The 65,108-nt window shown below is 37.7% G+C and overlaps 2 protein-coding genes across 2 annotated transcripts; one reads left to right on the top strand and one right to left on the bottom strand.

Annotated features, from left to right (window-relative positions):
• The first annotated feature begins 33,644 nt into the window (after window positions 1-33,644).
• On the top strand, window positions 33,645-34,919 carry LOC110447503. Its single transcript, XM_021493242.1, has 2 exons — window positions 33,645-34,652; window positions 34,860-34,919. Exons 1-2 carry the CDS (start codon window positions 33,645-33,647, stop codon window positions 34,917-34,919), a joined length of 1,068 nt encoding a protein of 355 aa, XP_021348917.1.
• Window positions 34,920-50,273: 15,354 nt separating this feature from the next.
• On the bottom strand, window positions 50,274-58,103 carry LOC110447508 (BTB/POZ domain-containing protein 6-like). The gene is made up of 4 exons (XM_021493256.1): window positions 58,031-58,103; window positions 54,214-54,549; window positions 53,591-53,963; window positions 50,274-51,804 (listed from the first exon to the last, which is right to left on the bottom strand). Exons 2-4 carry the CDS (start codon window positions 54,522-54,524, stop codon window positions 51,526-51,528), a joined length of 963 nt encoding a protein of 320 aa, XP_021348931.1. The 5' UTR covers window positions 54,525-54,549; window positions 58,031-58,103; the 3' UTR covers window positions 50,274-51,525.
• Between the last annotated feature and the right edge of the window lie 7,005 nt (window positions 58,104-65,108).

Here is a 65,108-nt window from a genome sequence, read left to right as displayed (position 1 = left end):
CCATCTGTTTATATGTAAAACACAGCAGAATGGTAAAAGCATTCTCACTATCTGTGTATATGTAAAATACAGCAGAATGGTAAACGTATTCTCACTATCTGTGTATATGTAAAACACAGCGGAATGGTAAAAGCATTCTTACCATCTGTGTATATGTAAAACACAGCAGAAAGGTAAAAGTATTCTTACCCTCTGTTTATATGTAAAACACAGCAGAATAGAAAAACCATTCTCACTATCTGTGTATATGTAAAACACAGCAGAATGGTAAAAGTATTCTCACTATCTGTGTATATGTAAAACACAGCCGAATGGTAAAAGCATTCTTACCATCTGTGTATATGTAAAACACAGCAGAGTGGTAAAAGTATTTTCACTATCTGTGTATATGTAAAACACAGCAGAAAGGTAAAAGTATTCTTACCATCTGTTTATATGTAAAACACAGCAGAATGGTAAAAGCATTCTTACCATCTGTGTATATGTAAAACACAGCAGAATGGTAAAAGTATTCTTACCATCTGTTTATATTTAAAACACAGCAGAATGTTAAAAGCATTCTCACTATCTGTGTATATGTAAAACAAAGCAGAATATTAAAAGTATTCTCACTATCTGTGTATATGTAAAACAAAGCAGAATGTTAAAAGTATTCTCACTATCTGTGTATATGTAAAACACAGCAGAATGTTAAAAGTATTCTCACTATCTGTGTATATGTAAAACACAGCATAATGGTAAAAGTATTCTTACCATCTGTGTATATGTAAAACACAGCAGAATGGTAAAAGTATTCTCAACATCTGTGTATATGAACATTTCAAAAATATCCACTCATGCGTTGTGATTATTTGTTACTTAGCTAATGTTCTATTTATAGTAATCAATAGTAATACGAAGTACGAAAACGAAGATTGAAACATTTCGTTTGAGGATGCCGAACGCTAAACGAAGATTGAAACATTTCATTTGAGGATGACGAACGCTTAACGAAGATTGAAACATTTTGTTTGAGGATGCCAACCGCTAAAGGAAGATTGCACAATATGGCTATTTTATCAGTATCAGTAGTCAAAAGAATAAAACTACAGGTCTAAAGTGATTTGAAACATATGCAGAAATATAGCGAAAGAGGCGACTAAGTATAAAACCCTATATGACGTTTTAACTTCACCGATGTTTGTTATATTACATAATACAGTTTAGAATAGTGTTGAAAAATATAAATCGAGCTAAAATATTTTGTACTGCAATTTTATTGACTGAAGCTTTTAGAATGATTTACAAGACCACATTAATTATGCGGTGTATTGCATAACTTCAATATGTTAAAATTTTCAACAGTCAAACTTGATCAAAACCCAAAGGAAGGTCGAGATAACAAGGTGTTTGAAAGAAACGGATTTCGATATTCTGATCCCTTGTTTGTAATTTTCCATATTAAGCAAATTGTCAATAAGGTGAAATTCAAGTATACGATATATTAGGATGCCTGTTTGTAGATAGTAAAATGTATGGGACAAAAGTCATGACCATAACTGAAGTAATTTAGTTTGGTATCGGTCATAACCCCATATTTCAACTGAATTTAATTGGTCGGTTTGGGATTCATTTTCTTCCATGAATTGACTTTGGTTTGTTTTGAATGCTAGACTGGTTTTTGTTTGGATCTTGTTCGATTGTATTTTTATTTATTTATGATTTTATTATTATTGGTTGATATTCTATTTTATTGCTTTTAGTTGGGGTTTTTTATTATACTTTTTTCTATTTTAATTTTTAATATTAGTTTATTAAAGTTTTGCTATTAGGTTATGCTATAAAGGTTATGCTATAAAGTTAATGCTATAAAGGTTATGCTATAAAGCTTATGCTGTATAGGTTATGTTATAAAGTTTATGCTATAAAGTTTATGCTATAAAGGTTATGCTATAAAGGTTATGCTATAAAGGTTATGCTGTATAGGTTATGTTATAAAGGTAATGCTATAAAGGTTATGCTATAAAATTTACGCTATAAAGGTTATGCTATAAAGGTTATGCTATAAAGGTTATGCTATAAGGTTTATGCTATAAATGTTACGCTATAAAGGTTATGCTATAAAGGTTATGCTGTATGGGTTATGCTATAAAGGTTATGCTATGAAGGTTACGTTATAAAGGCTATGCTATAAAGGTTATGCTATAAAGGTTATGCTATAAAGGTTATGCTGTATAGGTTATGCTATAAAGTTTATGCTATAAAGGTTATGCTATGAAAGTTACGTTATAAAGGTTATGCTATAAAGGTTATGCTGTATAGGTTAGGCTTTAAAGGTTGTGCTATAAAGGTTATGCTATAAATGTTATGCTGTATAGGTTATGCTATAAAGTTTATGCTGTATGGGTTATGCTATAAATTTTATGCTATAAAGGTTATGGTATAAAGGCTATGCTATAAAGGTTATGCTATAAAGGTTATGCTATAAAGGTTATGCTGTATAGGTTATGCTATAAAGTTTATGCTATAAAGGTTATGCTATGAAAGTTACGTTATAAAGGTTATGCTATAAAGGTTATGCTGTATAGGTTAGGCTTTAAAGGTTGTGCTATAAAGGTTATGCTATAAATGTTATGCTGTATAGGTTATGCTATAAAGTTTATGCTGTATGGGTTATGCTATAAATTTTATGCTATAAAGGTTACGGTATAAAGGCTATGCTATAAAGGTTATGCTATAAAGGTTATGCTATAAAGGTTATGCCATAAGGTTATGCTGTATAGGTTATGCTATAAAGTTTATGCTATAAAGGTTATGCTATGAAGGTTACGTTATAAAGGTTATGCTATAAAGGTTATGCTGTATAGGTTATGCTATAAAGGTTATGCTGTATGGGTTATGCTATAAATTTTATGCTATAAAGGTTACGTTATAAAGGCTATGCTTTAAAGGTTATGCTGTAAAGGTTATGCTATAAAAAAGTAAGTTTTAAAAGGTTATGATGTATAGGTTATGCTATAAAGGTTATGCTATAAAGGTTATGCTGTATAGGTTATGCTATAAAGGTTATGCTATAAAGGTAAAGTTATAAAGGTTATGCTATAAAGGTTATGCTGTATAGGTTATGCTATAAAGGTTATGCTATAAAGTTTATGCTGTATAGGTTATGCTATAAAGTTTATTCTATAAAGGTTATGCTATAAAGTTTATGCTATAAAGGTTATGCTATAAAGTTTATGCTGTATAGGTTATGTTATAAAGGTAATGCTATAAAGGTTATGCTATAAAGTTTACGCTATAAAGGTTATGCTATAAAGGTTATGCTATGAAGTTAATGCTATAAAGGTTATGCTATAAAGTTTATGCTGTATAGGTTATGCTATAAAGTTTATGCTATAAAGTTTACGCTATAAAGGTTATGCTATAAAGGTTATGCTATAAAGGTTATGCTGTATAGGTTATGCTATAAAGGTTATGTTATAAAGGTTATGCTATAAAGGTTATGCTATAAAAAGATAAGTTTTAAAAGGTTATGCTATAAAGGTTATGCTATAAAGGTTATGCTATAAAGTTTATGCTATAAAGGTTATGCTATAATTGTTAAGCTATAAAGGTTATGCTAGTTCAAAGTTAATGACTTCAACTATACCTTAGATTTTATATGTTATTGAAAGGTTTAAGTAGAAAATACAATACACAGCGTGCATTTTTGTTAAACGGGAATGTTTTCGTTTAAAGCACATAAATTCATTAACAAAAATACCGCAAAAGAAATACGATACATATACTAACAAATTAAGTTAATAGATATAAGTTTTCATAAATATCAATATCCTCAAATGTTTGCGCTATTGAAGTCCTATTATCGTCAGTATAAACGGTATTACTGGAAAAGTCAAAGGTCACCCAAACTCGACTTCTCCCGATAAAGTTTAAATGGATATATTGTTTTTCATGTACTTGCAGCAACATTATATTTATATCGATTTCCCAACCTGCATGTATATATAAATTCATACCTCCATGGAGTGTATGAACTCAATTTATTAGAAAGTTTCCGCATGTCAAAATCTACCAAAAAAACTGTTTCATAAAAAAATACTTGTTTGAACAAATTGGCACTTATATACATACATGTAATGATTTCATGAAGTTCCCCTTTTGACAGCTTTGTTTGTACATATAAAAAGACAAACATGTGGTTATCTATATATGATATGGACGTCATGGAAGAAAAAGGTTCTTAAAGTTGGGATGGTTATCATGTTTATCTAACTCTCATTATACAGTTTTCAAATAGTAATGTAGGCGTATGCTTACACAAATTCAAAATTAACTTACTTGGGTTTAATATAAGTGATAACTAACCATAATTCGTTGAGGTAGCTCTGTATTTTATATATCTATAATCTATATCATACATATTTGCGTTAGATAATATCACCCTAGTAAACTCAATACGAAAAACGCAGTCCTTTTCACACCACGCAAAATTCCACTCATATGGTATCTATCCAGGGCCTGTCACATGGAAAGTATTTTAATCGACGATATGTAAAAACAGGTAACCTATTGACCTGACTTGTAAGCCCTATTTAGGTTATTGGTGACAACATTAAGTTTACGGATGTGAGGGATGTTTTCCCCATGCCATACCATCGGCTTCCAGCTCCCGTCTTTGGACAGTTACATTGCAGCATGTCATTCCGTCTGTTTTCGCGGTTGAATCATTTCTGTTGTGGCTTTAGTTCACGATCCTTCATGCAGATGTTGCCTTGGTCTATTGCCCTATTGAAGCTGAGATGACACCTTATTAATATTTGTCTATGGTTTATAAAAAAGTGTTGTTGACTAAATGGTGAATATTTGTGTTATTCTGCATATTCAACCCAGTTTTGCAATGCATCTAGTTTAGATGCTTACGTGGGGAGATTAAGTCAACTGCCTACTATTTTATCAATTACTTTATCATATTACAAATTGTACAAAAATCTGGCAATAAGTGATTTTATACTGTAAAACAAATCATCGAGCTTAAAAGATACAGAAGCACCCTACACATTCCCAAAACAAAGGTATTATGGCAGGTTCAGAAATACACAAAAATACCAAAGCGTCACCAACACCATAATTTGAGCTCCAAATCGATAAAAGTATGACAAATTATGAGCATTTGAAAGATTGGCATAGAGACCCTTGAAAAGAACAAGGAAATTAAGCCCAAGTTTGCATCACGTCCTCTCATCGAGATCTCTGGTAGTGACAACAAAACCTCAACGCTCACTAACGAGTATAATAACAAATAGACCTTTTAACATGTGAAAAAACGACTTTATTCAATGTAATTACAAATAGATACAGATGTCCCACATGCAGGGTATTGTATGTGATCTGTGCTCAGAGACACAAATATACAACTGTGTACTATACCTTTACTGTATATAGAAAATATCGTCATTACATATTGATGAATATTTGATTGTTATTGTGGTATAATGTACGGTGGCATATTTCTGCCATCGAGTTGTCGACTTAATTATGTCGAAATCACAAAATGACGTCGACATAAACTGAAGAATATGTCGACTGGCTAATTTAATTGACGAAATTATAATTAATAGATTATGTCGACTTTATTAAATAGTAAGTTGACAACTCAATTGCACAAATATGCCACCATAATAATTATAATCATATAGCTTATCATAATTTTGAATCATAACTATGTTTTACACAATTCGTCCCATCTTTTCTCTCCTTGTAGCATATTTAGCATTAGTGTATGTCTTGTAAATTCCCCTAGGAAAGTGCTTTAAGCTTTTTCCTAAATTACAGTTTTTTAATATGGAGGGGATCTTTACGAAATTATACTTTATGGTTTATTCATTTCTAATATTAACCTGTGATGCTAGTATACTACATTGTTGTAATAACATATTGTTGTGTTTTTAAATATGTATATTAGTTATATCATAGGTCCTTTAATCTTGTTATCTCCCCTTGTTAATGATATTGTTCTTATAATGACTGCTTATGACGTATATTTAATACATATTTTTAACTATCATTCAATAAAATTAATTAGAAATGAAAAAAAACCATGACGCAGCCACTATATATTCTTGAATGGTATAACATTAAAATATATTGCGTAGCCTGTTTATATGCTTGAACGATATAACAGTTTTGATTACAAACATTCTAGATGTTTTACAAGTTCAATAAAATGAATTGTATTTTCGGGCACAATAATACTTGAATTGAAAACAAATATAGCACTTTTATTCCTATTCACTGATTGAAGACTTCGATTACGTATTAACCAACAGAGTTTAAAATCATAGAACATCTCCAATCTTAGGCATCCCTATGACAAAACTCTCAAAATTTACCAAAACAGGTGTAATCAAATATACCTCTTTCCTACAACAAAGAACACTACAAACCACGTATATTTATTATATCCGAGTGTAAGTACAGATCAAGTTATTCCTTAATAAAAAAAACTAATATACAACTTGTCTTTGTTATTGTTGTTTACATAACTTACAGCTGTGTTCGTTGTTTCTCTCCTGTCATATTACATCTGATGGTAGCTAGTTAGTAAATGTTTAAAACCTAAACCTGTATTGCTTTTCATATAAAACTTTTTAAGTTCACGAAAAATATGCGTGTGAAAAATATATATATATAAATTACAGGAAGGAAGTTATTATTAATTCATATTGATCATTGATAATGACAAACCTCTTTACAAACGTATACTCCTAAAGATATTTTCAACATTTTCCTAATATGCACCCGAAAATATGTATATAAAATAATTTATTTTTGATATTCTACCATTCCGTCTTTGCGTATTGCACAGTTATCTTCTCTTGGGAGCAGGTATTGATTGTTACGTCATTGGTTTGTGTGAGAAAATTACGTTGTTTTCATGAAAATTGATGACGTTACTCTCACAAACAAGTGACGTATCAATCAATACCTGCTCCCAAGAGAAGATAACTCAAAGACGGAATTTATCTTCCTTTAGTCAGACGAAGATTTCGCTAAAATTAACTCAAAGTACAAGGTTGAAATCTAGGGTGAATTCATATGTTGATCATAATACAAAACGTACTGTGCATAAGTGAAATGTCACTGTAATGCCAGATTCACTATTTAGCAGTGGACATAACATGATATTAAAGTTCAACAATAAATTATCAAGTCAATTATACTGTATAATGTACTCTGATATCAGAATCTCAACATTGATTAACTTGATTTTCACATCCAATGTCTAATTACCACTACGGTAAAATAGTAGCTCTATGGAGTTATCAGTGTATCAGGTACAATATTTTTAGTATCTAGCGATGTTTGAATCACTGTTATTGCGTTGACATGTAAGACTCCTGGCTGGGATTGTACAAAAGCTTGGTATAGCGGTGATTCCATGAATTGAAAAGCATAGCCTTAGTTTTGTACCACATAATGATGGCAAACGCCAAAACAAGAAAAAGTAACACTAATTCCGGAAACAGTACATACGCTAGTCATACGATCGTGTGCAGACCGGAAGAGGTACGCTTCGCCCTCGGAAGTTGTTTTATTTGCATTCCATTCGGTGATTGTATTTGCAATGCCTTAGAAAAAATGTTATTCAGGTTCGGCTCAATTCGTTTATTGATACTTTCCTTTGCAGATGATTTTATGTCGAATGATTTCATCATGTCTTGTCCGAACAATGGCATGTACGAGGACACCTCTGACAGAGCGCTTCCTGCTAGTTGCCCACCTCTATAATTATTTAGAGATATTTTGGCTGTTGTTGGCATTTCCATTGTCATGGAGAGTGCTGCTGGTGAAGGTGTGCTAGCCGGGCCTCCTTGAGAAGCTGTACCCATATATATACCTCCCTGTCGCGGGGTTGTTTTGCTTGTTGTCACCATAGGTCTAAACCTTACAGTTGTCTCCACTTTGTTTCCTCTCTGACCTGGTGGGAGATGATTCACTGTGTTATGCCCTCTGACGTGATGCTGGTTTCTGTTCCTAACGACTTGTGTACCATACACGGCCACATTGCTATGTCTGTTTCCATTCTTCAAACTGAAGACTGCAGAGTATGGATCTGGTACAATAACATTTCTTTCTGTTGTTGTGAATTGATTGCTTTTTCGACTGGTTTTCAAAAATTCGTTTCTTGATCTCTGATTGTTATGTCGTGTTCTAACTTTTCCGTTGTAAACATGTACAGGTTGTCGCAATTTATTCAGACGATGAGCAGATTCGTCCCCGAAACTGATGTCCCCGTTAATTGACGTCATTGTCATTCTAGCAGGTAGACCGATAGCTGATGTCGCTCTTGGTACCGGATAAGCTGTAGTAACAACCGTTGTCGTGGGTTCTGTTACACCACTTGTTTGAGTCACGCGCCTTTTAGTTGTTTTAGTTATCGAAGAGGACAAAATATTTGATATTCTAAGTCCACTTTCGGTTTTTGGACTTGGTGTTTGTGTTACGTTCGAAATAGCAGAGGCAGGGTATGTTTTGTTATTAGCAAATATATCTGCTAGTCTCTTTAGTATATCATTACTGTTAGGAAATGAATGTAAAAATTTGTGAATATCCTCAATAGACAAGGGTTTCCTACTTGTACTGTGATTTACAGTAGCTGGTGTACCAGTATTCCATGTAAAAGGATAACCGCTCTGAACAGTAGAAGCTGTGGTGACCACCGGAGTCGAAGTCGTTGTTACTCTCTGTGTAATTCCTGCCCAACGCGTTGTACTCGAAGTTGATCTTTTATTAAAGATATTGTGAACGGTGGTCACTTCCTTAGCTTTCGTGTTTTCGAGCTTTACTAATTCATTCAGTACGCTGTTCATCAATAAATCTGAACTTTGGTTATCTTTGGTTGTCTTGTCGATCGCTTGTTTGTTCTTCTTGTACTCAATGACTGCCAGTTTGTTGATGAGTTCCTGTATTATGTTGGTGTTCCGCACCAGCTCCTGCCGCATCCCTCCATAAAAATGATCTATAATATTAACTGTGTTAAAGATATCAGAGCTATTATCTTCTTCATCATCCTGAGATTTCTTTTGAGTTGTTAACATGTGTTCAGAAAGGTTTATATCAGTTACCGGTAGGTTGGTTACAGGCGTCTTTTGTGTTGTCGCTAATATTTCTGCAGAACTCATGAACGTTGCTGCCTGAGTTACACGTGATAAGGCAGCGGATGTGGGCTTTGTTGTCGGTATTGCGCCTGCGTCAAGACCGGCGTTCGGAGGTGTCCCGTCAGGACTTGTTCCATTAATCTCAAGTTCTTCGGGGATGTCAGTTACTCCGGTAAATGTTATTTCTTTTTCAGTTACTTCTGGTTCCCCAAAAAAAGGCCTCTTTGTTGTCAGCTTTTTATTTAACCCTTCCGCTGTTTTGTTTGAATTTAATGTATTGAGAAGAATAGATTGGCTGATAATGGCCGACCCGAGGGGAACAGACATAGGTGATACTGGACTCTGTGTGGCAGCTGTGTCAAGTAAGGCCATTAGTCCTGTCTCGTTTCCATTACCAAATGGACTTATGGTCACAGCCTCTCGCAGACTTATCACTCTTACACCGCCCATTCCGTCTGGGACGATCTTCACGCCTTTAGAGTTCGAATCAATGTGGATCAGCATTCGTTTTGGGTTTGCCGTGGTTATGCTACCAAATAACCCATTGGGCGGTGGCGTCACTTGGTTCAGGAGAGGATTTTGTACAGGGGCAGCAGCTGGTGCGATCCCCTGGAAGGTCTGACCACCGATTGTTCCCACAGAACCGTCGGAGGAAGGATTCGTGGCAACAACTTTCGCCTGTTGGCTATTAAGTATATCGTTAATCTGGTTGATGGTCTGAGCATGTTGTATGTTGTTTAGTACTTGTCCTCCTATTGCACTGATATGCTGTGGATTATTATTAGTGTTAACCGGGTGATGATTCACTGTTTGTAATAACGGTTGGTTGATGGCGATGGAACCGCCAGCGGCTATTGGTTGATTAACGTGATCGACTGCATGAACTGGGTTCGTGGGAAGATTTTGTACAGGGACAGCAGCTGATGCGATCCCCTGGAAGGTCTGACCACCGATTGTTCCCACAGAACCGGCGGAGGAAGGATTCGTGGCAACAACGTTCGTCTGTTGGCTATTAAGTATATCGTTAATCTGGTTGATGGTCTGAGCATGTTGTATGTTGTTTAGTACTTGTCCTCCTATTGCACTGAAATGCTGTGGATTATTATTAGTGTTAACTGGCTGATGATTCACTGTTTGTAATAACGGTTGGTTGATGGCGATGGAACCGCCAGCGGCTATTGGTTGATTAACGTGATCGACTGCATGATGTAACGGCTGTGTTGAGCCACTTTGATGCGTCTGTACATTAATTTGTCCTCCATGCGCATTGCCATCTTGGTGTGCCGTTTGAGATATTGGTTGTTGTATTTGTATTCCTCCATTGTGACTAAACATGGATCCTTGACCCTGATGTCCAGTCAGTTGTGAACTGATCACTGGATGGACATTCTGATTTTGGTGGATAACGCCAGACGTTTGTATTATGTTATGTTGGAATCTGTTTGCATTAAGATGTGATTGATCCAATGGTTGCGGAGTAACAAATTGACCAATTGTACCAGAACTTGCGAAGGCCGTTTGATCCTGGACCATTTGGCCTTGACCTTGAACTTGACTTTGAACTTGACTATGATCTTGTATTGGCGCATTAGGGATGGGAAAATTTTGTTGCATACCATTAATGCTAGTGGAAAACTGATTATGATTGACGGTTTGGACAGGGTCCAAGAACTGGGTTTGGGATACTCCGACAGCTTGCTGATGTTGATCATGTGCACCAATGTGCTGTTGTGCTTGTCCATTGTGTTGTATCGGAGAATTAATCGCTGTGTTCTGTATCGCAATACCTCCTCTCGTGGTTGCTGATTGGCCAACACCTCCCTGGTTGTTTGACGTCATTATGATGTTGGATTGGGGTGTCGGTTGTCGGACCATTGTCGTGTCATGTAAGGCAATATCCGGAATCAAAGCTAGGGGGCTAACACGCTGTTGTGGAATTTGCATTGTGTTTGAACCTATTAAAGGTTGAATAACTTTCTGTGTGTTACTATTGATAAATGTCGGCTGATCAATTGGAATCTGACTTTGTGTACCAGCAACAACTTGATTATTTACTCCAACGATTTGTGCCTGGACTTGACTAGATACTTGTTGCACTGGTAATTGGTTCAGTTGATGCTGATGCTGTAAAGTGTGAATTGGTATCTGTTCAGTCGGCTGTTGTACCTGCTGAATCGGGGAGTGACCTTGGCTCTGTACACTTACTCGCCCGAATACATTTCCCACTGTATTCCCTTGAATGAATTGATGGTTTCTAATGATAGGATCAACGGCGACTGATTGACCTTGGATCTGTCCTGATTGACCTTGTCCTGTGTTTACCACGTTCTGGTTAATACCAATAATTGGCTCGACTGCTCGTGTTTGAGTTTGTATCCCATGCATGTCCATAACAATTCTCTGATCATTTGGTTGTATATTGTCGTTCCCGACAACACCTCTTGTCCTGCCGGTACTCCCTTGGTCCTGAACACCAATAATCTGACCGTGTGAAAGCTGACTTGTTCCTCGAATAATCGGATCGTGCTGCGCCTGGCCTTGGGTAAAACCACTGTTTTGTATTTGGGTATGTGGGACAATGCTGTCTTGGCCAAATTGGTTCTGCTGATGCGGAACAAATTGGTCAAGATTTTGAATAATTCCTTGATTCATATTAGACACAGATACAGGAATATCCAACGAATTTTGTGACAAACCGTCATTGATTGCTATTGGGGTTCCACGTTGATTGTCAACAAAACTTGTTTGGTCATTACCAGACAATGACGAACCCTGCGGGTCAATGAAAAAATCATTAGCAATAAAAGGATCTGCATGTAAATTGTCCCGAATTACAAATGGTTGATTATCGATTCCTATCCCACTGTCCTGGAATGTTGGCCGAATTATTGGTTGTACCCTGTCCACAGAAACCGTGCGCTGCGACCCTAGACTTCCTAGCCTCTGGTCAGATGGCATCCTCCTTGAACTACTTCCGGTCTGGCGTTGATTGACTGCATTGTCCCTACGAGCAGCAGGACGTGCACTAGATGAAGTTGGCCTGCTTCTTGATGGCTGTCTGGTATTTGTTGCACGTTTCGGTCCGTTTGCCATACTCATTCCGACACCCATGCCGACCGATCCAGGCATAGACGATTTTAGTTCGTTTAAAAATCTATTTACAGAAGGAGGCATTGCATTATTGACTACTGAACCAGTTCCACGGTTGGCACTTCCGCCGCGGTTATTTGAACGACTTCGGAGTTCACTGTTTGGTACTGCTTTGACTCTTTTTGTAATCGATGGTATTGGTGTCTGTTGTACTCTGCTAGATCTTGTTCTCTGACCAGTGGTACCGCGTGTGGATGTTTTCCCCGAATTAGATCGAGATGTCGCCCGGCTGACTCCTCCAGAACTACCTCTGGAGGCAATTCTTGACGTCCCTCTTGCTGACGTTCTTGTTGGTATGCCAACCCCTGAAGACGAACCTCGAGTTGACCCCCGTGATGTTCCACGCGTTATAGCACGATTAGAACCACGCGATGACGTTCCAGATGAAGATGACGAATTGCGCAAAGCAACTCCTAATGGTGATGGGCTACGTACATTACTCCGTGTCGAACTTGTCGAACGTGAAGATCCACCTGCACGTGACGACACACGTGACGGCACTCTTGTACGAGAAGACACACCTACACGAGAAGACCCACTAGAACGTAACGCCACACTGTCACGTGAAGACACAGTAGGAACACTTGCACGAGATAACCCACTAGCGCGTGACGCAACACGATCCCGTACGGCTACAGATGTGCGCGGTATGGCTCTGTTACGTGGTGGTACACTGGTCCGCGATGTTTCACTGGCACGTGCAACCGGTCTAGAGCGTGATGACACGCTTGGACGAGATGGCACGCTGGATCGAGATGGCGTCCTGGCACGCGACGACAATAATGATGATGACCTTGAGGATCCCCTTCTTTGTGAATCTTGGGAGGTGGGGACAGCACGACCTTGAGTCCTGACAGATGACCTTGAGTTGCTCAGAGACTGGTCACATGTACGGCCTGGTACGCATCTTTCGGACAGTCGGTTCCTTTGATCCGTAGCAATCACTCGGCTAGGACTCTATGAAGATACAAAAGGGTTCATAATAATGCTTGGAAATCCACTCAGAAATAAGAAAAAAACACATATATAAAACTACATATTTACTACATATACCTTTTTCTACAAAAAATTGAATAGATATTATTCAGATAGAAGGTTGATAAGCAAGAGTATCAAGTGTAAGCTGCAAAATGTTTTACAGAACGCCGGTTCTAACAAGGTAAGCTATTGATACTTGTTTTTTAACCTTATAGATTCTTATACGAATGACAAGAGTTAAAATATTTCTCACAAGCTCGAGATTTTTTAATCAATGCTACATCAGAAAATCAATGAATAATTTAAGCTTGCTTGTAACAAGCATTTGCATTGGCTTAAAAATATATGTTATCATCCCATAACGAAAAAAAAAAAAGTCGCAGTTTGTGACGTCGCTGTTTGTGACGTCGCTGTTTGTAGCGTCGCTTTTGATTGGCTGATGCAGCGGCGTAATTATTTCTAAGAAAAAAGAGTCCATCAATAAAAGTGGATTTCGCAGGGATTGTGTATAGTAAATTAAATTATAAGGATTGACTTAAATATATTCTTTATGTTATGGAGTTATAACAGAAAAAAAACGGAGTGTACACTAATCATAAACCGCTTCGCGGTTTATTTAGAGTACACTTCGGGGTTTTTGTGTTATACCTCCATAACATAAGAAATATATTCAATTTAATCCTTAAATAAACTAAAATATTTAATTATAATAATTACTCTGCCTCATGAGACAACTAATGTTTGGTCATTTCAATTAAACGCTTGTCTGATTGAGATTATGTATATAGGTCATAGCCCAACATACGAAGTTTGATTTTCGCTACATCATGTTCTATTTTATCTGCACCTGCTAACATACATATTAATAACAACCGTCCGTCGTGTCTACTCGGCGCCTAGCTGGTGTCTTATGTCAATCGATGTGAATAATACTATCTGATACTTATTGGCAGAATGTAATAAAACAAACGTCAATGTGACTTTGATTGAGTATTTTATAACTGAAAGGCTACTACCAGAAGCGCATAAGGAATGGTCACAGATTTGTTTGTGCCTTTCCTTTTATTATCTGTCGTACAAAATCATAGACATTTTTATTTTCAAAGCCCGCCAAACCAGCAATAAACGTATAGATATCTCAATCAGTATATATTCCAACACAGTAAATAGAAAAAAATAATCCATAAATGCTTTTTTTTTAAATTGACGTGTATGAACCATAAAGTAAATAAGGGTAGGAACTTAGGAAACGGCGTTGTTTGCAAATATTCTATATATTTGTTATTATTTAAGGACCTCAATACATTTAAGGATTGACCTTCATTTTGACTGCGTATACGGTAGTATGAACACAGTTGGCAACGAACATATTCTAAGGAGCGCGTTAGCGCTCCATAAAGAACTACCGTATACGCAGTCAAACTGAAGATCAATTCTTTTATTTACATATTTTCGTACTATGATGATACACTCAGAATAAAGCTAACTCCAATACATTTGCTTTTATAATGGTACAAAGCTTCCGTAACTTGTGTAAATCCAAACAAATGAACAGCCTACAGCCTGCGAGCAGCGATGGATCCAACGTTACCATTATGACGTCACAATGTAAATTACGTCATCAATAGGAAACGATGGTCTCCAAGAAATCTCACTGCGTATACGGTAATGTATACGCAGTCACGGTTTACACAGCTTCAATGGGAGCGAATGAAAATTTTACATAGTATACTTTATACAATAAACAGACATTGCTGTTTGCCTGGTCCTATTCCGTCTTTGCGTATTGCAGAGTTATCTTCTCTTGTGAGCAGGTATTGATTGTTACGTCATTGGTTTGTGTGAGAAAATTATGTCGTTTTCTCAAAAATTGATGACGTTACTCTTACAAACCAATGACGTAACAATCAATACCTGCTCACAAGAGAAGATAACTCTGCAACACGCAAAGACGGAATTGAGATTTCTTCAACTATAATTACCCCCATTTATTTAACGCCGTTTTGACTTCAAGTTTGTAGATATTGCATGTAGTATAATGGGACCTGTTAAGTATAGTCTTGTTACATTTATATACACTTTTGAGTGCAGACAATATTCTATGAATAATAGGAGATATAACAATACTATTGGATGATAGAGGTTGTATTGTCTTTTAGGAAACCAGGGCTATAGTGTGTTACCATTTTTCAGTATATTTTAACATTTCCCTTCAGAAATGATTTCAAATGTAGCCTTTAAAATGTGTCCATTCACCTATAGTATTACATGAAACAATTTGTAAGAGCTACACTCTAGTTAAATATCTGCAGATTTTCTTTTAGCGGCGCATTCGGTTAATATAAATATGTATACATATATTTTCACCTTGATCATTTAATTGTATTTTGTATTGTAGTATTTGAATGTCCTGGATCTTAAGGACTTAAGGCCTAACATGTAAAGATATTAAATAGTAGTTAGTATTGCCCCGGCATCCACAAGCAGTCTGTAATAACTGATTGTACGATCCTCCAGCAGACTGTAATAACTGATTGTACGATCCTCCAGCAGCCTGTAATAACTGAGTGTACGATCCCCCAGCAGCCTGTAATAACTGATTGTACGATCCTCCAACAGACTGTAATAACTGAGTGTACGATCCTCCAGCAGACTGTAATAACTGATTGTACGATCCTCCAGCAGGCTGTAATAACTGACAGTACGATCCTCCAGCAGTCTGTAATAACTGACAGTACGATCCTCCAGCAGCCTGTAATAACTGAATGTACGATCCTCCAACAGACTGTAATAACTGATTGTACAATCCTCCCGCAGACTGTAATAACTGATTGTACGATCCTCCAGCAGCCTGTAATAACTGAATGTACGATCCTCCCGCAGCCTGTAATAACTGATTGTACAATCCTCCCGCAGACTGTAATAACTGATTGTACGATCCTCCAACAGCCTGTAATAACTGATTGTACGATCCTCCAGCAGCCTGTAATAACTGATAGTACGATCCTCCAACAGGCTGTAATAACTGATTGTACGATCCTCCAGCAGACTGTAATAACTGATTGTACGATCCTCCAGCAGACTGTAATACCTGATTGTACGATCCTCCAGCAGACTGTAATTCTTGATTTAACGATCCTCCAGCAGCCTGTAATAACTGATAGTACGATCCTCCAGCAGGCTGTAATAACTGATTGTACGATCCTCCAGCAGACCGTAATAACTGATTGTACGATCCTCCAGCAGACTGTAATACTTGAATGTACGATCCTCCAGCAGCCTGTAATAACTGACTGTACGATCCTCCAGCAGACTGTAATAACTGACTGTACGATCCTCCAGCAGACTGTAATAACTGACAGTACGATCCTCCAACAGCCTGTAATAACTGATTGTACGATCCTCCAGCAGACTGTAATAACTGACTGTCCGATCCTCCAGCAGACTGTAATAACTGACAGTACGATCCTCCAACAGCCTGTAATAACTGATTGTACGACCCTCCAGCAGACTGTAATAACTGATTGTACGGTCGTCCAGCAGACTGTAATAACTGATTGTACGATCCCCCAGCAGACTGTAATAACTGATTGTACGATCATCAAGCAGCCTGTAATAACTGACTGTACGATCCTCCAGCAGCCTGTAATAACTGAATGTACGATCCTCCCGCAGCCTGTAATAACTGATTGTACGATCCTCAAACAGACTGTAATAACTGAGTGTACGATCCTCCAGGAGCCTGTGATTACTGATTGTACGATCCTCCAGAAGACTGTAATAACTGACTGTACGATCCTCCAGAAGACTGTAATAACTGACTGTACGATCCTCCAGAAGACTGTAATAACTGACTGTACGATCCTCCAGAAGACTGTAATAACTGACTGTACGATCCTCCAGCTGACTGTAATAACTGACTGTACGATCCTCCAGCTGACTGTAATAACTGACTGTACGATCCTCCAGCTGACTGTAATAACTGACTGTACGATCCTCCAGCTGACTGTAATAACTGACTGTACGATCCTCCAGCTGACTGTAATAACTGACTGTACGATCCTCCAGCTGACTGTAATAACTGACTGTACGATCCTCCAGCTGACTGTAATAACTGACTGTACGATCCTCCAGGAGCCTGTGATTACTGATTGTACGATCCTCCAGAAGACTGTAATAACTGACTGTACGATCCTCCAGCTGACTGTAATAACTGACTGTACGATCCTCCAGCAGACTTTAATAACTGACAGTACGATCCTCCAACAGCCTGTAATAACTGATTGTACGATCCTCCAGGAGACTGTAATAACTGATTGTACGATCCTCCAGCAGACTGAAATAACTGATTGTACGATCCTCCAGCAGCCTGTATTAACTGATTGTACGATCCTCCAGCAGCCTGTTATAACTGATTGTACGATCCTCCAGCAGCCTGAAATAACTGATTGTACGATCCTTCAGCAGCCTGTAATAACTGATTGTACGATCCCCCAGCAGCCTCTAATAACTGATTGTACGATCCTCCAGCAGACCGTAATAACTGATTGTACGATCCTCCAGGAGCCTGTAATAACTGATTGTACGATCCTCCAGTAGACTGTAATAACTGAGTGTACGGTCCCCCAGCAGACTGTAATAACTGACTGTACGATCGTCCAGCAGACTGTAATAACTGACTGTACGATCCTCCAGGAGCCTGTGATTACTGATTGTACGATCCTCCAGAAGACTGTAATAACTGACTGTACGATCCTCCAGCTGACTGTAATAACTGACAGTACGATCCTCCAACAGCCTGTAATAACTGATTGTACGATCCTCGAGCAGACTGTAATACTTGATTGTACGATCCTCCAGCAGCCTGTAATAACCGATTGTACGATCCTCCAGCAGACTGTAATAACTGATTGGACGATCCTCCAGCAGACTGTAATACCTGATTGTACGATCCTCCAGCAGACTGTAATAATTGATTGTACGATCCTCCAGCAGCCTGTAATAACCGATTGTACGATCCTCCAGCAGACTGTAATAACTGAATGTACGATCCTCCAACAGCCTGTAATAACTGATTGTACGACCCTCCAGCAGACTGTAATAACTGACTGTACGATACTCCAGCAGACTGTAATAACTGACTGTACGATACTCCAGCAGACTGTAATAACTGACTGTACGATCGTCCAGCAGACTGTAATAACTGATTGTAAGATCCTCCAGCAGACTGTAATAACTGACTGTCCGATCCTCCAGCAGACTGTAATAACTGACTGTAAGATCCTCCAGCAGACTGTAATAACTGACTGTCCGATCCTCCAGCAGACTGTAATAACTGACTGTACGATCCTCCAGGAGCCTGTGATTACTGATTGTACGATCCTCCAGCAGACTGTAATAACTGATTGTACGATCCTCCAGCAGCCTGTAATAACTGATTGTACGATCCTCCAGCAGACTGTAATAACTGATTGTACGATCCTCCAGCAGACTGTAATAACTGATTGTACGATCCTCCAGCAGACTGTAATAACTGATTGTACGATCCTCCAGCAGCCTGTAATAACTGATTGTACGATCCTCCAGCAGACTGTAATAACTGATTGTACGATCCTCCAGCAGACTGTAATAACTGATTGTACGATCCTCCAGCAGCCTGTAATAACTGATTGTACGATCCTCCAGCAGACTGTAATAACTGATTGTACGATCCTCCAGCAGACTGTAATAACTGATTGTACGATCCTCCAGCAGACTGTAATAACTGATTGTACGATCCTCCAGCAGCCTGTAATAACTGATTGTACGATCCTCCAGCAGACTGTAATAACTGATTGTACGATCCTCCAGCAGACTGTAATAACTGATTGTACGATCCTCCAGCAGACTGTAATAACTGATTGTACGATCCTCCAGCAGCCTGTAATAACTGATTGTACGATCCTCCAGCAGCCTGTAATAACTGATTGTACGATCCTCCAGCAGACTGTAATAACTGATTGTACGATCCTCCAGCAGACTGTAATAACTGATTGTACGATCCTCCAGCAGACTGTAATAACTGATTGTACGATCCTCCAGCAGCCTGTAATAACTGATTGTACGATCCTCCAGCAGCCTGTAATAACTGATTGTACGATCCTCCAGCAGCCTGTAATAACTGATTGTACGATCCTCCAGCAGCCTGTAATTACTGATTGTACGATCCTCCAGCAGCCTGTAATAACTGATTGTACGATCCTCCAGTAGACTTGATGATAACAGTTAACTAGAAAGGTTTTCAAATTGAAATAATTCCGCTGCATGGCACTTTGTTATGTTACCTAGAAGGAACAGGAATGACTCCAGGAAAGATTCTAAGGAATGTGTTTTATATGGACAAACGAATAGCTGATGTGAAAAGAATGTGTAGCTAGTGCGTGCCATGCAGTAGTTTAAGGTTAAGTAGTTTCAAAATATTCGTACTTTGAATGAACCTTTTGTATCATTCGAAATATACTCTGCTCATCTCTTTGATCTCTTCTGTCTTTCGAAACTCTCTTTTTATTTTTTTATATTTTTTCTTCTATGTTCCTTGTTTTCATACAATTATTTTGATTGGTATATGTCGCTATCACTGTCAATGTAATATTATAGTTGAGGAGAGGGCTTCTATATGTTGTTATTACTTGTGCCCAATTCATTTGATTATATCAATAAAATATGTTTAAATCGACTAGAAATGTCGGGTCTATAGTAAGTTAAAATGCACATCTACATAAAAACATTTCAAAAAGAATGTTTTCCTTGAAGGTATAACATAAACTAAGAAATATCATCCCGCTGAATTCATTACGGGGAACGCTCATTTGGTCAGTACGTGCAACAGGTCTGACAATTCCATCTGTCATAATATCTAGTGATTACGTCACTGATCCTTGTGGTGTACGTAATGATTTCTGCGTGTCAGTCCGTCATTGACGATAACGGCAGGTATGAATGGGTCATGTTGTTGATTACGTCATTGACACAAAGGTAAGCGTGCATTGTTGGTGTTACTCCATGTTTGTATATAATAATTAACGTGTCGTGACATGTGATCGGAACTTATCGGACAATCCCGGCAGATGACGTAACACACCGTCGGAGAGGAGCGTGCCCTCCTAGCCAAGAGTGACCTTAGGTGTTACATTTTGTAACCCTTTGTCAGCTTTGTTCTTTCCACCATGTGTTTGATTTGATTTTATCTTTAAGAACATATGACATTAATTCCAGATGTTTGTCTTAATTCGGCGGTACTTAGTTGCATTTTTGACGTCTTTCATGTTTCATGCCAAATAAAAATTATCATCAGTTTCCATGTCCGTGGCAGAGCCAGAAAGAATGTCTATGGTCCTCGATGAAATACAAACATATCTCTTTGTGTAACTTTATGTGATATCAAATACATTCTATTTACAAGAATTTATCTTTTCCAGGAACTTAGATATTTGAATTATTACGGATTTAATTCAACTTTAATTTGACTTATCTAATTCTTTTCAATGACCTAAATTTTCCTGCACTTTTGTTCTTACAAAGAGTTATATACATTAACTTAATTAAGTTTCCCTAAAATTGTAGGATTCCTTCCGGGAAATTATATTTTTTAAAACTTCTATGATTTTGTCACTCTACCTACATTTTCCGAAACTTCTATGATTTTGTCACTCTACCTACATTTCCCGGAACTTCTATGATGTTTTCCTTTCTATTGCCTGGAACGTACGTTTTATAAGCACTTACCACGACATATGTTTAAGTTCAGGGGGTATCAAGTCTTATTTCTAGGGATTTTAGTATGGTATAATCATATTTAATGACTTCGATTTTTTCCCCAGACCCAGAGTTTTTATTTCAAGTATTTTTCTTTTTTTCTTTTTATATTTCCAGAACCTTTTTTTGTTTGGACAGTTTTACGGCTCTTCAACAATTCAGTCAGTAAGGACAATCACAGGCCCTAGATTTCCCAGGGCTTGTATGCTTTATTTACCAAGAACTATCATTCTTTGGACTTATTTTTCATTTTATATTACAGGTTTATATATTAATTCCCGAAATCTTTTTAATTTGTTTACGTAAATAGCGAATTATATCTGAATTTTACGTTATTGTCTTGACAGAATGACGAGCCCCTATAGTATGAATGTGTGAACGGAATTTATTTGACAATGACAGTTTCAATCCTCCGGACAGGACGGTTTTTCTGGATAGACCAACTGTATGTAACTTCACATGTTCGGACGAAGTACAAAGTAGTATTAGATAATTATTTAACTATAAAACGTCATCGTTAAGAGATCCAGATATTATGTATATGTATTTATGAAAACAGATGTGGAGTGAAAGAGCCCCGGGTCATAGATAAGGTGGTTAGTGAGTGAGGGCGAAACAAAGGCTGCTAACAAAAGATGTGCTATATCTATATTTCATTTGCTTTTCTATTTTTTAATCTTATTTTTAAAAAAAATGTAAGTCAAAAGTTTTTCACATTATATTAATTTTGAAATCCCCTATTTGGGAACAACCACTCGATCCCCCCTCTCTCACCAAACATTTTGAAAACCACAAGGACCTCTTTCTTGATTCCCAACTGTAACGGGTATATAACCACGTTTGTTGTTTTCTTTATTTAAACTTATAACTGATGTAGGTGTCATAATAAGATATAGCGTTTCTTTTGTGATGTATTGTGTGTCTTCATGCTAATTACGATGTCAATGTTAAGATTGAAATATGTTTGCGACGTAAAATAATATGATCTTTGACGTATTGTCCCCCAGTGTGATATCTAGATGTGTTCAGTACACTGCATACAAACAGGTTTATATAATAGGACTGGAGTACAGATTTATTGACAATAAACAGAACGATGTCTATAAATGGACACCAACTTCTCGAAAAAAAATATCTTTCATTATTATTGTTTTTCTTGAAATAAAGCTACGAGAAAATTAAAGATACTTATTTCTCATTTATAGAATTCCTTACATTCAATTAAACTTGTAATTTTCATATTTGAAGTTTGTATGGAGCATACCCGTCTTGTTTAACCTGTATCTCATTCATGCAGTTTAGAATGAAAATATGGAATATATCCCCAAAAGCGATTTTGTTTACCGTTAAAGTAGATCTGAAAGTATGCATTCGTTTTATTGATTTCAATATAAAGCATTAAAATGAAATGAAGACACTAACTTTTTGTCCATATATTTACTGACATGAGTCAACATTGCATTTAAAATTTGGGTCATACTTAGAATATGTCAATAGATCATTATTTTTCTGAATTTATCAATTATTTAAAAAACGATAAAAATGATAACAAAAATGCATACATTAAAGACGGAATACATAGACATAACCCCTGACACCCATCACAGTCGTGAGACTCGCGAGATTTGAGATACAGGCATACAGGATATATATATAGACGTATATACAGGCAAAGGCGATGTGTTATACACCTGTTGTATCTCTGATCAGAGGAGAGTGATTAAACTTAAGGTCTGTCAGAATCCTGCCTACAATGTACTTACGATCCTGCCAGCCAGAATTTATAACTTTTTGAATTTGTGTACAGGTTTAATCTTAATTAATATTTCCTTTATTCAACTTCGATCTCAAATACCTTATACAATCTCACCTATATCTACATTGTATTCCTAAACCGAATAACATTTACATGATTTATGTTTTTAACGTCAAACAAACGAATTAACTTTTTAATATAATCCTGAAATACCTACCGCTGCAGGTTGGGATCCACTTCTATTTCGGGTATTTCTACTCGACATCCGGGTATTTGCGCCGCTGTCACGTGCACTGATCCCGTTCCGTTCATCAATGGAGGGTCTATGGTTAGCAAATACTCCACCCGGTAAAAATAGAGCGACCACCAACATTAATATCCACAATGCCATCCGACATTTAAACTTTGTCAGTGAGGTTCTGATTCCATCCACTTCCATTGAATTATGTTTAAATACGTAACAAAATAAAAACAGTCTATAGTTCTAAGTTTTAACAGGTTGTCATGGTTCCGATCGTATTACAGCATTAAAGTGTCCATGTTCCAAACCGATGATTAATCAGCCGCTCGTTTGAAATAAGTACAATATTTCATCAAGTGCCGGATTTTCTCTTCAGTTTTGATGCATATTTTTGCGGAATATGTTAAACTTTTCTTCAGAGACAAGCGGCACCGACGTTTCTCGTGACCGAAAGTAGCGTTCTATGGCCTCAGAGGATTCCGGTGAATTCACATAAGTCTTTGTGATTTTTATGACTGACCAAAGTCATAGCAAAAACAGCCCGACGATGCTCACTATTAATGTCGCTATGAAGACAAGGCCGGCTGTCAAATGAACCTTGATTGAGATAAATGGCCTTGACTCGTCCAGTCGTGTATTTCCGTTAGCCGTCGGGTGTTTCCGATTATTACGGAAACACACGAACTCTTTTCGGTTAGATATTGAACAATGGTTTAGTGTTCGCATACCGGTCCGTTGTTTTCCTTCGATGATGTGTCATCGATCATCAATCACGCGATTGGTCAAGCATTGTATTGGTACGTATTCTTTGTAAAGATGTGTCAATGTTAGGACGCTGATTCACGGTCACCAGCTGGCCTGTGCATTCAACCGTGGTGATCAGCGGACTGTTTTATACTGATAAACCGACACTGTGAGGTACTGAGTGCAATGTCATACAACAAAGTCGACTTTCTTACTGTTCAATGACTGTATGACCGTCACGATCCGTGATCCAGTCAGAAACTCGTCTTGGTATGCCAGAGTTATTAAAAAAACTTCTGTATGCAAGCTTTATTGAAATTAAATCCTTCTTGTAAGACGTTATCATTTTTTATAAAGAGAGAGAGAGAGAGAGAAATCCCATTCATACCAAACTTATCTTGATGTAAGTTTAACGAGAGTTGATGGTTGGTTACCATTTTAATTTCACATATTAACAAAAAAGGGGAAAAAAGAAAAATAGAGAAAAAAAGTTGGAGAGGAAAACGTTGAAGGAAGCAACATATAAAAACACGCGAAAGAAAAAAAAACTTTATTACTGAGTGTCTTAGTTAATGAACAGCAAGACAAACGTGACCATAACTAATCTCGAAAAAGGCAAAATGTGTGTCTCTCACGACAACTGTTAGTGTGACGGAAACCCGCCCTTCGTTTTTAAAGTAATTGTTTGTACATTAGATGTGGAATTTGCAGTGAAAAGCGCAAGATACATTAGCGTTGCATTTATGTAATAGTATCATATTCAGATTCTGTATTACACTCTTGACACACTTGTGTGTGTAACAAGAGGTCAAAAATTCAAAACAACATATACGGCAGACAGGGTTATACAGTTTCTAAGTTCATTTACGCATTGAACTGTTACCAGAGGCAGTATACAGTCGATATGAATGCAATTTGTGTGACAGATAAATAGAATGTTGCCGGTTAGGGAGACATGAATATTTATCTGTTACCCAAATTGGATTCATCTCGACTGTATCCTGCATCTGCTAACAGTTCAATGCTTATATTTACATTTACATGTATATAGTTTGTTTTTTATAGTAACTGAAGCAAAAATACGTATGAATTTCCCGCTTATCATATCAGTGACGTCAGTAAGTTCAAATCCCAGAACAGACGACATTTCCAGAAGAAATAATATAGTCCCTCGTGTCATTGAAAACCACACACACATAAAATGGTTTGAACACAAACTTAACTTTATTATTTATTTCATATGAGTGTGTATATGTTGAAAAATTGTTAATAATTGCATAACTTCTGCTTGTTTAAAATTAAAGCTGTTTTTCGTGCATTGATAGATTACATGTAATTTGAAGTGATGCGGCACTGAACAGACTTGATTGTTTCCTCGGAAACACTTATGTTTCCTTCGACTGGAATATTACGTTATTTTCAGAAGCATATGTACTCGGAAATGTTTAATTAAAGTGGTCCTTTCAGTAGGTGATAACGATTCCAATGACAATTCGTTTGAAATAGATTCCATGTCTAATCGGTCAGATTAGCATCGCTAGCAGACGACGTTCACAGGGGCTCGGTTTCGTGATTTTGAGTAACGGATGACATCACTGAAAAACCACAACACTTAAAAAGGTATTTATACACATTCTAAAACCTTGTCGATACCCTCGACTTTTACAAGGTTTTAGAAATGCTGAATTTTAGTGTTGTGGTTATTCACTGATGTTATGCATAACTCAAAATTTCGAAACCGATCCCCTGTGTGATGACGTTAACAAAATTGGTAAATTCGTATCTAGAATGGCGCTTTAAATAATTTTGTGGTACCTACACATCTTATAATAAATTTACATTGTCATAATTTGTCAAGTTGCTTTATTTTTTTGCGATGACCTATATTGCTAAATGCTAACGAACCCAGAATGTTTTCCGACTATAGGCCTATTGATACCGAAAATATCGGGCGGCCATGTTTGATTACCTTGTACCAGCTGTATTCCTACACTGGCCGTATCACTGTAAATTGTAGCATACAGTCTCATATACAGCAATTTGGTTTACTAACGACATATAGGCAAATGCAACACAGAATGTAAATATTGTAACATATGAATAATTATTTTAAATACGCATTAAAGTAACACATTCAAGAATAATAATGATTGCTTGCAAATTATAAGCATGTAAAGGTAATGAATAACAAATTTATGCAATTATAGAATGAACTGCAATTGTATGACAATAATCAGCGTGAAATACTTTTTTTTTTGACATTTTAAGAAAGTAGTTCACTCTGGATAATAAGGGTCGATTACAAATTTCAAACATACCTCTCACTTCAGCTAAACTTGGATTAATATAAAAGTAATGTGCGATGTATTTATGTCTATAGTTAGTTATCGTAGCATTATTACATTGAAATGTATAGTGATATTCATCCCCAATACCATTATTACATAGCAAACAAGTACGATTATTACGTGGTATACCAACCCATCTACCAGTTTCAATGGGTAATTTTAAGTTCTACATTCTAAATTTGCTGATAATTATACGTTCGCTGGAATTAAGCTTAACTAGATATGATTCAAAATTAAACTGGTTTTTAAAGATAGAGCAGAGCTGTCCACGAGACGAAGAGTCAATAATAGAGAACCAATTTTGAATAAATTGATAACATAAACGTTTTTTAAGCAAATTTTTGAAGAGTGATCTATTCATTGTACATGTGTTTTGGTATATACAAATATTAGTAAACCCTGTGTTATTAAGTAATGATTGTATATATCCAAGCCATTTAAATTCTGCAGTTTTATTTTCTTGCATTTTTAGTATTAGGCGATAGAATACACTAGATACCTTATCTCCTCCTGTTATTAACTTATGCCAAAACATTAGCATTTTAACTTTAATTTCTATTTCTATTGGAAATTTGCCCAGTTCGCCATACACCATAAAATTTGGTGTACTTCTTCGAACATGTAAAACTTTCTTACAAAATTGCAGATGAATTTTTTCAATGATACTTACATTTTCAAATCCCCAGATTTCACATGCATAGAATAACATTGGAAAGACTAGCGAATCAAACAATTTAAGTTGTAAGTCAATAGGTAAAGGAATATTTCTTATCTTGGTATACACTGCAAACAACGCTTCCTTTACCTGGTTAGCTATCAGATGACGTCATTTCGCGTTCAGTGTTTTAGCCAATAGATAGCTCATAAACTATATATTAACATTTGCATGGCATTGTCACTATATAGCCTCTTTGAAAGCTGTGTCGTTGATGGGACTTTGTTTACCATGCATCATGAGACAAAATTATTAGCGTATTAACACAACACTGACCGGAACTACAATATCCAATATAAATAAACATGCCGGCTGCTGAAATGTCGCTGGGCATTGTGAGATTTGACAATGTCATTGTAAATTTATATGCAAAATAAAAAAAATATGCCGGCAATGGAAACAATTTTAACGCTCATGCAATTTATCAGAAATATCGTCTGTTACACTGCACTGATCAACAGGGGTTCGTTACGAATGTCTGAAATACACATATTCTATAGACCTACTGACACATATGTTACAGACCTACTGATATGAGTCACAGCACACATAAACAGTTCAGACATTTGTAACGAGCCTGTGCTCCGTCGCAAGATCACTCACTTCAAACGCTATCCATTTCACGCGTCTCGCATCCACGGTTCCTCAGTTTCTGACGACATGTCAAATAACGAGGATGTTATAGAATCTACCGACTGTTGTCAGGTTCCCATAGATACAGTGGAAAATCTGGACTTTGTATTCTCCGACTTACCCATAGCTTAGATATCGGCGGGTCTCACTTTATTGCTCAAGCTTCGATATCGGCCAGCCTGACCTTATTATACAAAGTTTGATATCGGCGAGCCTGACCTTTTTATTCAAGCTTAGATATCAGTAGACCTCAGTTTATTATTTAAACTTAGACATAGGCAAATTGACCTTTTTATTCAAGCTTAGATATCGGTAAGATTCAATGAGTTATTTAACCTTATAATTATAAAAGCAAATTGACCTAATTATTCCAGCTTAGATATCGGTAAGCCTGATCTTATTATTTAACCTTAGATATCGGCAAATTGACCTTTATATTCAAGCTTAGATATCGGCGAGCCTGACCTTATTATTCAAGCTTAGATATCGGCGAGTCCGACCTTATTATTCAAGCTAAGTTATCGGCGAGCCTGACCTTTTAATTCAAGCTTAGATATCAGTAGACCTCAATTTATTATTTAAACTTAGATATAGGCAAATTGACCTTAATAATCAAGCTTAGATATCGGCGAGCCTGACCTAATTATTCAAGCTAAGTTATCGGCGAGCCTGACCTTTTTATTCAAGCTTAGATATCAGTAGACCTCAATTTATTATTTAAACTTAGACATAGGCAAATTGACCTTTTTATTCAAGCTTAGATATCGGTAAGATTCAATGAGTTATTTAACCTTACAATAATGTATGCAAATTGACCTAATAATTCCAGCTGAAATATCGGTAAGCCTGATCTTATTATTTAACCTTAGATATCGGCAAATTGACCTTTATATTCAAGCTTAGTTATCGGTGAGCCCGACCTAATTATTCAAGCATAGTTATCGGCGAGCCCGACCTAATTATTCAAGCTTAGTTATCGGCGAGCCCGACCTAATTATTCAAGCTTAGTTATCGGCAAATTGACCTTTATATTCAAGCTTAGTTATCGGCGAGCCTGACCTAATTATTCATGCTTAGTTATCGGCAAATTGACCTTTATATTCAAGCTTAGTTATCGGCGAGCCTGACCTAATTATTCAAGCTTAGTTATCGGCAAATTGACCTTTATATTCAAGCTTAGTTATCGGCGAGCCCGACCTAATTATTACAGCTTAGGTATCGGTAAGCCTGATCTTATTATTTAACCTTTGATATCGGCAAATTGACCTTTATATTCAAGCTTAGATATCGGCGAGTCCGACCTTATTATTCAAGCTAAGATATCGGCGAGCCCGACCTAATTATTCAAGCTTAGTTATCGGCGAGCCCGACCTAATTATTCAAGCTTAGTTATCGGCGAGCCCGACCTAATTATTCCAGCTTAGATATCGGTAAGCCTGATCTTATTATTTAACCTTTGATATCGGCAAATTGACCTTTATATTCAAGCTTAGATATCGGCGAGTCCGACCTTATTATTCAAGCTTAGATATCGGCGAGCCCGACCTTATTATTCAAGCTTAGTTGTCGGCGAGCCTGACCTAATTATTCATGCTTAGTTATCGGCGAGTCCGACCTTATTATTCAAGCTTAGTTATCGGCGAGCCTGACCTTTTTATTCAAGCTTAGATATCAGTAGACCTCAGTTTATTATTTAAACTTAGACATAGGCAAATTGACCTTTTTATTCAAGCTTAGATATCGGTAAGATTCAATGAGTTATTTAACCTTACAATTATATAGGCAAATTGACCTAATTATTCCAGCTTAGATATCGGTAAGCCTGATCTTATTATTTAACCTTAGATATCGGCAAATTGACCTTTTTATTCAAGCTTAGATATAGACGAGCACGACCTAAATATTCAAGCACAGTTATCGGCGAGTCCGACTTTATTATTAATCCTTAGATATCGGCAAAGTGACCTTATTATTCAAGCTTAGTTATCGGCGAGCCCGACCATTATTTAAACTTCAAAATCGGCGAGCCCGACCTTATTATTTAAACTTAGAAATCGGCGAGCCGAACTTTATTATTTAAACTTAGAAATCGGCGAGCCGAACTTTATTATTCTCTCAATTACTTACGGCTAAGACCAGCGCATTATCTTAATATTATCTCATGTATATCTTCTATACAGCCGCGAGTCTTGTTAATATTTTCCAAGTTGTCTATAGCTTTGATCGCTGAAGGGATCACACTACAAGGAATGACTATAGACTGAGCTCCAAATTGAGTTTACCTTGTTTAAGACTCCAAATATTGCACAGAAATTGCAGACAATACATTTTACAGGATTGGAAAGCTCCATATGTGTGAAAAGTCAGTATTTTTTATTATAACCTTCCTATTAGTAATTGTAACCATCAGAAGAACTATGTATAAGTACAAAAGTTCTTGTTTCTCAATCATCAGAATGAAATGGGGTTTTTTTGTGAATGTACATGTTTTATAATTGGCACGAATACAGAAGGGTTTAAACTAATTGTAACCAGCAAAGGGTAAGCTTCTGTAAAAAATCTATGGTCTTTCCAGACTTCAGTATAAATCTTGAACCTTTGTTTTCCAAGTCCTTATACACGACCTAATAGGATCTCTCAGTTTTACTTTCTACACAAACAATGTACGTACATTGTATTAAACATTACACGTATGCGACATGTTTACTACGTATATTGCGTGTGAAGAAAGTTAAACTTTGACATCACATCTTTCCAAACAGATGAATCTGATTTAAGATACCTAATATGATCGTTTTACTATTTCTGCCTCGCGCAGGTTGCACTGTCAGAGTGCAGACCCACTTCCGCTGTAAGTGTAGCTATCCTTTAGGTTCCCTATCGTTCGTGTATATGGCTCTTCCATCAATCAGGTTAACATCACATAGATCTGTTCGAGGGTGATATTTACAGTTAAATTAACGCTCCGGACACCGGTCAGCACTGGTTACTGTTCGGTACACATGTACAATGCGTGGGTGGACGGGACTTTATCAGAGGTTGACGTGTGAAGTGGTTTAATGGCCTTTTCTAAGTATGGTTCTCGTCCTAACGGTGACCGTCACTGTATATTAGCAGTGGTCTTTGACCTATGTATCTATTGTGTCGTTATGACTGTTTAATGTACGATCCGAATCCCTCTCGTGTGTCACATATCCGGGAGATTTGGTTAACTCGATCACCCATGAAATTACATAATGAAGTATTCCAACCTCTGATTTGGACGAATTAAAATGTGTCCTCAGGGGTAAATGAGCAAATGCTTATTGTGACGCAGCGGTTTTTCTTCAAAACTCAACCATTTTACATCGTATATGGTGTACAAGTGTGTGATGGTGAGTGTCAATGGCCACTCCAACCTAAGATTGCTTTGGTTTGGGTTCGTTTGTGTCCGACGTCCTATTAATAGCTTTGGTCATTTAAGGACGTGCCAGGTTTCAAACTAAGAACGCACAAACATGTATATATATGTCTGGCACAAAAAAAAACACGATTTGATGAATAAGTGATCCCCGTAGCAATGTCAAACCCGTTGATACGCATAGGAAACTGTTGGGCAGGATTTATATGTTGCCATAATAAACTATTTGTGAAAACAGACACCATACCTTGCGGGACTTCAAAGAAAAACGATGAAGGTTATATAAACAAAATGTAACCAACGACAGTAAATGTAAAATCCAGGTGGGAACTTCAACCATTGATTTCAGATTGTTATACACGCGCAATGTCCTGGTCAAACTATCTAAAAGACGAAATTAAGGGGAGTTAACTGTGTATACGAGTAAGAAAAAATGCGCAGTGAAGTGGGATGGGCAAACTTGGATTTTTTTAAAAACTTTTTCTTCAAATATAGTCAAATAAACGAATTAGGAGATAACTAGCTTTGTCTGAATTCAGCTATCAAGGCATGCGGGAAAGGAGAAGTTAACTAAGCATGATGTTTCGATATTACTATGACAAAACACATAGGAGGTTACCAGGAAATCAAATACTTTCACTTTAAAGTATATTTCTATAATGATTAATATTATCAATATGCAAAATGCTGACCTCTCTATTTATAATTATATTGATAACGCACAGTTTGTTTGATATATTAATTTATTTTATTTAAGAACGGCATGTTATAAAATAAAACTATGTGAAGTAAACTTCTTTTCGATTTATTATTCCTAAAAAAAAGGATATGTAACCCATGTAACCCTGTACCCCATGTGTACTAGGTTCACTGCACTAACACATCATCTATCACGTGCATAACATTGTCATTCTTACATAAGTAAATACATGTCAGTATGTACGTGCGTGCGTATGATTGGTTGAATGGGGTGAGGAGTATAAACGGAATGCACGGGCAGACCGGAGTCCTGTCACGTCCCAACCCAACTCTCTCCAGCCATTCCTCTTCAGGACTCGTAGGAGTCAACATCCATCCGTATCAGCCCTGGTAAGTCTGTCTGTAATGTTCACATTGTCATTGTACGTTTGTAATTTACCGTCTTGTATACTCGCGTCTTTGTATTCAATTCGATGTATGTAAGTTCAGGTCAATGTGTTATCAAATGTATCTATTGTATTCGTTTGTTAATATTACAGGTTTTTCCTACGGGAATAAACAAGATAAAACATCCAAGCCTGTCGTCTTATAATTTGAGGGGCAAGGGGCTACAAATGGCGCCCACGTAAATAAAACCAGGGCCAGCCGTCGAACCTGTGTGTATGGTTTTTCCGGAATTCCCTCCTACCCGCAAAGGTGAAGGTCACACCGGCGACTTCCGGTTCGCTAAGGAACCAGAGTAAGAGAACACTACCTACATGGGGAAATGATGGCGTGGAGGTGTTGATGGACCTGACCTGGGAAAAGGTTCGGCAGGTCAATCCTAAGGGTTTTTAAGGAGGAAAAGAGGACAGTTAAGATGGTGGACACGGGCGTGAACGCCAGTCGACTGACCTGGAGAACTCTTTATCATATGTGATTTCGTCTAAGTGTGAAAATTATGCCGAAACCAGTTTGGACACTGCCAAAAATTTGAATTTATTTATAAAAAAAAAAAAAATTGTTTTGAGCAACTTCAACATTTAGTACGTTATACATGTTTATTGTTTAATATTTATTCGTAATTTTTGTCTTACCAGGGATCATTAATCCTCGTTTCTGCATTCATCATCATCATCGTTGTCATAATCATCACCATCACCAGAATTACCATGAGTAGCAAAACCTTCCCATATCCCGTATCCCTTCCTGAGTGTCTCCCAAGCACATGAATGCAAGGTAAGTTCAAAGCATTTGCACTTTCAGAACCTAGTACACATGTGTTTAGTCATGAATATTTCTAAATGAGTGTAAGTAAGTTAACCAAATATATAGAAAAGCCTGTTACCCCACCCCATTTTCTGAATAAATATCCCATTCTTGTGACCAGTAGTAAAGGCTATTTTTTGAAACGAAATGAGGATATCATCAAAAATTTAGGTTATAATCTGGAATTTCAGTGTAGGGCAGGGGGTACTTTTGGTCAGGCACTGCATTGGCTCCAATGTTTTTTACCTGAGCGAGTGCGCAGACATAAAAATATTGTCTTATATGTTTGGTTGGGAACCTGCGATCTTACCACCAAGGTAGGAAGGTACATTAACCTAGCACATACCTCAGACTTAGAGTGTGAGGGGTATGTCAGGAGCAGTATAGACTCCATTGTTGTTTTTTTACAAAATTTTCCAACTGTCAAACTTACATTCCTGGAGATTCCCCCTTATAGTATAGGGATATGGAACAGATGCAAGGGACATAAAAACCCTGAGCAGTTTATTGAACAGGATGAGATATTGGTTGGTCGGATAGACTTCTTAAACTCCTACATCCGTCGGGTTAACGAGAAAGTAGGGGTCACCTCCTTAAGGTTTCACCTCGATGTATTGAGGTACTCAAGCCGTCGGCGCAATCGTACCGTCGCCTACGATCTATTTAAGGACGGGATCCATCCATCCGAGTTATTAGCTCGGTATTGGATGAAACGCCTGACGGAGAAGATTTTCTCCGATTGTATTTGATCTATCTATTTCAAGTAAAAAAAAAAAGAGAAATCCAGTTCGATCAAACATGGCTGAAAAAAATGCTCTAACTTCAGAGGATGGAGAATCCCAGTATAAATTACCCCCTCCTTTGAAGGATACAGAGGCGATAAGCAATTTAGGGATTGATCCTAAGGACCTAAAAAAAGAGGACGGGGAAGTCAAAGGTATGAGTGAGGAAGAGCTGATCAAATCTCTAAAAGCTATGGGGAACTATATTATTATCCCTAAGCAACGGGATGGCTCTCGTACTTCCCCCGCTGTTGCTCCTAAACCTAGGGTGAGTATACTCTCACCAGTGGAGGAGGACGCCTATACTAGGCCGAGAACTAGCTCAATCGCGGCAGGCGATCATAGTTTCTCGGAGGCCAGTTTTTACTCAAGGCCTCAACAAACCCCTAAACCACCTCTGTTTTCAGGTGAGAACCCTCCTTTGAAAGGGGATGTCCTGTACTCTGATTGGAGGTATGAGATTCGTTGTCTCATGTCAGACCAGGAATTATCCCAGAGTACGGTGGTTCAGGCAATACGCCGCTCATTGCGGGGTGTTGCCAGAAGGACATTGGTTCATTTGGGAGAGAAGGCCACTCCACAGGAGATTTTAACCAAGCTAGACGCTCTATTTGGAGATATAGCTACACATGGCATGATTATGCAAGAATTTTTTAACTCCAAACAAAAACCTGATGAGCCAGCTACCAATTTTGGTTGTAGATTAGAGCAAGTATTGCAAATCGCGATTGAGAATGGGTCATTACCAAAATCCGCCAAAAATGATCTTCTTAGGCATAAGTTTTGGACATCACTACACTCTGATAAATTAAAGAGTCAAACTCGTCACAAGTATGATACCCTGACTGATTACGATTCACTCTTACGAGAGATCAGGACAGTGGAGAGCGAGTTGGAATTGGCCAACAACACTACTCAAAAGAAAAAAGGTCAGCACCAAGCAGTTTCAGTCGAGGTTGATCAACTGAGCGTAGGTGACATCTCGAAAGACTTTGACAAAAAGTTGAAACTATTGGAGGAGAAGGTTGTCTCTCAGATTGACTCTAAGTTTGACAAAATACTTGAAAAACTAAACAGTCAAAAGTCATACCACAAAGGTCAAGGTCAAAGTCAGAGTAAGGGTCAAGGTCAGAGTAAAGGTCAAGGTCGTGGGCAAGGAAACTCTAAGTATCAAGGCCATGGATCTAAAAAAAATCAGAAAAGCCCAAAAGAATAACCGTCTCTGCTGTAGGCCAACCAGAGGCTGGTGAACAATCAAATGGCCAAGCGGATGTGTTGGATAGGCTATTAGGTGTTTCGAACGAAGGAATAGTCTACATTCAAGGTCAAAAAGTCAAAGGTCTTATAGACAGTGGGTCACAGGTATCCACTATAGCAGAGTCATTCTATGACAGGTTAGAAGATAAACCAGAGATGAATGATCTGAGTTTATTAGGTCTGGATATCACTGTGGCAAATGGGTCTGCTCTGAATTATTTAGGATTTATAGAGTGTGATGTCCAAATACCTTTTATGCGAGAAACAAACTTTAGTATATTGGCGATAGTTGTGCCGGATACGGATTACAACAAAAAGTGCCCTGTTTTGTTGGGTACAAATGTGATTAGGCTTGTAAAAGACTCATCAGAGGAGTTAGAAATGCCAGCCATGTGGAAAACCGCTGTAGATAGCATAACATGCACGTACGGTGTGCGGTCCATTAACCGTAAACCCTTCAAGGTTGCTCCGTACGAGTCTGCAGTAGTTAACGGTATGGTCAGAGGATTAGATCCCGAAATCGACAACATAGTAACAGAAAACAACTTCGACTATTCCAACCTAAAGTATACAGTTTGCCCACGGGTTCTCAAACTTAAAAATCATGTGTCAAGCGTGAAGATCCCGGTTAAAATCTGTAATATTACGGCTAAGCCTATCATTATATCACCGAGATCATTGCTTTGCTCAGTAAATCAGGTACAGGTCGTTGACAACTTGGCTTCAAACCTGCCAGCTACTGAGGCAACAAAATCAATTCCTGAAGAGCTTGGGATACAGATAAATACTGAGAACCTTAGTGATGAGCAACTACTTAGGGTGCGTCAGGTGCTAGGGAATTGGAAACATGCGTTTTCCACCAGCGCTTTTGATATAGGATGCACGGACCTCGTGAAGCACACAATTGAGCTTTTAGAAGACCGGCCTTTTAAACAGCCGTATCGTAAGGTACCACCCGGTATATACGAAGAGGTCCGTCAGCACGTAAAGGAAATGTTAGAAGCGGGTGTGATAAGGGAATCAAACAGTCCTTTTTCATCGAACGTTGTGCTGGTTCGAAAAAAAGACGGTTCATTACGATTCTGCATAGATTATCGCATGCTTAATAAGCGAACCCGTAAAGATGCGTATATGTTGCCACGTTTCGATGACACAGTAGACACATTGATTGGGTCAAAATACTTTTCTAAGTTGGACCTTCGATCAGGATACTGGCAGATCGAGATGGACGAAGCAGACAAAGAAAAAACAGCCTTTTCTGTTGGTAACCTGGGTTTCTGGGAGACTAACAGAATGGGGTTTGGTCTTTGTAATGCTGGTGCTACTTTTCAGAGAATGATGGAAAAGTGTATGGGTGACATGCATCTGAGAGAATGTCTCATTTTCCTTGATGATATCCTTATCTTCTCTCGTACTTTTGACGAGCACTTGACTAGGTTGGAATCGGTTTTTGCCAGACTAAGCCAACATGGCCTGAAATTAAAACCTTCCAAATGTGAGCTTTTTAAGAAATCTGTGACATATTTGGGGCATGTCGTGTCTGAAGACGGTATAGCTACGGACCCTGAAAAGGTGTCTGCCGTTAAAGATTGGCCACGACCACAGAATGTAAAGGAGCTTCGTCAGTTTCTAGGATTCAGTGGGTACTACAGGCGTTTTATCAAAGATTACGCTGCAATAGCACAACCCCTGAATCAACTCTTGCAAGGTCATGATCTGCATAAGAAATCTAAGGTCAAACCGAAGGTTAAATCTAAGAAAAAACCTAAGGCAAAGGCTGAATGGGTCTGGGAAGAGTCCCAGCAGGTCGCCTTTCAGACCTTGAAGGAGAGACTGATGAATCCCCCAGTTCTGGCATATGCTGATTTCACTAAGCCATTCATCCTCCATACTGATGCCAGCGGCCTAGGACTAGGCGCTGTGCTTTATCAGAAACATGAAGATGGCGAGAAAGTGATTGCATATGCTAGTCGTGGGCTACGACCAAGTGAGCGGAATTATCCGGCACATAAGATGGAATTCCTTGCACTTAAGTGGGCAGTTACGGACAAACTTCATGACTACCTCTATGGTAATTCATTTGAAGTGGTGACCGACAACAATCCTCTTACTTATGTGCTTGGAAAAGCCAAGCTGGATGCCACCGGCCACAGGTGGGTTGCTGCTCTTGCAAATTATGATTTCACCTTGTCGTATCGTGCTGGGAAAAATAACGCTGACGCGGACGGTCTCTCACGCATATCCCAGGTTAGTACTGACGTTGTCAAGGCTATATGCCAATCAGCAGTCATTGTCGCCCCACTAGCGGAAAGTGTGTCTGACGATTCTGTGCCTTATCTGGCCAGTGAGAGTGCAGAGTCAACGGATAAACTTGCGACTATTGACTGGGTGAAACAGCAGCGTCAGGACTCGGATATTGCGCGGGTTTCACACCTGAAGAGAACCGGTTTTAATCCCAGGGGGAAACGGCTCAAGGATGAAACTCGATATGTCCAGAAAATGCTTAGAACTTGGAATACCTTGAGTTTACACGACGGTGTCCTGTTAAGAACCGCTTCTCTTGACGGTCAGAAAATCAAACAGCTTGTCCTTCCAAAGCAGTACCATTCCCTCGCCCTGAGGGGTATCCACGATGATGTTGGTCACCAGGGAAAGGAGAAAACACTTTGGTTGGCTAGGCAGCGTTTCTACTGGCCAGGTATGGAGAAAGATGTAAACGAAAAGGTTGAGACCTGCGGTCGCTGCATAAGAAGGAAATCTCCTATCAAACCTACCGCTGGTTTAGTACCCATACAGACGACTAGACCGATGGAGTTGGTGTGTATCGACTTTCTCGGTCTAGAAAGGTCGTCTGACGGATTTGAAAACATTCTAGTGATAACCGATCACTTTACCAGGTATGCCCAAGCTGTGCCTTGTAAGAGTCAAAAGGCGTACACTACAGCCAAAGCTCTCTATGAGAAATTTATAGTGTATTACAGTTTTCCTGAAAGGCTACATAGTGATCAGGGCCGTAACTTTGAGAGTGGTGTCATTAAACAACTCTGTAAGGTGGCCGGGGTTAGGAAATCTAGAACCACTCCATATCATCCGATGGGAAACGGGTCAGCGGAAAGGTTCAATAAAACACTCATTGGTATGCTAGCCACACTTGATGAGTCCAAGAAAAAGGATTGGAGATCTTATGTCGCACCAATGGTCCAGGCCTATAATGCAACCAGGAGTGATGCCACGGGGTACTCTCCCCATTTCCTCATGTTTGGATGGCACCCCCGGTTGTCAGTGGACGCGTTCTTGGGTACTGACCCTGGACAGCAGGGTACAGTAGATCCCTCCTCCTATGTCAGCAAACTTAAGACTAGGATGGAGGTGGCGTATAAGGCAGCTCGAAATGAAGCTAAGAAGAAATCCGAACAGAACAAAACCCGGTATGACCGGAAGGTTCGGGATTCAAAGCTTGAGGTTGGAGACCGTATCCTTGTAAGAAAGGTAGGGCTCAAGGGTAAAAACAAGTTGGCCGATAGGTGGGAACAGGAACCCTGTGTGGTGATTAACATCCCCAACAGTGATATTCCTGTGTATGAAGTTGCACATGATGGTGCAAGGGGACGAAAACGTACCCTGCATAGAAACATGTTGCTTCCTTTCAACTCCATTCCGGTGGAGGTTCCCCCTACAGCGTCTGACCGCAAGGACAGACGTGAGAAACGGACAGTTTGTGTCGCTCAGACAGACTCTGAAACCTCATCTTCATCTTCAGACTCCAGCATGGAGACTAAGTTATCACCCCCTTATAACCCGAGGCGTTCCACGCGACGCAGGACGAAAAGAATAACCCCTGCACATGAGACACCGTTAACTCGATACGAACCAAATACCATTATCACTGAGAGTGAGCTGGGTCAAAGTTCTGACTTAGTTGAGTTACTGGAGTCTACAGGTGACTCCAGTGTGCATGAGCCTGAGTCAGGGCTTCATAATTCTATGCGAGAGCGGGAGTCTGTGCCAAGCCTTGATTTGAGCTCACCTAGCTCTCATCAGACGGATCCAGGTGGTCCTGAGGTTCAAGAACCTAGACGTACAGGACGTGTACGTAAACCACCTGATCTGTATGGGCATTGGGTTTTTCTCCTGCAAAGTCATTCAAAAGTCTGATGTAAACCTGTCAACAAGAAGTTGTATCAACACCGAACACTAGTTTTTTAAAATCCATGTCATTGTTTTTAACATATGTCGAGGTGATTCCTTGAGGTATTTTAAAGTATTTTTAACGTGATCTGTGATGGTCTATAGCCTTGATGGTATGGATAGGCCAAACCTCAGGGACGACCTAAACAGGTGACTAGCAATTTCATTACAAGTATAGTTATTAATATAATGTTTTATACATATCATCCAGTATTGTTTTACCATCATATCATCAATGTGTTTGGATCAACGTGCTGGATTGGTATGGATTGGCCAAACCATTCAGTTCGTTGATCAGAAAACCCATTGCTTGCAGAAGCATGTATCATCATTATCTACATTGAATGGATCGGGTGTCGAGGATGTCTATTTGGACCAACCCTTATGCAGCGTTATGTGACAATGTGCAAATAGTTGTCAAGATCCTGCAGGTGTCCTATATATAGTTATAGTGAATTTGTATTCACTGGTGTGGATAGATCACCTGTAAAGGTGACCTACATTATACAAGATAATATATGCATATAAGCATATTCTTTACCATAATTGCGGAAGATCTTTGTTAATAAATCTACTCGTTTTTTGGTACATTCTATATCTGTATAGTCCATACATCATAATTCTGGTCGTGTTATTACTGTTTAATGAAACCTTGTGGGTAGCGAGGCAACAGGTTTTATGACAGTGATAATGTGTTATTGTTACTAGTGCAATAAGTTTTCATATAATCAATAACCTATGTAATAAATGTTAATATGATTTTATGTAGCGCCAGGAGGCTTTCATCAAACCGGGGGAGTGTGTAACCCATGTAACCCTGTACCCCATGTGTACTAGGTTCACTGCACTAACACATCATCTATCACGTGCATAACATTGTCATTCTTACATAAGTAAATACATGTCAGTATGTACGTGCGTGCGTATGATTGGTTGAATGGGGTGAGGAGTATAAACGGAATGCACGGGCAGACCGGAGTCCTGTCACGTCCCAACCCAACTCTCTCCAGCCATTCCTCTTCAGGACTCGTAGGAGTCAACATCCATCCGTATCAGCCCTGGTAAGTCTGTCTGTAATGTTCACATTGTCATTGTACGTTTGTAATTTACCGTCTTGTATACTCGCGTCTTTGTATTCAATTCGATGTATGTAAGTTCAGGTCAATGTGTTATCAAATGTATCTATTGTATTCGTTTGTTAATATTACAGGTTTTTCCTACGGGAATAAACAAGATAAAACATCCAAGCCTGTCGTCTTATAATTTGAGGGGCAAGGGGCTACAGATATAAATAACCACTTTGGCATCGTAAAAAGCTTTATCAGAAGTTGATCTAATTCACGCATCATTCATCCTCGACTAACAGGGGTTACGCTCACCTTCGCTCTCAGCACCCCTGGGATATGTCATAGCAAAATTGAAGACACGCAGCTAGCTACTTGATTGGTGTCAGGTGAAATAAACCTGACCAATCACTACTTGTCCTTTGAAGATTACAAAGGAGCGACGGCCGACTTCAAAGCCTGTCAATTTTTACCGTTACGCGACCGCGAGATTCTTTTGATGTACATTAAAGGATTAACTAGTCTTCTCGTCTCACCGACAAGGTGCTGCACATTGAACCTTCGCTTTTCCTTCGACATATTCCAGGGGTGTAGAGAGCGGAAGTGAGCGTGACCCCTGGGTATCGAGGATGACGTGACCCCTGGGTATCGAGGATGACGTGACCCCTGGGTATGGAGGATGACGTGACCCCTGGGTATCGCGGATGAGGTGACCCCTGGGTATCGAGGATGACGTGGCCCCTGGGTATCCAGGATGACGTGACCCCTGGGTATCCAGGATCACGTGACCCCTGGGTATCGAGGATGTCGTGACCCCTGGGTATCGAGGATGACTTGACCCCTGGGGATCCAGGATGACGTGACCCCTGGGTATCCCGGATAACGTGACCCCTGGGTATCGAGGATGGCGTGACCCCTGGGTATCGAGGAGGACGTGACCCCTGGGTATCGAGGATGAGGAGACCCCTGGGTATCGAGGATGACGTGACCCCTGGGTATCCAGGATGGGCATCATTATGATCAGTCCGTAACAACAGGTTTTTTGGTTTTTATTTAAACGAAGGTTACATTATGCTTCTTTGTTTCATTATCTAAGCCAACCTCCCCCCTCCCCCTCCCCTGCCCCATCCCTTGCCTACAGTTGAAATTAATACTGCGTTATTATATCGTGCCATAAACGCTTCCATACGTTCTATTTCTTCAGAACATGTTGAGCGATATTTGCTGTTGGTTGTCTCATGATCCTGAATGGTCGCGTGAACGTCTGAGCTGGTATATGGAGAGCTAAAGCCTCTTGTCCTGGTTCCAAAAGGACAATATCAAATGGCAAATTTCCCCATAACTGTCAGATACATAGCCGGAAATTATCAAAGCTGTCTGGGATGCTTTTTATGCTAGGTCACTCTGATGCTTCACAACAGGTGCATTTCAAACGCTTGACTGACGTTGCGACATAATATACACGCAAAGCACGTATACTATTTATAGAGGCTTGTAGAGGTCAGCTTTACGATACACAACAATCACAATCGCAATACAGACAATACGTCAGTATGTTTTCTATTGGTACAGAAAGCTTACAAGGGCGCCGCCTAGCGGAGCATTGTATGACATCACCATACATTGACAATGTATGTAAGAAAAACTCGACATATGTCAACGACGCCTTCAGGAGAGTGGAGTTCCTTTGGAAATGATTCAGGTTTTTTGAAGCCGCATGGTTTCAACCAAGACACTTTCAAAAACATCTTCAAGTGTATTTATAGTTTGAAATAAGTACAAGGTGTAATACTCATTGAAATGTAATAAAGGCAAAACTATCTTTGAACTTCAATTAAAACAAGTTAAATCACCTCACAAGCGTTTGTTTTCAGCTGCTACATATCTAATTGAATTAACTCCCTTTGCCCATATCCCATCCTCGATATTCAGGGACTAAGGACCTTGCTGATGAGACAAGGAGACTGGTTCGATCATTTGATATACATCAAAGGAATCTAGCGGTCACGTAATGGTAAAAGTTGACAGGAATTGAAGTCGTGCGTCTCTCCTTTGTAATTTTCAAAGGACAGGTATCAGTCTAGCGATTGGTCAGGTTTTTTTAACTGAGACCAATCGAACAGCTATCTTCGCGCTTCAAATTTGCTATGACATATTCCAGGGGTGTAGAGAGCGAAAGTGAACGTAACCACTGGATATCGAGGATGCCCATATCCAAAATCATTCCATAATTTCAAAAATTATCGGACATTAACTGTCGTAAAATTCGAGCATTTTCATATGATTCTAGATACACACATCAAAACTCAAAAGATTTGTATCAAAACTATGGGACTAGTTGCAGTCAGAAGTTGGGTTAAAAGACAGACGGAACGTCGGACGGACATACGAACGATGTGATAACGTAAATACCATCTGCTTGTTTACGCACTTGACTTGACATCTTTACAGTCTAGAGAATATGAAGCCTTATTTTAGTTAACACCTACGCTTGTACTGTACCAGTATGTAAGTTTCAACCTTAAGGAACACACTATGAGAAATCGATAAATAATAAATGGCCAGATTTTCGTAATAAACAGGATTTTATAGTACAGCACCGCAAGGAGTCGTTATCCGACGGGTCGAAAAAAACAAGATGTAAGAGGTGCAATATCATAAAGTGGATATGTAATGTTGACGTTAGCATGTCAGATATGGTAACAAGTACATCACAGAAGATATCACGTACATCATTACAGTTCAATTCGTGTCAGACACAAACACAGGATACACACTGACCGGAATGACATACATATCCGGGATTTTTTTTCCCTTATGAGTAAGATACGGTTTTGGAGGTTGTAGAGATTGATCTATAGCTTGGTAAGTTTTAAAGTTTGAACTACAGCATGGTAGGTTGTAAAGATTGATCTACAGCGTGGTAAGTTTTAAAGATTGATATACAGTGTGGTAGGTTGTAAAGTTTGATCTACAGCGTGGTAGGTTGTACAGTTTGATCATAGCGTTGTAGGTTGTAAAGTTTGATCTACAGCGTAGTAGGTTGTAAAATTTGATCTATAGCGTGGTAGGTTGTTAAGTTTGATTTACAGCGTCATAGGTTGTAAAGTTTGATCTACAGCGTGGTAGGTTGTAAAGTTTCATCTACAGCATGGTAAGTTGTAAAGATTGATCTATAGATTGGTAGGTTGTAAAGTTTAATCTATGCGTGGTAAGTTGTAAAGTTTGATCTACAGTGTGGTAGGTTGTAAAGTTTGATCTACAGCGTGGTAGGTTGTAAAGTTTGATCTATAGCGTGGTAGGTTGTACAGTTTGATCTACAGCATGGTAGGTTGTAAAGATTGAGCTACAGCGTGGTAGGTTGTACAGTTTGATATACAGCGTGGTAGGTTATACAGTTTGATCTACAGCGTGGTAGGTTGTACAGTTTGATATACAGCTTGGTAGGTTGTACAGTTTGATATACAGCGTGGTAAGTTGTACAGTTTGATCTACAGCGTGGTAGGTTGTAAAGATTGATCTACAGCGAAGTTAGGTTGTAGAGATTGATCTATAGCTTGGTAAGTTTTAAAGTTTGAACTACAGCATGGTAGGTCGTAAAGATTGATCTACAGCGTGGTAAGTTTTAAAGTTTGAACTACAGCATGGTAATTTGTAAAGATTGATCTACAGCGTGGTAAGTTTTAAAGATTGATATACAGTGTGGTAGGTTGTACAGTTTGATCTATGCGTGGTCGGTTGTAAAGTTTAATCTATAGCGTGGTAGGTTGTACAGTTTGATCTACAGCGTGGTAGGTTGTTAAGTTTGATCTACAGCGTGGTAGGTTGTAAAGTTGTAAGGTTGTAAAGTTTGATCTACATATGAGTAGGTTGTAAAGATTGATCTACAGCGTGGTAGGTTGTAAAGTTGTAAGGTTGTAAAGTTTGATCTACAGCGTGGTAGGTTGTAAAGTTTGATATACAGCGTGGTGGGTTGTAAAGTTGTAGGTTGTAAAGATTGATCTACAGCGTGGTAGGTTGTAAAGATTGATCTACAGCGTGGTAGGTTGTAAAGTTTGATATACAGCGTGGTGGGTTGTAAAGTTGTAGGTTGTAAAGATTGATCTACAGCGTGGTAGGGTGTAAAGTTTGATCTACAGCGTGGTAGGTTGTAAAGTTGTAAGGTTGTAAAGATTGATCTACAGCGTGGTAGGTTGTAAAGATTGATCTACAGCGTGGTAAGTTGTAAAGTTTGATCTATAGCTTGGTTGGTTGTAAAGATTGATCTACAGTGTGGTAGGTTGTAAAGACTGATCTACAGCGTGGTAGGTTGTCAAGTTTGATCTACATCGTGGTAGCACACAGTTACCATTGTGAATGTCACTTAAACATTTTTTGACTCACTGACTCATTGTGAGTTATCGACCTAACGCCAAAACAACGTACAACGTTATGTGAACTTCTATCATTACAGGTCGAGAAAACCAGTTCATATGGTAGCAATGACAATCAAGTTATTGTTCTCAAATTCTCGTGTGTCACCCGGAAATGACTTTCGACTTTTTATGGTAAATTTATGCACCCCATACATTTAGTGTCCCTGTCATTCAGTCACTACTTTGATATACGAAACAGATTTGTCTTGGCGGATATCTTTGACACAGCTGAAAACGCTAATCCGTCCGGAGGACGTGGTCCTATTTAACTTGTACTTTTCATGGATCCCCGTCATCTTCATGTATTTCTAAAGTTCAATCCTTTACCCTAGTTTCCTCGTTTTTGTGCAATTTCACTATTTATTGTTTTTGTTTATAGCTACCCACTTCCGTAGCTTGGATATGTTTCTGGTTTGAAATGTATAACGCTTTTAGAAATTACTTATCATCAGTATTACATCTTCCATGTGTAAATATTTAATTTTAACATATTATTAGTAAATACTGGGATGCCTCACAAAGCATACATCAAATTTATATTTATCGTTTAATAAAATCACAAACTACCTAAATGAGAATACAATAAAAAGTATTACAACTATAGCAGTATACGCAGTGAGTTTATTTCCTCTAATTTGAAGAGTTACAAGAACGTGTATACAAGTTGATTAATGGTCAATTCATAATATAGATATAAAGATATAAATACAAAAATGAACATGGAACATAGATAAGCAAAGACATCCAGGATATCCTACATCTTTCACGAGATCGCTCCCATCAAACAATAATAGTTAGAATTGCTGGCCTTAACAGTAGAACGGGCTGATATCTCAGACGGATTTTTACGAGGACTGTGTATCGTTAAGCTAACCAGGCTTTGAAAATGTGGGCCATTTGTATAATATCAGGCGATCTGATCGGTAATTGTTCTCATGGTAGTTTGTAATCGGTGTAAAGATTGGTCAAATCAGCAAAAGAGAAATGTTTCACTCGGTGAAAAAATATCACTTTTATCGAAAAATAATTTTCAATATTTCGCCGGTAAAAATGTAACGAATCGTTTGTCTAACATAAACAAACAAAACATCGTTGGTCTCTGATCAAAATTTTAGCTGTGACTAGGGTAAATACATGCGTTTTATGATATGTACTGTATCTTCCCGCTGTTATAATTGTGTCCTTTCATCAACAAAAATGGCACAAAGCAATTCAAAGTTTGCAAAATTTAATTCACATTAACCTGTAATGGAGGATCCTTCGAATGAGTACATTGTTCGTTAATCATATCGTAATATAGTAAAGAGTAAACAATTAACTCAATTGAAAAGTCAGTGCAAATAAGACACGAAACATCGTTTCTCATTTTTTTTTTACAAAGGAAGACAACGTGTGTTGTAATGTCGACGTGCAAACATACCGCCAAACAATGCCACAGCTCAATGGCATTGGTAGATCTGATGTCGACGCACAACCGTGCTACATAATTTATCCTAATCAGGTGCTTAAGTTACTGCAACGGTCATTTCCAAATAAGATGTGGACGCATTGTATTCTAAATTAGCAAACATTTTGTAAACTCCGAGTCGCTATTACATCAGCAGTTCCTCCCATTCATACTCTGAAAAACAGCATCTGAAACATCCTTAAGTACACAATCAAATACATTATATTTACAAAGTATGCATGTATATCCTCACAATATCAGGAATAAAACCATAAAGACAAAAATATACAAACAATGCAAAAGACGTTTCGGAAATAACGTTTGGGTCAAATAGGTTCATTCTACCAAGTCGGCCAAGGAACAGAACTTTTCTTGTAGCAATGTGCGCTGCGCCGGATGTCAATCCAATTCATGTGATAGCCATATCGGTTCTGGTGTTAGCATTTGCACCTTGAATTGATTTCACGAAATGAAAGTTGAGCACGTTTTAGTTAAATTAATTCTGTTTTAGATAGTTGTCATAATTCGCAACCAAGAAAAAAGCGGCAAACGGATACTATTTTATCTCCACTATTTTGGCTAAGGTTAATGGTCGCGTGCATATCAAAAGGTTAATGGTCGCGTGCATATCAAACAGGTTAATTGTCGCGTGCATATCAAACAGGTTAATGGTCGCGTGCATATCAAACAGGTTAAGAAGAATCGGTCTCGTCCACGAATACCTTACTACAGCTGCTACTTCTTAGTAGCATGCTGGTGCTTTATTTGACCTACATTTCACGCTTCAGTGACGTTATTAAGAAAAAATAGTCGCATGCATATTATACAGGTGAAGGCGAATTGGTTTCGTCCATAAACACCTTACTACAGCTGCTACCCGTTCGAAACGTTGATGACCGATGTATCCGGGTCGGCTCTACTTATTGCATATTAAGGATGCTAAATTTGACCTTCATTTTACGCTTCAGTGACTTGGTGAAGAAAAATTGGTCACATGTATATTATATTAAATAGGTAAAGATGAATTGGTTACGTCCATGAATATCTTAGTACCGCTGCTACCCCTTCACTTCGTCCACCAGGTACTTACGAACTCTTCCCTGATACAAAGGCGTTCAGATCGGATTGTGATGCTGAATGTTTGACATTTAAGGATTATGTGGGTAACAGTTTCAGGGTAAAAAACCGTCAAAGATATTTTGTGAATACGAGTTGTTGGATAAAGTTAGTTGGTTGTAGAGGGTTCAACGCTCTACCAACAGCTAAGGACATTTAGGGATATGCCTCCATGTGTGTTGTGTATGAGTGCATTTGTGTAGGTATGCTGATTGCCTCCTTGTGTTAGCACGGATCTGATGCCGACTTAATAGTACTATCTCACTGAAATACCATGCCGAAGACACCAACACAGTATTCTGCCCGGTCACATTATACTGAACCAGTTGTTGGTATTCCCTTAAATGCTGAACATTAAGCAGGATAAAGTTTTAGGGGTTTTGTGGGTAACCGAATAGTGATTGGACATGTAAATACGTTTGGTTTCGGTCTGTGATAGAGTTGGTATGGATAAGGGATTGAATAGTGGGATTTTGTGGATAAAGGTGTGGAGAAGTGGTATAGTATAAAATATGGATATGGGATTATCAGGGCAGTATGCTGTTTCCATCGCTACCTCGCCATTGCTAAGCATATCTAACGGAAATAAACTACCAGGAACAATAAAGGTTGTATGTTTAATGTTATTAACTGTTATAACGAGCATAACAAGAAGACGCCGTCATCGATATTCTCTGTTACTCATTGTTGGTCACCAAGGCACCAAAGCGTGAAATGTAGGTCTAGTGAAGCATGTGCATCATACAATCAGTAGAGCTAACTCAGATGCATTAATCATTAAAGTACGGAAGGGGTAACAGTTGTAGTAAGATGTTTATGGAGATTATAAGAGTGACCATTGTTCTTAACTAATACACTGCAGCGTAAAATGTAGGTCAATTTCAGAATCTGCAACATGCAATTAGTAGAGCTAACCCAGATGCATCCCACACTCGGACGGACCAATTTGTATATTTTCCGCCAACTTCGTTGAGTGGGGTATAATTATTTGATCAAATTACCTAAAAGGAAGCAGACAGAGTTGATAAAATTCAAAAAGATCCGGTAAAGGTAAAAAAAATGTCCATGCTTTATATAACGTAATGGGTTAAATAGTGACATTTAAACTACCGACCACTATCAGTAACGTCTTTCCTCGGCAGAATGGTTTTTTTTTTTTTTTACAATCGGTCTGTATATGAGATCAAAAACCCGGTTGACTCTGCAACCAATTAGCTTCTATATATCTATAGTATATACCATAATGTAACCAGTAATCTAGACTCTACAAAGTAAGAGTTTGTATCGTAGTACACAAATCATGTTCATTGAAAGACTCTACAAAGTAAGAGTGTGTATCTTAGTACACAAATCATGTTCATTGAAAGACTCTACAAAGTTAGAGTGTGTAACTTAGTACACAAATCATGTTCATTGAAAGACTCTACAAAGTAAGAGTGTGTAACGTAGTACACAAATCATGTTTATTAAAAGACTCTACAAAGTACGAGTGTCTATCGTAGTACACAAATTATGTTCATTGAAAGACTACAAAGTAAGAATGTGGATCTAAGTAAACAAATCATGTTTATTAAAAGACTCTACAAAGTTAGAGTGTGCAACTTAGTACACAAATCATGTTCATTGAAAGACTCTACAAAGTAAGAGTTTGTATGGTAGTGCACAAATCATGTTCATTGAAAGACTACAAAGTAAGAATGTGTATCTAAGTACACAAATCATGTTTATTAAAAGACTCTACAAAGTACGAGTGTCTATCGTAGTACACAAATCATATTCATTGAAATATTCTACAAAGTATGAGTGTGTATTTTAGTACACAAATCATGTTCATTGAAAGACTCTACAAAGTAGGAGTGTGTATCGTAGTACACACATCATGTTCATTGAAAGATTCTATAAAGTAAGAGTGTGTATCTTAGTACACAAGTCATGTTCATTGAAAGATTCTACAAAGTAAGAGTGTGTATTTTAGTACACAAATCATGTTCATTGAAAGACTCGACAAAGCACGAGTGTGTATCCTAGTACACAAATCATGTTTATTGAAAGACTCTACAAAGTAGGAGTCTGTATCTTAGTACACAAACCTTGTTTATTGAAAGCCTCTACAAAGCACGACTGTGTATCGTAGTACGCACATCATGTTCATTGAAGGACTCTACAAAGCACAAGTGTGTATCGTAGTACAGAAATCATGTTCATTGAAGGACTCTACAAAGCACGACTGTGTATCGTAGTACAGAAATCATGTTCATTGAAAGACTTACACAAATCATGTTTATTGAAAGACTCTACAAAGTAAGAATGTGTATCATTGAAAGATTCTACAAAGTAAGAGTTTGTATCGTAGTACACAAATCATTTTCAGTGAAAGACTCTACAAAGTAAGAGTGGGTATTTTAGTACACAAATCGTGGTCATTGAAAGACTCTACAAAGTAAGTTTGTTAACGGACTCTACAAAGTAAGAGTGGGTATTTTAGTACACAAATCGTGGTCATTGAAAGACTCTTCAAAGTAGGAGTGTTTATCTTAGTACACAAATCATATTCATTGAAAGACTCTTCAAAGTAGGAGTGTTTATCTTAGTACACAAGTCATGTTCATTGAAAGACTCTTAACAGTAAGAGTGTGTATTTTAGTACACAAATCGTGGTCATTGAAAGACTCTTCAAAGTAGGAGTGTTTATCTTAGTACACAAACCATGTTCATTGAAAGGCTCTACAAAGCACGAGTGTGTATCGAAGCACACAAATCATGTTCATTGAAAGACTCGACAAAGCACGAGTGTGTATCCTAGTACACAAATCATTTTCATTGAAAGACTCGACAAAGCACGAGTGTTTATCGTAGTACACACATCATTTTCATTGAAAGACTCGACAAAGCACGAGTGTGTATCCTAGTACACAAATCATTTTCAGTGAAAGACTCTACAAAGCACGACTGTGTATCGTAGTACCCCCCTTATGTTCATTGAAAGATTCTACACAGTAAGAGTGTGTATCCTAGTACACACATCATTTTCATTGAAAGACTCTTCAAAGTAGGAGTGTTTATCTTAGTACACAAGTCATGTTCAGTGAAAGACTCTACAAAGTAAGAATGTGTATCATTGAAAGATTCTACAAAGTAAGAGTGGGTATTTTAGTACACAAATCGTGGTCATTGAAAGACTCTACAAAGTAGGAGTGTGTATCTTAGTACACAAATCTTGTTTATTGAAAGACTCTACAAAGCACGAGTGTGTATCGTAGTACACACATCATTTTCATTGAAAGATTCTATAAAGTAAGAGTGTGTATCTTAGTACACAAATCATGTTCATTGAAAGACTCTACAAAGCAGGAGTGTGTATCTTAGTACACAAATAATGTTCATTGAAAGACTCTACAAAGTAAGAGTGTGTATCGTAGTTCACAAATCATGTTCATTGAAAGACTCTACAAAGTAAGAGTGTGTAACTTAGTACACAAATCATGTTCATTGAAGGACTCTACAAAGTAAGAGTGTGTATCTTAGTACACAAATCATGTTCATTGAAAGACTCTACAAAGTAAGAGTGTGTATCGTAGTACACAAATCATGTTCATTGAAAGACTCCACACAGTACCAGTGTGTATCGTAGTACACAAATCATGTTCATTGAAAGACTCTACAAAGTAAGAATGTGTATCGTAGTACACAAATCATGTTCATTGAAAGACTCTTAAAAGTAAGAGTGTGTATCGTAGTGCACAAATCATGTTCATTGAAAGACTCTACAAAGTTAGAGTGTGTATCTTAGTACACAAATCATGTTCATTGAAAGACTCTACAAAGTAAGAGTGTGTATCGTAGTACACAAATCATGTTCATTGAAAGACTACAAAGTAAGAGTCTGTATGGTAGTGCACAAATCATGTTCATTGAAAGATTCTACAATGTGAGAGTGTGTAACTTAGTACAAAAATCATGTTCATTGAAAGACTATACAAAGTAAGAGTGTGTATCTTAGTACACAAATCATGTTTATTGAAAGAATCTTCTTATTAGTTAAGTCAAATTCAATTTAATTGTAAATGTGATAATTGTTTGGGAATCCAGGTACAATAAAAAAAAAATGGATTTTGTATACTGTTGTCGGGTCAAGCTTACACGTCATGAACAACCAATATAGTTACATGTTTAGTCTCTATTATATAGAGTAAAGAAGACCCTACAGTGACACAAGTATAACATACAAGAACGAGTACGATACAACAGGTCTGCGATAATCGCTTGATCACTTTCTTCGTTAAGCCAATTTGGTATATACTTGTTAAATACAAACAACTATACCTCTGTTTTATTATTTCAAGTTGGTAGACAAGTAGAACAGATACCAGAAAGACATTGGTGACCAGAATCATATCATAAGGCGTAGTGTTATTCATAGAAACTGGTTTTCCCTCTGAAAGCCCGACTCATATTCGCGCCATAGGTGCCACCATGGTGACCATGCTTTCCTCTCCTACACCCTGTGTTAAAGCTAGTGACAAGAGCTGTAGACTTTTTGCGGATAAACATGAGGATGTCGACAATCTCATCACTCGTTAGTATCTTATCCGTACATACTTTGTCCAGGAAAAAATCTTGAGACATGATCGGGAACCGAATGGTGTAGAGAATATTTCCTAGCACGACTCTCTTGTTGGCGCCCGTTTTCTGCAATAAATCAATTTTGATTTTTTATGATATCCATAAGACGAGAACGATTCAAGATTATTATATCAATCTTTCGTGATGGTATGCAAATATTGGGGAAAAAATCTTCTTATCGCTATTTTGACAACATGTCTGCCGTCCAATTATTTAATTTGACGTCAAATAAATTTGTAGTTATAATTACATCACATCTACAACACATTTGTGATGTTTTCAGTAGGTTATGGCGTCAGTTCGGGGTAACAAATGTATGACGTCATAAAGTTAGTAAAACCTAATTTAGATGGCGTTGCAGAAATTGTGTTATGAGTACCGCGAAGTTGGCGTCATCCTTTTACGGCGTCATCGAATTTTCAGCTTAATGTAGGTAACGTCATTTAGCCTGCGTACTCATTTTCATAGCGACATCGAGCTTTCAGCGTATGTCATCTAGCCGACGGGATAGTTTTCATAACGTCATCGGGTTTTAAGTTTATGTAAGATAATATCATCTAGCCGGCGGGCTAGTTTTCATAGCGTCATTGAGTTTTCAGCATGCAATTGTATATAAGGTGATGTCATCTAGCCAGTTGGCTAGTTTGTATAGCGTCATCGAGCCTTCAGCGTATGAAAGTTAATGTCATCTAGCCGGCGGGCTAGTTTTCATAGAGTCATTGAGTTTTCAGCATATATAAGGTGATGTCATCTAGCCAATTGACTAGTTTGTATAGCGTCATCGAGCTTTCAGCGTATGAAAGGTAATGTCATCTAGCCGGCGGGCTAGCTTTCATAGAGTCATCAATTGTTCAGCTTATATATTCTTTTTTTTTTTTTTTTTTTTTTCAAGTTTTTTTCGAACTTAAGGGCATTGGCCCATCAGTATACAATACATATTATACACAAATCATGGACAATATACAGATAATGAAGACAATCATATTCCATTGTTATACCTTTTTTCTTTTGCCTCATAGATGATTTTTTCTAGTAAACACAGTTCTTTTATATTATGGACACTCAATGAATCGGTGCAACTAGTTCATCATACATAATATCTATATCAATGAAAATGTTGTCCTATTGAGTTGAGTCATCATGTAAGGTAATGTCATCTAACTGGCGGGTTTATTTTCAAAATGTCATTGATATTTCTGCTGATGTAAGGTGATGTCATCTAGCGGGCGGGCAAGTTTTCATAGCGTCATAAAGTTTTCAGCTTATGTTTGGTAATATCATCTAGCCGGCGGACTAGTTTTCATAGCGTCATCGAGTTTTCAGCTGATGTATGGTAATGTCATCTAGTCGGCGGGCTAGCTTTCATAACGTCATCAAGTTTTAAGCTTATGTATGGTAATGTCATCTAGTCGGCGGGCTAGTCTTCATTGCGTCATCGAGTTTTGAGCTTTTGTATGGTAATGTCATCTAGTCGGCGGGCTAGTTTTCATAATGACAGAGGCTCGCTAAAAGGAAAAGTTGTTGGACTCGTTTAATAAATCTCATATGACATGGAAACTCATGTAAGATCCTATATTTATGATATGTTACGTTTTCTAGCCAGCGAGCTATTTTACAAAACGTCATCGAGTTTTTGGCTTATCACCCTAAGGTGACTTTTTCTGACCGATTGGCTAGTTTGCATAGTGTTATCGAGTAAGGTAAGGTCTATTCGGCGTGATAGTTTTCATAGCGTCTTCAAGTTTAAAGCTGTTGTGTACAAATGTTCTTTCGGGTACGGAATGTTACAGTGTGTTTGTGAAATTTCGAAAAGGTATGGCGAAAAATGGATATATATTTGATAAATAATTACCTTAATTTTTTTCCGAATACATTCCTTTTCCGCCCAATTCATAACAGCCTTGTATACGTGACTCTCATCCATACCAAGCTCATCCGATCTAGTAATACAAGTCAGGCAGCTCGGACACAGGTCAACAAAGGATTCTGATTTTATTATTTTTTCAGGCGACTCTCCAATAACTTTTAGACACGCTGCCATTAGTTGATCCTCAGTGTAGGCGTGAGATTGCTCGAGAAGGAAACAGGCATTGGCTGGCGAAAGATTTGTTTGTAGGAAGTTGTAGCACACCGTAACAAGGACGTCTACACAGTACTTCCGGGCGACATTGAATACTGGAACAACCGTCTGGACAGTCAGGGCTATTTGGTCTGTATACATGTAACTGTAAGAAAATAATGACACACTTTTGTAACAATAAAGTTTACGCAATTAGAATACATGTATGTTAATATGACTGTTAGGGGATAGTAACTCTAGCACCCGTTGCAATTATTAACATAATAAGATTCTGAGCGGTGACGTAATGTACGCGCATTCAAAGACATTGTACCGTTAAGATCACTTCAAGGCAAATCAGTTTACTGAAGTAGCGTGCGTTTTGATTGTTGTCCTACAGAAGTTGATGCACTTACGTCAGAAATGGAGTGAACGCCTGTTCTGTGATATCCGGAAGCTTTACATCTCCAGTTTCTGCCATGGGACCATTAAACATGGCAAAGAAGACAGGACTGCGGCTGGTGAGAATCAGTTTGTGTGCGGGAATTTTCTTCCCGTTCGTGCCGACAAGGAACGTGACGTCACTGCCAACTTCATTAGTGAGGATGTGATTCAAACTTTCAGTCAAAGATTTACCAGTTTGCCAGTCACGCGTAGGTAGTGAATTAATCACTCCGTCCACAAGAGGAGAGCCACGGAGAGTCTGTTGTTTCGCCGAATAAGCCATAGGAGGTCGAGTGACAGAGGAATAACTGTCAAAATGAGATACAGTCAAAGATAATATGCTAGACAGATCATGATAATGATATATATCTTAGTTACAAATACGTTAGAAATAAATTGATGTCGCAGTTTCCCTTAAATTTATCAAAAAACTTCAAACAGCAACATCCCAAGGACCATTTGGACTAGAGTCACAATACTTCGGTATATTATGGAGACCAGCTGTGTGAATATTTTCCTTGATTACAGTATTGAGGTCAAAGTTTAAGTGCTAGTTGGAAGTCAAAGGTCAACATAGGTTCAATGTTTTAACAATCTCTTTTCAAGTCCCATTAGGCCCAGGGCCATGACATTTGGCCAGTAGGTACCTTGGAATAGAATGGTCCCTTAGATGAAGTGCTTTCAAGTTTTCTCATTTAATTGACCTTGACCTACTTTCAAAGTCACAGGGGTCAAATATATTAAAAACGTCAAACAACAATAGCCTAAGAACTATTTGGACTAGAGTCATAATACTTGGATATGTTATAAAGACCAGCTGTGCAAATTGTTTTCTCTGTTACAGTTATGAGGTCAAAGGTCCACTTTACGTGCTAGTCGGGGAACTAAGGTCAACATGGGTTAAAAGCTTGAACAATCTTCTTCTCAAGCTACATAAGCCCCAATGTCATGATATATGGCCAGTAGATACCTGGGATATTATGGTCCATATAAAAATTACATTGACCTACTTTCAAGGTCATAAGGATCACATATGTCAAAACTTCAAACAAAAATATGTTAAGAACCATTTGGGTTAGAGTCATGATACTTGGGTATGTTATGTAGACCAGCTGTTTGAACCATTTTCTTTGGTACGGTAATAAGATCAAAAGTGAACTTTAAGAGATGTTAAAATGTTTTGTGTTCTAGTTACCAAATTTGGTCTGAAGTTACCCATTTGTCAGTTTCATGTTACAAAAACAAAAACATGTGAGCGATACTCTGGGCGTTTTGTTTAAGTATTTGATGAATAACTCAATCCTCCCCGAGGCTTTTCTAAGCTAATAGAGCTATTTGTGTAGGGTTCTAAAATAGGCGCACAGAATAACTATCATCAATATTAGTATACTACAAAAACATTCGTTCAAAATACTTGTTTTGCTTTTGTCATCGACAAATAGAGGACCACATAGTTTGGATCTGTAGTCCAAGTTATACCTATTAGTCTCTTGATTGGTCCCCAATAGCTATTCGGATCTTCTGTATAGTAATGAATAGTGTCACCTACATTATACTCTGATACTCTTACATGTTTTTCTCGTGTTATCTACCTTATTTCTCTTATTTTTAATAAAAATGTCCATTGAAAGTTTTTAATTTATTGCTATTTTTCTTATTTCATCACGTTATTTTCCCCCAAAACAGAACTCATCCATGGCTTATCTTAAGGCCTAATGGTAACATCTGTATTTGGCTAAATCAAGGTAAACATTGGTAAATTGTTCACTGGCTGAATCAACTGAATTACAATTGGCAACTAGAATTATGTCAGTATGACATTACAGCCGCTCACCACTTTAAATTTAATTGCTTCAGTAACACATTGAGCATCAATATCTACTATAATACCTCATATATGTGTTCTGTATTCTGCTAATTGAAAATCAGGTCATGTGATGATGTTGCCTTTGGGATATTCAAAATCAATCGCCTCTTAAATGATGCCTTAAAAACATTTCTCCCTCTCCTCTTTTTTCACCCTCTTTAAGTGTGATGCATTGCTGTAATTTTCATTAATTAGCATCCTCCAATGATGTTACATGAGCATTTACGTGCAGAATGGCAATCGGTGAATGGATAATAAAGAATAGGTGCATTTTGTGCTTGTGAAATGAAGGATAATTAACAGTAGTGGGAAAACATGCATGGAGAAAAGAGACATTGTACTCCTTTTATTTTTATTTATTTTTTATTCATATTAATTATAATTATTGATATATGTAGCGACTATATTTACCGTCATTGAATATACAAAATCTTACAAATGTTCTTCGAATATATTTGAATTATATTTCTCAATGTATCTTTAACAACGTAAGAGTTATTTCCCTTACACCGAATTGGATATTATTTTGACACGGCGCCAATTCTTGTCAAACAGCAGCGGCTGTTGTGTCATGTTCTTAAATTGTTACACTTTCATAAATCAATATACCAGAAATAGCATGCTGTGTTACAGAAATGTTTGATAAGCATACACAGTTCACATATCGTCTCGTCTCCGAGCCATTACCGTTGTCAACCTAAGCACGATATGTCATGTTACGTTCCCGTTTCAAACATCAAAATAGAGGGTATACTTCATCACTCATACGGTTTATAAGTATATATATTTACTTCTTCCTTCTACAGACAGCGTCAATGCTTGACAGTCTTCACATGTGCTTTCTCGAATCATATGTGTTTCACACGCGTAACACTCCTCAGACCGCAAACCGAGTTGCTAAAACGCTCAAACTTAGTGCACGAATTTCACCACCATAACACTCGTAGAATGCACCGGAGATAAACTTTTTTTCCAGCAATTATTTAAAGTAAGGATGATTATTTGGAGAGGAGTATCAGAAGACTTTATGTAACCCACAGGTGAGTGTCAGAGATTCTACTTTCTATTTGCGATAACGAAACTATATAGCGGAAGCATGCAAGACTGAAGTATGCCCACGCACCCCGAACGGAAGTGGGTCTGTCATTTCGTTCTCTGGACAGAATTAATAAGCCGCTCGGCTCTCGCCAAGAGCGACTTAAAAAGAGTTTTCCAATCATACTCCCTGATATAATTATCCAATCCTTATATCCTAAGTACTTGGTGTTAATACCTACATCATTAGTGATATAAACTAGTCAGCAAGACACTTACCCCTTACGGGACCTCACATACAGACATTTTACAAACAGGAAGACATTGTAGGAGACCCGCATTCAACTCAACGCGATCAAATAACATGATTATCGATTTAGTTTGCTCTACTTAACAAAGCGTGCATGGACCGTTCGACATTGAAAAATATAATTGTAAAGGAGAAGTGTTTTGTTAATTAGTATATCGTCCGATCTTCGTTGCTGAATTCACAATAACAAGCGATAGTAAATAAATGCAAGTAATATGTAGTTACATCAAAATCAGGAGTATCGTTCGACTATGCTTCTAATTACTATAAACCAATCATATCGGCATGGAGTTAGTAGGCGTATAATATACAATTAAGGGTTGAGCTTGCCTTATTAATTTTACACGACATGTGTTGAACATCATGTAATGATTCGTTGAAATGTGTCAAGAGATACCGCTGTTAGCGTTATGACAGGGATTTTGACTGAAAGACAGGCTTAACGAGTTTGTCGAAGAATTGTAAGCAGACTGAAGCACGAACGAATGGGCAAATGGGGAAAAAATAACTATGAAGAGGGTGTGTGTATGTATGACTGGTGATTGTCGTAAATAAAATAACACAATTTAATACATACCTTGTATTATTGTGATCCCGTTTAAAAGTTTGCGTCCTTCCAAACCGAAAGTAGTTTCTAGGTAATGTTATACAGTGAGGTTCCTAATGGAGTATTTCTATGTAAAGTAAATTCTAAGTAAGGTTTTCTATGTAAGGTATACACAGTGAGGTCCCTAATGGGGTATTTCTACAGTGAGGTTCCTAATTGGGAATTTCTAGGTAAAGTACATACAGTAATGTTCCTAATTGGATATTTCTAGATAAGGTATATACCGTGAGGTTCCTCATGGGGTATTTCTAGGCAAGGTACATACTGTATGGTTCCTATAAAGGGGTATGTCTAGGTATTTTTAGGTAAGGCATATATTGTGAGGTTCCTAATGGTGTATTTTTTGGTAAGGTATATACTGTGAGGTTCCTAATGGTGTATTTTTAGTTGAATTCAGTTTTATGAATACATGAGATAGATGGATAAAGTTATGTCCATATATTATTTCTTTTTGATACAACATCGGAGTGATATCAGCCCGATGTATTGAAAATTCATAAGACTAGTAACCGAGTTATATGGTTTTGGTGAAATCGGCCCGCTATTGGGCCGATATAATTTTGTCATGTTTATGTATTTATTATTTTATTTTGGCAATTAAACATTAAAAGCAGCATAATCTTTCTTTTAAATAACTGAAATAATTGTTAGAAATAATAACATTGAATAACATATATATAAATAGTGATGACGGCCCGACGTCGGCCCAATAACGGCATATTTAGCCGATATTCCGCTCTTTAACCGAAATCGGCCCGATATCAGCGTGCTGGCTGGGAATGAGGTTCCTACTAGGGTATTTCTAGGTAAGGTATACACAGTGGGGTTCCTAATGGGGTATTTATAGGGAAGGTATATACAGTGAGGTTCCAAATGGGGTACTTCTAGGTTAGGTATATACTGTGAGGTTCCTAATGAGTTATTTCTAGGTAAGGTATACACAGTGGGGTTCCTAATGGGGTATTTATAGGGAAGGTATATACCGTGAGGTTCATAATGGGGTATTTCTAGGTAAGATATATACAGTGAGGTTCCTAATTGGGTATGTCTTGGTAAGGTATATACTGTGAGGTTCCTAATGGTGTATTTCTAGGTAAGGTTTATACTGTAAGGTTCCTAATGGGGTATTTCTATGTAAGGTATACACAGTGAGGTTCCTAATGGGGTATGTCTAGGTAAGGTATATACTGTGAGGTTCCTAATAGAGTATTCTAAGGTAAGGTATATACAGTGAGGTTCCTAATGGGGTATGTGTTAGTAAGGTATATACAGTGAGGTTCCTAATAGGGTATTCTTGGTAAGGTATATACTGTGAGGTTCCTAATGGGGTATTTTAAGGTAAGGTATATACAGTGAGGTTCCTAATGGGTTATTTCTAGGTAAGAAATACACAGTGGGGTTCCTAATGGGGTATTTATAGGGAAGGTATATACCGTGAGGTTCATAATGGGGTATTTTAAGGTAAGGTATATACAGTGAGGTTCCTAATATGGTATTTTAAGGTAAGGTATATACAATGAGGTTCCTAATGGGGTATTTCTAAATAAGTTATATATATTGAGGTTCTTTATGGAATATTTCTAAGTAAGATATATACAGTGAGGTTCCTAATAGGGTATTTTAAGGTAAGGTTTATACAGTGAGGTTCCTAATAGGGTATTTTAAGGTAAGGTATATACAATGAGGTTCCTAATGGGGTATTTCTAAATAAGATATATATATTGAGGTTCTTTATGGAATATTTCTAAGTAAGATATATACAGTGAGGTTCCTAATAGGGTATTTTAAGGTAAGGTTTATACAGTGAGGTTCCTAATATGGTATTTTAAGGTAAGGTATATACAATGAGGTTCCTAATGGGGTATTTCTAAATAAGATATATATATTGAGGTTCTTTATGGAATATTTCTAAGTAAGATATATACAGTGAGGTTCCTAATAGGGTATTTTAAGGTAAGGTTTATACAGTGAGGTTCCTAATAGGGTATTTTAAGGTAAGGTTTATACAGTGAGGTTCCTAATAGGGTATTTTAAGGTAAGGTTTATACAGTGAGGTTCCTAATAGGGTATTTTAAGGTAAGGTTTATACAGTGAGGTTCCTAATAGGGTATTTTAAGGTAAGGTTTATACAGTGAGGTTCCTAATAGGGTATTTTAAGGTAAGGTTTATACAGTGAGGTTCCTAATAGGGTATTTTAAGGTAAGGTTTATACAGTGAGGTTCCTAATAGGGTATTTTAAGGTAAGGTTTATACAGTGAGGTTCCTAATAGGGTATTTTAAGGTAAGGTTTATACAGTGAGGTTCCTAATAGGGTATTTTAATGTAATGTATATACAGTGAGGTTCCTAATAGGGTATTTTAATGTAAGGTATATACTGTGAGGTTCCTTATGGGGTTTGTCTTGGTAAGGTTTATACTGTGAGGTTCCTAATGGGGTATTTTAATGTAAGGTACATGTATATACTGTGAGGGACCTAATGGGGTTTGTCTTGGTAGGGCATATACTGTGAGGTTCCTAATGGTGTATTTCTAAAAAAAAAAGGTATTTATAGTATATTTACATCTGTTCTGCATTGCCACTATATAACACTACCATAGCCAGTTCCGTGTTATGAGACCAAAACACAGGCGTAGTGATATCTACACGTATTCTACTAACTGCAAGATCGCTATTCCCCTCCGCACTAGTAAGTGGATAAGCAAAATAACCCAATACATTTGATTCAATAATATTCACCGTTTTATGAAAAACTATTATAAAATGTAAATATTAAATTTATGGATTGATTAATTTATGGAAATAGTATCGATATTTTTTACGAACTATTTTTTTACGGGGAAAGTCACGAGACAACATTCCGTGGGCAATTTCTGTTCCGTGTTATGGTCCTATCACGGTTTAGGATTGCAGAAAAAATAATCCCATGGTGCGTTAGGGCGTTAGTCAACTTGTTTGCAATCCTGTTCCGTGTTATAGGACCATAACACGGAAGAGAAGGTTGCGGAACAGAATACATGTATACCATGATACAATAAAATATACATAAAACATATATCTGACGAAAGGTAGTTATGAGTAATGGGAGGTAACTCCAGTTTTTAATAAACTTGAGTACTTTCCAGTTGCAATATATTGTAATAAGCATATCTTTTTGGTGTAAGTACGTAACGGGAGTAAAATTGTTTGAATATTCAGTTTCCTTTTAATAAAAGTCTTACATTCTCATTTTACAACATGTTTAGGTGTTAAGAGGAATTAACATTAAGAGTGCTTAACATACGTACAGAAATATTATCTTAGTTCGATTCATCAGTTTGAAATATGTGATATTTAGGTTTTACTTTCTACACAAACAATGCACGTATTAAACGTGTTGCAACGTTTCAAGACTGTTCCCTTTGTCAAGCAATGACTGAAACGTTGCGACACGTTTAATACGTACATTGTTTGTGTAGAAAGTAAAACTTTGATAGTACATTTATATTGTTTGCCTATAATTAACAGTTTTAATCAATGATCTGCATAAGGCGTACGGTGTGGCCTCCAACATGGTGATTCTGGAATCATTCTTATTGCAACGAGTTGGATTAATCATGAAAATCTTCATTTATTATTATACCTCATATGGAACTTTACTCGACTAAAATATTTGCTACTTAGATTGTTTTCACTCATAAATTATGATAAAATATGTTGAAATATTGCAATAAATGAAAAGGACATTTTTAATCGATATCGGCAGTGTTGATAGACAAGACCAGATGTACTGTGGCACTTCGTTATAGCGTTGGATGGATTGGTTCCTATGTCACAGGGTTGGACTCTCCCACTTTCCAAGTCCCACTGTCACCCCATGCCAGGTTCCTCTCGGCAACGCTACCACGAGAACTCTCAATGTAAATGTCACAACTTCGACTTTATTAGCAGAAGACCCCTTAAAAGATTCCCTATTACACAAAAGTCAATTGCAGAACCTAACGGGTACGAGTAATAAGCAACTCATTCCTATCTTTGCTCGGGGTCAAAGCTAGAACTTTGTCAAATTCTGTTACAAACGTTATCATTATATTCCTAAATGCCTATTCAATATTGCATTATGTACAAAAAGAAGTGATCTATTTATTGTATTCTTCATTCTCTATTACAGTATTCTATACATTTAGATAATAGCATGAGTTGTATTCTACAAAACACTCAATCTAGATATAATTTTGTTCCATCACACTAATTACAAAACAATCATGATAGACATCATGTACAAGTAACAGGGGAAGCAACTCTGAATCATCCCTGTTACACATACATCGTCTTATAAACTAGTCAGAGTATTTGATTAACAAAGGTATATATACTACAGGTACACATATACAAGGAAACGTACCATGTAATGCTTATAAAAGGTCACAACAAACAACGATTTTTTATGATCAACATGAGTAAACAATGACACCCAAGTATTTAACCTGGGTCTATGATAAACCGCGTTCTGATATCTTCCCGAATTTAAGACAGTTATGACGTGATTATCTATCTATGTTATCTACAATACTTGTATACGTCTAGACCTGATGGTGAAGGACGTACTGTTTATATTTAAGATCCCATTAGGTCACAGAGTAACATGAGGCTTCGAAGTCGCCGTCATCAAGTCAAGGGAGACAATCCATGCTGACTAGGATAAGACAACCGGTTTGACAGTTTATAAATGTAACAATTTCGGGTATAAATCCTGGCGAACCTGCACATGTTTATGCAGGCCTTGCAAGGCTTTATCAAGGCTCGCCTGAAAGCAGCATCATTATTGCTAGGTCCGACCTTATTTAATAAACGAACAACAGTGGTCCGACCGGTTTGGCCGTTTAAACGAAAATGGCCCAGATGATTTAAGGACTTCCCATCCTTCGTAATACACATGCTTTTCTTGTCGTATTTTCGTGTCGTCATTTCCGTATTGCGTATCAGGCATTTCAATTTCGTAGTGTAAATTATAGTAGCACCTAGTCGCGTTCAACCAGACTCTTGTTGCCTGCGCAAGCTACGCCGAATAGATTACCTGAGTGAGATCTTGAAGGTGTTTTGAATGGTGTACAGGTAAAATCTCACTTGCTTTGCATGCTTTTTTCCAGCTTCATTCAGCCCTGTTGGCTTTGTGCTTAATTATGCTTTATTTAATGGAAATATATGGCATTATTCTGGAGATTTGACACATTTTCTTACATTGTTCTCGATAAAAGTGAATACACGGGTACTTCATGAATGCATTTATAGGTAATTTCTTTCATAAATTTCTATATTCATTGAAATGTTTCATGGCGTTGACATAACGTCCGGAAACGAAAGTAAAAACACTGCCCTCTGGTGATGGTAATTTTAAAGTACTGTGTTTGTCCAGACTCTTGAATTACAAGTGATCAAGCGTCTGGTTGAACGAGACTAAGTAGCACCAGGTACACGTGCGTGACGAAGAATTGTCAACATTTGATATCGAGACTTACTTGGAAATGTGTATTCACACGTTCTTCTGAAATAAAGCGCATGACACAAAGACATAAATTAACACACGGGAAGACACTGACATAGTGTCAGACGACTTCAAGGAGGTCGTATATGAGGAGCATGAATTGCAGACTGATGTGTTTTGTTAACCGACCTCACCTGTACATCACTAGTTCACAAGCTCGGGGTAGCTACGCTCTGTCAGGTAAATCTTTTCACAAATGCAGTTTAGTGAAATGTCAAGATCCATATAAAATGCAAGTGCATGTGCGTGCACGTTATAACGGCATACCATAGTCTATGGTTACATGTACCTGACATGTACCTGACATGTAAATATAGCATGCGTTAGCGGGCTATAAAATGATGTCGAAAGTGTAAATGATTGAGAGTAATTTTGTTCCATAAATTAAAGAACAGTAAATTGACAATTTTAATATCATAATTTAATTTATTTCCATCGTTTTTGGTATAGTAAAGAAAACAACTGGCATTGTATAAATTTTACCCATCTGCAAAAAGTTCCGTTTTTTCAAGGTAGACAACTCTCATCAGGATCAAAATGATTGTAAAATGTAAAATAAATGAATTATAAAGACTTTGTGTATATTTGGTTCAATTTGCACACTTTTTGTATGAACCTATGTGTCCTGTTAGCTGTTAGCTTGTATAACTAACTTATTCATACAATATCAATAACAATCATTTTGTGTAACGTGTTACAAATATGTTATGATAAATGAAATATGTGTAGGGTTGATTAGCTTTTTATTACTTTATTGTTGTTATACTTTTGAGCACTCATAAAATGTGAAAATGTTAAATTAAACAAAAAATCATTTTTTACCAAAAAATCCCCAGTTAATCGGAATGCTTAGATTTTCATAAATCATCTCCACATAGTGACACAACCATTGTGTGAAACTTTCATTGAATTCTGCGAGTTAAATGTGAAAGGGTGGACCCTCCTTAAGTCTGAAGTTCCAAGTCTGTTGAAGAAGGTAAGGGCTCGCATGTGGTCACAATGACTGTAAACTTGATATTTCAAGTGTTCCTCATCAGGTCAAGGGAGGCAATCCATCAACGTCAACAATAATTTCTCATAAAGATATTATTTAAAATTGTTTAAGAAGAACGTTCTTTCATCAGGTGATGCGCACATGGACCTGAACATTTGTTACATCTATATTTGGACCTAAACTAAGGTGTTCAGAGTATCTTTTACATGTTTTAGGGGTTCAGATCGATTTTCGGTGAAAATGACACCTACAATGATCATATATAGTGGAGTAAAATTACTCTAAACACCTTAGTTTAGGTCCATAAATGTTCAGGTCCCTGTGGTGATAAGGTTCATAGCTTGAGGTTTATGAGTCATCAAGTCAAGGGAGGTAATTCATCAACGTTACCACAATAATTTCTCATAAAGATTATATTCAAGTATGTTGGTAAAAAAAACGTTCTTTCATCAGGTGATGAAGTACGTAGTTTGAGGTTTCATAATATCTGCCATCAAGTCAAGGGGGGTGGTGAGGGGGCAAGGTGGAGGGG

The sequence above is a fragment of the Mizuhopecten yessoensis genome, unplaced genomic scaffold (genome assembly GCF_002113885.1).
Source record: "Mizuhopecten yessoensis strain PY_sf001 unplaced genomic scaffold, ASM211388v2 scaffold395, whole genome shotgun sequence".
Classification (NCBI taxonomy): Eukaryota; Metazoa; Mollusca; class Bivalvia; order Pectinida; family Pectinidae; genus Mizuhopecten; species Mizuhopecten yessoensis.
This window is presented reverse-complemented; position numbering and strand designations above follow the sequence as displayed.

What these genes read in the sequence shown, in the direction of transcription:
- LOC110447508 (XM_021493256.1), bottom strand. Translation starts at nt 54,524, where the DNA reads ATGGCTTATTCGGCGAAACAACAGACTCTCCGTGGCTCTCCTCTTGTG. An exon ending in GCGTTCACTCCATTTCTGAC is followed by an intron (nt 53,964 to 54,213) that starts GTAAGTGCATCA and finishes ATTTTCTTACAG; the next exon opens with TTACATGTATACAGACCAAA. An exon ending in GTATTCGGAAAAAAATTAAG is followed by an intron (nt 51,805 to 53,590) that starts GTAATTATTTAT and finishes GATTTATTGCAG; the next exon opens with AAAACGGGCGCCAACAAGAG.
- LOC110447503 (XM_021493242.1), top strand. Translation starts at nt 33,645, where the DNA reads ATGGCTGAAAAAAATGCTCTAACTTCAGAGGATGGAGAATCCCAGTAT. An exon ending in TGAAACTATTGGAGGAGAAG is followed by an intron (nt 34,653 to 34,859) that starts GTTGTCTCTCAG and finishes TCTCTGCTGTAG; the next exon opens with GCCAACCAGAGGCTGGTGAA.